Genomic DNA, 72089 nt, shown 5'->3' with positions numbered 1-72089 from the left:
TTTAATAAAAGTATATACAGAAGGTCAAATAGCAACTTCCAAAATGGATCTAGCATCCAGATCCTTGAAAAAAGCACCAGAAGACGTGACTCCCCTGGTAGAATGAGCAAGAACACAAGAAGATAGTTGCTTACTAAGAAAAGAATAACAAAAAGAAATTGCTTTAAAAATCCAAGAGGCAATGGTCTGCTTAGGAACAGCCAAACCCAATTTATTGGCAAAGAAAACAAACAGCTGCTCATATTTTCTAACATCTTTAGTTTTATCCAGATAATATCTGAGCAAATCTAAAGGATGAAGAATACTCTCATCAGAATTTTGAGGTGAAGGGAGAAAAGAAGGGTGGTTAATGGACTGGTTAAGGGCAAGTAATTTACCACCTTGGCATAAAAGAAAGATTGTTACAAAGAGGAACTTTATCTCTGTGAAAAATCAAAAAAGGGTGAACTGCCATGACAGCCTGGAGTTTAGAGACTTTTTTGGCAGAAGTAAGACCCACCAAAAATAGTCTTCCAAATACAGAACAAAATTAAGGTCCCAAGAAGGTGGAATGGGCTTTCTCAATGGCCTAATTTGAAAAGCATTTTTTAGAAAGCATTTATCTTCAAACTTAGAGGAAGTGGTGAATCCAAGGGCAGACAAGCAGGTATAGATGACAAATGAGCTTAAGCAGACAAATATTCCAGTTCAGAATTGAGCACCTCACATAGATAAGAAGGAGCAGAGGGAATACCTACTAAAAGAGGGTCATGTTCATGCTTGTGACACCAATGAGAAAATGTTATCCATTCAGCACCACAGGATTTTCTAGTAGTGGGTTTTCTGGCCTCCTGAAAAACTTGAAGCACATCCTCAGAAAACTGATATCAAAAAGGAATCAAACTGCTATCACCCCAACAGTCCAATGTAGGCTGGGCAGATGATGGTGAATGAGAAGAGTCTTTGTCCTGTGTGAGGTAGATTGTGATGATTATCCCTAGTCAGATGAAACAAATGGGGGAATCAATGGTATCTGGGGGAAAGGAAGCCAAAAACAAGATTTAGAGTCTGTTCCACATGATCTTGTGTAAGACCTTAGACAACAGAGGAAGAGGGGGGTAAGCATACTGAAACATCCCTTTCTGGGAAAAAGACATGGCATCCACTTGCCAAACAAGAAGACTTGTCATCCTGGAACAAGACCTGGGAAGTTCCCTGTTCAGAGGGGTGGCAAACAGATTTAGTTGGTCAATTCCCCACTGAATGATAGTGTGAAAAAGACCTCTCTGTGAAGCATCCTTTCATGAGGATTTGTTCTGGACCTGCTCACATTGTCTGCCACAAGATTTTGCTCTGAGGGAATGTAAACCACCTGAGGGATCAGATGATGGCACATAGCAAATTCCCAAACAAGAAGAGCTAGTCTGCAAAAAAGATAGGACTTCATGCCCTCTTGTTTGTTTATGTAGCATGTGGCAATGGTGTTGTCTGTGTAACCCTGGAGAAGACCCAGAACCCAAAGGGAATGCAAGGCTTGAACAGCTAAAAGCAGAAGCCTCATTTCTTTGATATTGATGTGGTCCTCCAGTTGTTGGGGAGTCCACACTCCTTTAACACTGGTATTCTTGGAAGAAGCCCCTCATCTCAGATCTAAAGCATCTGCATACAAGTCCAGAGTAGGTGAAAGGTACACCTGGATTCAGAGATGTATGATTAATCCATCACAGAAATTCCTGTTTGAGACAAGGCAGGAGAGGAATGGGAAATTACAGAGGATTACAATATTGAAGCCAAATTGTCTGGTGAAAGGAACCATAGGAATGGTGGAAGCCATGTACCACAGAGCCTACAGAAACTGTCTTGAGATATCACATGTAAAGGAAGAAGAGACAAGGAGAAAGTTATCAAGAAGGTGACCTTGGGAGGAGGAAGAAAAGCCATCATACGCAAAGTTCAAATTATGCATCCCAGGAAAACTTGATCCTGTAAATGAGTGAGAACAGATTTTTTTTGAGACTGAGCATGAACCCCATACTTTGCAAGAAAAGTATTGTTAAGTCAAGATTCTGAAGAAGAAGCTGCTGGGAAGATGTTTGAATGAGAATATCATCACATTTAGGGAAAATATGGATACCATGGAGTCTGTAGTAAGCTAGGAATGTAGCCAGACATTTGGTAAAGACTCTTGGAGCTGTAAAAAGACCAAAAGGCAAAGCACAGAACTGAGAATGTGAGGAAGAAACATATAACTGTAAAAGTTTCCTGAAGAGAGGGTGAATAGAAGTGCGAAGATAACCATATTTTTGGTTCTGCAAGACCATCTAGGTCCGAAGAATAAGCAAAGGAAAAATGGACTGAACAAATAGCATTTTGAAAGGGGATCCCCAAAAAAGTGTGGAGAAAGGAGCAATCAAGAATGGGTCTCCAAGAGACCTTCTTCATGGGAACCAGAAACATTCTGGAATAAAACCCTGTCTCTCTCTCTGAAAAACATAACAAAATATATTAGTATAAAGTTAAAAATTAACTTAAAATAAAATCATTTCAGTTTTGTGTGTTGTAACTTGACTAACACAGGTTTTAACGAAACACCCACATTAACAAACAAATATATGTTTAGGAATATTTTTGTGATTTTTATGATCAATTGATCATATGACCTTGGCTGCGGGTCATGTGATGTGTTGGGCTTGTATTTAAAGCATGATTTTATTGTACCTGTTGTCTATCATTGAAAAAGGGTTTTTATACCTGAAAGCTTTGTGTCGTTGATAAAGGTGTTTTCTACTCAACTGTTGTCGTGGTTTTGATTTCTATGAAGGAGCCAGGAATCTTTTCCCTAACAAGTATGCAGAGAATCCCCCTAAGCCCTTTTGAAATAATTAGCTGCATCTCCCCCTTCTCATCTGTAGCAGACATATGCTTAGCCTTGGCAGACATGTGAGAAACCAGCCACATGTCATCCTCCAAATGGGTACCAAAGAGGGAGCTGGCACTGGAACCAGAAGGTCCTCAATTTCTTCATCTGACCCAATGAAGATGTCTGGCAGAGGCATATCTTTTTCAACTTCTTCTTACAAGGTGGCTGAATTCTGGGTAGGGAGATTCAGAAGCCATGGCTCACTCAGCAAGTAACTTCAGATGTTGGTTCTCAAGATAAACAGAAAGGGAGGACGACCCGCTATGTAGGTTATTGGGCACAAAAGCCAGTCAAATAGCACACTGAGTATAATTGCAGTCTGCACCCAGGCAGAACAGGCACTTGTCATGTCTATCTTTATGGAGAATCTTCCTACCTTCCTTTCCAGATGACATGACATGTAAAATGGCAACTCAACAAAAAGAAAGTAAGAAATGCCAGAGGCTTGGTAGCTGGAACACTGCAACAGACAATGTGACAGACCAAATTTAAAAAGTAGTAAAAAACAAATGGTTTCACTCCAAGCCAAGGTTCCAAAAAAATAGAAAATGCACTTTATTCAGTACAAAGAAACAGCGTTTTTCGCCCCTGCAAAAACAGGAGCTTCATCAGCATTAAACTCAACAAGTATCACATGTTTTTAAAAGGGAAAAAATTATTTAAAACGAACAATTAGTGATGTCACATCCTCCTGCTGGCAAATTAGAGGCATTTAAAGGTATATGTACTAAAACATGTATTTAGGCTAGAAACAGTTCGCAAAATCGCCAGATCACAAAGCAAATCCATGGTGAAGCATAAAGGCACATTCACTTGTGGCTGTTGCAAGTGGTGCAGATACCTTAGGGTAGGCAACTCGTTCTCCATTGGTAAGAGAAAATTTTCAATCAATTACAAGATCAACTGCACCACTAGATCTGTTGTGTACATTGCCTTTTGTGAATGCTGCCCTGCCTTCTATGTGGGAAAAACGGATAGGCGTCTTTGTGACCGTATCTACCAGCACTTATATGCCATTAAAAATAAGAGAAGCGACAATGCCCTCTCCAAACACATTCTAAGTAATGGGGGATACAGCTTCCTTTTTATGGGAGTTGACAACATTAAACCAACTATTAGAGGTGGCCCCCAATCTTTAATCTTAGAAACTCGTGAGTTGGAGTGGCAATTACAATTGGACGCTTTCTCTTACCCTGGCTTGAACGATAATTGCAACATATCGTCCATCTTAAAATATAAAAGCTACTTGAGGTAAACTGGCCTCACTGTTGTCTACATTTTTGATTGGTGGGGTGGTCAGCCGGTTTTTATTTAGCCCCATGCACTTGAAGTGACCACATTAATATAGCCCTTCCTTTCTATTTTAGTGTATTGTTGGACTTAGTTATTTTCTATTTTCTATCTTGGACCTTTGTCCTAACCATTTAAAAGTATGGGCATATGTATGCCTACTAGCATGCATTGTCTTACTAGGGGTCAAGTTGTCTTTTTCAGTTTTCAATTAAATTAGTTTTTAACCCAATTTGTTTTTAAGTAAACTTGTTAGATTCTTGATAGTTGATTTATATATTTATTTTTTATATAAATATTTGACACATTTTATATATTTACATATTTACATTTTATTACTTGTCATTAGTGTCTTTCATATATCAGGGGAACACTTGTTGATTTGGTCCAACACTTGGTTGGATTTGCTTTGTGATCTGGCGACTTTGCGAATTGTTTCTAGCCTAAATATATGTTTTAGTACATATACCTTTAAATGCCTCTAATTTGCCAGCAGGAGGATGTGACATCACTAATTGTTCGTTTTTAATTCTTTCCTTTTTTAAAAACCATGTGAACTTGTTGAGTTTAATGCTGATGAAGCTCCTGTTCCTGCAGGGGCGAAAAACGCTGTTTCTTTGTAATTGAATAAAGTGCGTTTTCTATTTTTTTGGAACCTTGGCTTGGAGTGAAACCGTTTGTTTTTTACTAGTTTTTGTTTTTGGCTTTATTAAATTTAAAAAGTAGCATTCGGACTGAAGGTAAAGAGGTTCACAGGATTAGGAACCTATACATCACTTATGTACCTTATGTCCTGGACGTAGGACATACGTCTGACCTATGTCACATGGAAAGGCCTAGGCTATGATATGATGGCTGGATGAACAGCTATCCTTGGTTGGAGATCCCTTCTCTAAAGAATACTGCAACCATGAAAAGGAAGAGCAAGTTATGATGAATAAGTACTCTGGCTTAAAATTATATTATCATGAAAAATGTCATATTATTCTTCTTCTAAGGTTGTCTGTATTTTGTTTATACTGGTGTTTTTCCCCAGAAAAAAATGGAACATCATTGTCCCTACTAATTTTGCATTCATTCTCTGATTACCATCTTTATCCACTTTATGGCTGCTTTGCAAGCTGAAGTCTATCTCAAGTACTCAGGAGATACAGAGAAAGAAACATAACTTGAAAAGTAACAAGACTATGACACACACACACACACACACACACACACACACACACACACACATGCACAAACATGATCACTCACAGCAAGTGCATGTCAGAGCAATTCACTAAATTTCCTATGACATGTCTTTGAAAGCTGGGAGAAAACTGAACTGAACCACCTGGCAAAAATGCCTGTATACACAAAGGATTCATAAAGATTCTATGCAGAAGGCATAGAAGCAAAGAACTGAAATTGATAACCAAAGTAATAAAGAAATTGTGATGAAAACTAGACAAAAGAAATATATAGAAAATATATTCAGTTAAGAATGTAAAATAGTGATCTGATCTTGAAAAACAAAAGGAAATATTTGAAAGTGTTGATACTAAATATTTTTGCACTAATCAGTATATAAATTGTCATCAAAAATTTAATGAGTCATGAACAAAAGATGGCAATTAATCCACTGATCAAATAGAGGTCCCTCCTAGCCACCAGCTGAAATTTAGCATTATATTTTTTTCCTGAAAAACCTCACATTCACAGATTTGGCAGCTCATAAGCTAATCGATACAAAAAAAAAAACAACTCCAAAGATATTCAAAGAGAAAAACAGACAAAGGTGTACAGATATGGAAACTTTATAAATACAAAAATTAAGATCACAAAGGGGGAACGCAGAACAAAAGATTAGTGAAGCAGAAGTTAAACAAATAGAAGCTGACGTTATGCAATACCTGTAAAGTGAAGGATTTAGTGTAGAAAGTAACACAGGTTATGTCACAGCATGATGGAATAATGAGCCCCCCAAGTAAGGAGGAGCAGGAGACATCTGAAGGAAAGAAAAAGACATTTAATGTGGTGCAATATTTATGCAAAGGAGAAAGCAAATCTTATCAATACAAAAAAAAGCAGCACTAAAGATATCTGAAGAGGAATATAGGCAAAGGCATCCCGATATGGAAAGTTTTACAATACGAAGGAAAAAAAAAAAGAAGAAAACAAAGGGGGAAAGGAAGAAAAGAGGATTAGTAATAGAGAAGTTAAAGAAACAGAAACTAAAGATATGGATCATCTGTGAAGTGAAGGATTTAGTGTAATAAATCTAACTGTGGTAACATCACAGCATGATAGAACAAAGAGTGCCCAAATTAAGGAGAAACCAGTGGAGCAGGAAACATCTGATCAGATGCCGTATGAAGATACTTTGGAGCCTTCAGAAGGAAACCAGTACAAAAGTACAGTTGGAGTTGCACAACAAGGAAAGGAGCAGGAAACAGTGGCAACTCTGACACAGTCAGTGTTGTGGATTAATAGGACCCTGGGTTCCCATATGAAAGTGCAATGGATGACACAGGATGAAGCTGAAAAGAATATGTCACAGGAAGATGTTCAGGAACTTTCTGTGTAATGCCCACAGGAATGGCAGGACAAAGAATGTGCCCTTAGTTTAGAAGAAAACGATCTGAGGAAGAGTTGCTTGATTTAATAGAGATGGATAATCATATTAAGATGAATGAAAGAAATAGATTACAGAAAGTAGTAAGACCCAACATGTTAAAAGTTTGATAAAACACACAGTAATCAAAACTGTATATATAAATTCATGCAATATAACAAAAGTAAATAGGATAAATTACTATGCAGCTAAATTAATAATAGATCACCCCCTGGATTCAGCAAGCAGCTGTGCAAGAATAAGTTATCATCCCCTGGATTCAGCAAGCAGCCATGCAAGAATAACTTATTCCTGCATGGCAGGGACCGTTCCTGTTCAGCACGGCAGTGCGCCATGCATATGTATGAAGGCATGCTGCCGTGCTGTAAAATGGACATGGTTGTATGTATGAGCGCAGGGGGTGTGTCTTAGAGCAGAGATCTCACAATATACATGCCCCCTGCACTCCAGAATTGCCGTTAGGCAATTTAAAATGAGCGACAATGCTCATAACTGCCCCAACCCATCAGGGTAAGAAATCTGGACAAAGCCATAAGGGACAATCATCCCTACCAAGCCAAAAGTTGATAAAATAACAGATTTAGCATAAGCACATAATGCACACCTCCCAACCCACCAGAGTAAGGAATGTGGACAAAGCCATAAGGGACAAGTGGCCCTACAAAACAGAAAATTGATAGAATAACAGGTTCAGCATTTGCATGGATATTCTGAAGGGTACAAATAAAAAAACACAGCAAATAATTTTTTTTTTATATATGCAATAAAGTTTAAGTGTAGCTGCATGGGTGTGCCTGTTGCTTGGCTACACTAAGCCCAGCTGAAACAGCACGATAAGTTAAAAAGCAATAGACATCCAGCATACACCTAAGTAGAATAGTGCAGTGGTTAGAGCACTTGCCCTGCATGTAATTATTCATTGATTGATCCTCACCAAAGCCATTTCCTTTTTGTATGTGTAAACATTAAAATTTTATTTTTTTGTATATTTATGTAAGAAGTACCTGATTTTTCTCAACCAGAGTAGTGTTTTAGGCCCAGATGTGAGGTGTCAGTGTAATAAAGTAGTGAAACCCCATAAAAACACAAGTGCCTCATACAGTATAGTCCACAAGAATAAATTAATCACAGCACAATGGGGGATGCCAGGGAAGGTAAATAAATCTATATTATGTAATGAATGATGAATCAATCCCATACAGGTGGTAAACTAATATAATAAAACATAAGCAATGCTAAGCATGCACAGCTTTGTTGACCGGGTGTAAGCATTGTGTACATATGAATACTAAGCAATGGATTGCCCAGCTAAGTGGATTTTCCCATTGGTAAGTAATGCTGAATCTGCCCTTTTAAGCACTGCCAGCTTTAGCTAAGCAGGTTTGCCCGTAGCTTAGCTTAGCTCAGCATTTTCAAAACCATCCAATCATGGCAAAGGGTGGGAAATTTGCCATATTTAAACCCCACAGGCAAGAATACAGCTCATAACTGGTTATAGCTCTCCACTGTAGGCAGTATGGCAGGTGTTGGAAAGGCCATGCACTTCCGGGTGCAGCACTGGGGCATACAGGAGTCCAAGGTCATGGTAGGACTCCAAAACATGGCATAAGGCTACTGCAGGACCAGTACCAGGCTCCCAATATAAAGCAGAAGACTGGGAAAGTCTCACCCATGATCTCACCAGTGCCACTGGTATCCCTCAGACTGGTGAGCTGGTCCATCACCACTATGCCGACCTGAAACAGAGGAAGAGGGAGCTCTTGGAACAGTGGGTCCAAGAAGCAAGAGACAGGGGAGATGTCCCAGCAGTGTGTAAGTATTCATAGCAATAATTGTTTACCAAAGTCAAGCCTGTGTATGTGACAGACAGGTATGCATAAATGTTTCTCTAATTTCATTACAGCTGCAGCTGAGTGGGCTGTGAACCAGGAAGCCCATGCCAGCGGGTTACAAAGGCTGTGTTGTGAGGCTGGTGAGTAACAATCCTGCTTGTAGTAGTCATACCAAATAAATATAAAGGAGTAAAATGTCACCTGGCAGTATAAAAATATGTATGGTTTCCACTGAATAAACCAGACAATATGACAGTAATAGTCCCATATAGGTCATATTTAAATAAAAGTGTAACTGCCTGGCAATAAAGTTCTAAATCCTGGACTGGTTGTGTTTACTCTGGTATTGTACGGTCTCACATGTTGCATTTACCAATATCTGGTATGTGAATAGTACTGTTGTGTCAACTGTTTCTCACACTGTGCTACATAAAAAATATGTCTAGGAATGTCTGTATAAGAATGTTGTAATTACAAGGTCAGATTGTACAACCAAGAGAGACTTAGACAGAAAACACTAAAAGCAAATCAGCACTTTCTAAATAGCTCACTCTGATAAAAGACAAATTGTATTTTTAGCACACACACCCATGGTTAGAATCCCGGGAGTGGTAATAAGCTGTATGCATAATCATACCTTTCAACTGTACAGATTTTTGCCTCATATTTTTGGCCTGTTCCTATATTTTCCTGGCAAATCACTGGGATGATCTCAGGATTGTAGTCACTAAATAATGACATACATTTGAGTTTCAGATTTCAGACCCTTCAAAAATGTATATTAAAACAAATCCTGTTACTCAAGCAACTTTGTAAAAGTTTATAAGAGCAATATTTAAAATATGTCCCCATTTGCACCCCCAGTTTGTCAAGATTTGTACAGATTTTTTTGCATTAAGAGGTTGAGAGGTATGTGCAGAATTATAACTAGGAATCTGGGAATATGTGTAGAAACAGTCAGGTAGTGTTAATAAACATTCCCTCCACAAATCTACCAGGTAAGAGAAGTAGAATGTAGCTATAAGACAGTTGAAGCATACACTGTGACCAAACATACCACTGCCCAAACCAAGGCCACAGGGTATTGTAATAATACCTGTAGAGTAATGATTAGAGCAATGATCATTAAAGTTGTGAGTACTGCAAGGATATACAAGTTAATTGAGATCCCCTCCCACCATATCTGCAACAATAATCTAAACACACAAATCAATGGGTATGTTTTACATCAAACCTACTGTTGGGACATAAGACCTATTGTTCAACAAATATTGAAATGTGTTTCTATTAATGTTCCATGTTGAAATACTATCATTGGTGGCCTGTTGTTATCAGTGTAACCTGCATGCCGTTATAATGGCCACTGTGGTTCCATATATGCATGTGTTCTGTTTGCTATGCAACTGTTCCAAATCTGTTGTTTTGGGATAATGGGAATATCTATGCATGCTGTTATAACTAATCCTGGATTGTGTTGACTATTACTAACCCACATATGTTCTAAAACTGTAACACCATAGCACGTTTAGGAAGGCCAGTCCCAGCAGACCCACCTCTCCCACCTCATCTGGCCATGGCACCAGGCCCCAGCATATCTGGGACCTCTTTGTCCACTGGTCCTGCACCACCTTTGGGTGGAACTGCCTCAGGGGATGGGGATTGTCCCCCCCAGGAGTGGGCACGGACAGGATACTGTCACCCAAACACCCAAAACCAGGTCCGGGGTTTGGTGTGTAGCAAGCTCCGAAAGGAGTTTGGAGATTTGCTACACCAGCTTGAGGGCTGCATAGCGCAATTAGAGGGTCAGCCTGCTGCTCCTGCTCAGACCCCAGCACATTCACCTTCAGGTCGTGAAGGTGCAGTGGTAACTGCCAATAGATGGGGAACCTCAGTCCCACTGTTTCCATTTGGGGGCTCATGGGCTTCCGATTTCCAAACACCCCTCCCCGTCCAAGGTGTTTACCTCCCACATGTGTCATATACCACCCCTGTATGCTGTCTTGTCTGTCTTGTCTGTCTTACTAAACAACCTACCTCCCCAAATATATCTACTATCCATCCCCAACACCCCACTCTCACTTTTAAAAAAAAGAAGGGCAATCTGTTCCCCAAAACAAATTTTGCCCCATACATAGCTGTCCATTTCACACGTGTCCACTGGACACATGTAATCTGGTCTAACTGGCTTCACAACACATTATTATTGCCCTCACCCCTCTCTCAGGGGTTGAGTGTCCAAATATACCTCCAGATTCAGTATATATGCACAGCTGTTACTATAGAAGAAATGGACAGCTACGGACCTTCCCTACACCCATTCTGCACATCCCTAGCTACTTTCCCTATTGGATTTCCCTCTGCATACCCCCCTTTTTCACCACTTTCCTATCACCCCTTTTTTTTGTTTAAAGAAATTAGCACAGGGGTAAGTGGGAGTAAGCACTTTTAAGCAGTAATAAGTGTGATTAACCCTATTTGCTTGGTGCTAAGCAATGCCTACACAGATTAAGCACTTCTCAGGCTAACTGAGCATATTTAACTGGAAATTAGCATTGTTTACCACCACGCAGACCCACTTAGACCTGCTTAAAAGTGCTCTGTATCCAACAGTCCTTGTTCTGCCCAGCAACAAAATAATCAGCCCTTGCAAGTCTCAAACCCAGGACCCTGGGTACCATAGTCACAGCAAGTTACCACTAAAACATCTGAGCTGTAGCTATGCCTAATGTTTTCTTAAACATATCATGCAGGACAGTGATTCAACAGTAGGGAAAATGTATATATATATATATATATATATATATATATATATATATATATATATATATATATATATATATATATATATATATATATATATATATATATATATATATATATATATATATATATATATATATATATATATATATATATATATATATATATATATATATATATGTAGTGCATTTAGACATCGGATCCACACTCTGAACCTCTCACTGCAAAACATGTCACCAAAGGCACTTTAAATTGTGGTGAAGGGGCCCAAAATAGGTACATCTTGTAATTATTGCCATTATCCCTTCCACATAACCATCTGTCACAAGGCTTAAACCCAGGGCCCTACACAACATAGCCACAACAAGTTACCACTAAACCATCTGAGCTGTAAGATGTTAGGATGATTTCTTTTACATATCATGCAGAACAGTCTGTCTACCATAGGGAACGTACAATGTGGAAGCACTAAACATTCTAATGATACACACACACACACACACACACACAAACACATGTATATATATATATATATATATATATATATATATATGTAAAAATATATATGTAAAAATATATAAATACTTATATATAAAGAGAGTATATATAGAGGGTCCACAGAATATCAAACAGCCATTATTCCTACAGTTGTTACCTTTTCAAATGGCCAGTGTCTGATTCTTTCCTACAAATGAGAATTATTGCTTGAACCATATGCCCACACACAATGCAAAGAACATGACACCACATTGTTTGCATACATATAAATGTTTATTTGTGTACTATTTCAGTTGTTTATGCTATTTCTTATAGCATTTAGGTGTTGAAATACATAATAACTGATTAATGCAACTCTCAAAGAAAACATATGATACAGTAATCTGAAAAACATAACATACTAAAGCCTTCAAGTAGTACAATAGTAAAAAAACACACTTGCCTTGAAGACAAGAATCAATCAACACTTAATTACAGATGTAGTTCAACAGCCTCCCAGTACACTCTGTAGTCAACCCCCAGGGGGGAAGTATCAATTGTCACAATGTAAATTTATCCGTTACATAACAATGCTTAACTTAAAATGTCACTACCACACTGACAAACAGAACTGTGTGTAAGACAGTAAGCTGTAGACCACCACTGTTCCCATGGTGAAATGTATGGAAATGCACAGCCATATACCTTTATGTTTCTTATTACTGATATTCCTCACATGTTGTAACAGCCTAGGTTAAAAACATTTAATACCCCTCCCCCATAAAATGTCTTACAAGGGCATATAACTGTGTTTTCTATATACACTGACCTCCAGACTGTACAGGGTCACACATGTTTTATCCAGCTGTAGCCCTCATATATATGGACCCTACCCCACAACTTGTGTGGATGTCCACAACATCACTTGAATGATAGCAGGAATGTCAGCACTAAATAATGATAGAACATACCTATCAACCTCTTACTGCATGACATCTGGACAAAGCCTGGTATATAAGTGGAGGACAGAGGCTGAAACACAGGGCCATATTTGAAATATTGCTGTTATACACTGTGAAAGTTTCTGGTGTTACAGGCTTGGCTGCAACATACCTTTACTCAGGAATATGAAGTCAGAAACACAAATGGATGTTGCCATGTATTGACAGCAATCAACGGAGAGAATGCCACTTATATGTCAGAGAAAAGGCCTGTGTGAGGAACAGACAAAACATAGCAGTCAATCCTCTGGTCATCATGTGGACAGGCCCACAGTTGAGAGCTATGCAGACTGTATTCCATACAAAGCTAGCATGTACACACAAACCCTGTAAAACTAGCAGTATTCGATGCATATAACAGCAATACTCACACACTGTCCCTAGGTCTGGAACCTTATACAAACATGTAGTTGGCCTATGTCCACAAGTCTTTTGTAAGAGGTATTCCTACCTGATGTCTGTAACACTGCTGCCCCCACTCATGAAGGATGTCTTCCATGCAGGCAAGGTAAAGGGACAACGCCCACATGATGCAGTTATTTATAGTAGTGGGTTGCTATGACATTGGCTATTGGAAGAGCTACACAGGTGCCTGCATTCAATTAGCAAGTGGGGAACAGCAATTGGTGCAGAGGCCATCACCTGAACATGAACATCACCTACAAAAGCAATACTTCAATCTATTCCAATAAGTTTGATCCCAATAGTGGGGAGAGAGAGACACCAGAAAAACAACAGATAAACAAAACCTCAAAATAAAAAATAAGAAACAAGAAGAAAACCTGTACACAGAAGGAACCTGAAGATAAACCAGGTATGTGAAACATGTAAGCATGTAACTGAATGTAGTACTTGGTCTGTAATAATGGGGTAGATGATTATGAAAGATGTATATGTGCCATCAATACTTGCTGTAATGATGTCCTGCTGAACAAATGCTATGGACATAGCATCTGGCTCTATCTGCAGTGGGCCATACCTGTCAACTGTGTAGATATTTACAGTATGTCAATATTTAGCCATCATAGTTTTTGTTCTATTCCTCCAAACATCTATATTAGTCTGGCAAATAGATGAAGGTGAAAGTAATGAAGTCATGACAGACACATGAGTTTCAGACACCACCACCTTCAGAACAACCATGGTAATGCAAAATGTTTCATGCTACAAACTTCATAGGTTTGTAATAGGCATATCTATGATCTGTCCCTGTATATCCCCCCAATGTTAGGCTTTGTCCACATGTGATGCTCTAAGAGGATAGGTTGGCTCACAGCTGAGGAGCCTGACACACCCTGGGAAAGGATAGCTCACATATGGCAACCACTACAGTGTATGCCAAACAATTGTGTCTGTGCCACTGCTAGGCCCGTTAATGGGATGTTGCCCATATCCATATGTTACCTGTAAATATGAGTACTATACATGCTTGTATTGTAAATCTGGGATACCACTATATGGCATGAGCATAGTAAAGCACTGTTGCAGATGTGTGTGTGTTAAACTGCATGTGATATACTAAATTAATAACATTCAACTGTACAGTGGTCTTCTGGAGAATGTTCACAGTTGTGACAGATATCTGTAGTCACCTACACATATACTTGTGTTATGGCAGCTATATTAATACTTTATCAAAACTGATGTCCCTGTTTTGTCACCCAGTAATGTGGACCAATGACCAGAAGTCCTGGTATAACAGGTTGAGATGTATGATTGAGCTGCAAGACTGTAAATACAGTGTGCCATAATGACATAGAACACAAATGTATACCGGGTATCCCCTGAGCATGTGCATGCATACGTATGTTCAGCTGAAAGGCACAGAAGTAATAACATGGGTCACAAGCAGTCCATAAAATTGGATGTGCATGTTGCACATGTGTGTAATATCACTGTCACTGCATACAACAAAATAAAATGGGTACTGCTACTGATTGTTGCATTGCCATGACACTGATATGGGTACTACAGTAGGCATGCTTATCACATAGTAATCAGAGAAGTGTACAACTGTCCATACCTACCACTAACAGCTATATCAACACCCATATACACTGAATATCAAAGTGTACACACCCCTGTTGGAATGCCAGGTCTGTGTGCTGTATGCCAGTGAGACCACAGAAAGTCATGTCAAAACATTTCTCACCTCAAATGTGACCCATAACCTGTACAATTCTATTGAAAAAAAAAGCTATTTCATGGAAGGTGAGCAACCATTGCCAAGTGAAGATGTGATATGATGTTAGAGTACAAACCAAGACAAATGGATGTTGTAATCATCTCAGCAGGTGTTTACACAACATAGTCTAAAGGTGTGTACACAGATTCAACTGGCTTACTGCACTGAGTATTAATTCCCATATGTTTCCACAGGACAGGTTGTTATGTTCCCTATTGAACTGAGCAGGCTATAGGACACACCACAGTAGGGATTGTGTTGACATGTGCTTTTGTGGGGACATGTTCCAATTGCACAACTACCATGCATTGTAACAGGGGTGTGTACACTTCATACCCACTGTAGCTATATGTAATCAGCAGTACCTGAGCTGTAAAACCATCCTCCACCAATGATAGAGTAATCCCCCCTTGGTGGACAGCAGCAAGACACAAAGCACATAATAGGTTGCTATAGTGGCTGTACAGGGACACATAGGTGCAGACCACAACTTGGAAGTAAATGCACTTCTATCTGAGCAAGCATGTAGGTTCACAGGTGACTTCCTGTAAGGCTTACTATGACTAGAAATCAGACATATCCAAACCACCAAGGCCAATTGCAACCATGTCACCATATATGTACGCAGTCTCAGAGCCAGTAACGCAAGTGAACCTGTACTGGGGTTAAAGCACACCTCAGAAACACACGCCATGGATACAGGCAACCTGCATCTGACTGGATAGGCAGGAGCAGTGGCACCCTGTCCACAACATTAGTACAAGGGGATATGCACATCAACCACACTCCTGCCTGCATCAATGGTGAGCATGGACATAATGCCAACTAATGGCAACAACAGCAAGTCTCCATGGGGCATAAGAACAACACAGGTTGCCTCCTACATGAACATAGGCATGTGCTCACAGTTCCATCACACACTACAGTCAAACACAGACATGCCACCATCCACATGGAAGATGGTCACTGTCATCCCTCTTCACAGAAATGAATGATGAATAGTGGATTATGCCATTAAGTGTCCAACATTAGGGGAACTGTACGGGTCAGGGCCAGGAGTGTAATGCAAGATGTTAAAGCCATGAAAGCCTACAGTGTTATAGTATAGTCTGGATTATTTGCAAGTAATATCCACTGTTGATGTGCACATGGTCAACCATATGAGATCCTGTGACCTTTTTCTGTTTATTTCTTTCAGGTACAATGCCCCGGGAACGTCTGCCCACATTCACAAACCTGGAAAATGATGCAATAATCCAATACCTCATCATATATCATGCCATATTATTCAGCCACAGGGCCCAGGATCTGCAGGAGAGGACAGCCCTGTGGAATGAGCTCATCCACAGGGTAAAGGATGTCAGCCTGCACAACCGAAATTATGAGCAGGTGTTGCATCGGTGCACAGACCTAATCCGCCATGCAAGTCAGCATGCTGCTGTAGTTAGGAGGGACCAACTAGCCACAGGTGGGGGTTATGCCATCCAGCCCCCACTGACACATGCTGAGGAGCTGCTCACCAGCCTTAGGGGACCCACCCACCAGACAAGCCAGCAGGCTGAAGACACCATTGTGGAGGTGGGTGCCACCCACACAATGGATGAGGAGTGTGCAGGTAATGCCCCAGGGCACATTACTAGACCACTGTTGCTTATCCATTTTCATCTGTAAATTATCTACATGCATATGTCAGATAAGATATTCTGTTGCTGCAGTATAGTAATGAAAAGATGTGCATAATCTCGAGTATTTTGGGTTTGTACTGTCAATGTGCTGAAATGCTGCTCCCACCCTGAACCAATGCCACATGTGTGACTACTGACATTACTTCTCTCACACAACTATTTAGGTCCCTCTTGTATACAACTGGGGCAGCAACCTGTAGCTGGTGAATTTGGAATTGTTTTGTTCAGGTTTGCCAATATACCAGCCATGTTATGGCCATGCTATTTGCCATGTACATATTTAACACACCTACCCATAATGCATGCTGTACATGTTCACTTATTGTTGGTGTTAACTGCACTGTATCACAGTGGTCACCATTGTGGCATATCTGAAGGGTAAGTAAGAGTCCTGCAGTATACCTAACAATTTATTTATTTTATTTTACATTTGTTGACCGTGTTAGTCTAGCTGGATATATGCCCATTTTCAGTAGAGGCCCAGGGAGAAAAGCTCAAAGCATGAACAGTGACAAAGTTAACAATATAAAAAGACATAATAAAGCAAACACAGAGGCAGCATTGTTCATAGAAAAATTAAAAATTATAAACTATAAAACTTTTAGTAAGAAATTATACTAAACAATATACTACACACACGAGAAGGTATGAGGAAGACTCAGTTAAGAGAAAAAGAAGTTATATTTTATCCTCATATTATGAAGAAAAGGGTAATAGCTAGATTTGGAGGCATAGGTTAGAAGAGTAGAAAAGGAAGGGGAAAAGATATGAGTCTGGGTTAGCACATGGACAAAGCCAATGAGTTTTGAGATGTTCTTTAAGATGTTTTTTAAACAGAGAAGTTGAAGCAAGGGTTGATAATTCAGAAGGAAGCAGATTCCAGTTTTTACCTGCAGTGTTTGAGAAAAGTGAATCACCGGCTTTGTTGTTGGATTTAATAGAGGAAACTAGAAGCTTATTAGCAGAGCATAGTGTAGCTAGATTTTTATATGGTGTAATTAGATTAGTGAGGATAGGAGTGTTGTTAGGGTGGTATAGGATCTTTTGAGTAATAAGTAGTTGTTGACAGAGTATGTGGTTTGGCAATTCTAACCATTCAAGTTGTTTGAGGTTGAGGCAGTGGTGAGTTTTAAAGGGGGGGCATGTAATGAATCTAGCTATGCTATTATAACAGGTGGAGAGTTTAGAGAGGTTGTTTTTGGATAGCTTAGTGTATATAATAGAGGCATAGAAAAGGGTGGAAATTAGGTGGGTCTGGGCATTAGTTTTCCTTGCAGAAGGGGTAAGGAAGGGTTTAATTCTATAGAGGGTACCAAGTTCTTTGTTAACAGACTTTATGGTGCATGTGGTCATCAAAGCTGAGATGATTATCAGTTGTTACACCTAGTACGTGGGTTGTAGTGTCTGGGGTTATGTTGGTACCATTGTTAGAGGTTACAGAGAAGAATGGAATAGGTGATTTATGGGTTGGAGTAAAAAGCAGTAGTTTTGTTTTTTTTGGGATTCAGGAGTAGGCAGTGTTGCAAAAACCAGTTTTCAACATTATTAAAAACAGTTTGTGTGAGAGAGTGGAGAGAGGCTATATTCTTGGCTGAACAGATTAAGGTGGAGTCGTCAGCATATTGAATGCAGGTGGTTTGAGGTATGTTCATGTGTAGATTGTTAATAAATAAGGAAAAGAGTAGGGGACCTAAGACAGAGCCTTCGGGTACTCCAATATTTACTGGGAGTAGTGAAGACAGATTGTTATGCCAAAGTACTGCTTGATGTCTATTTACCAGATAGGACCTAAACCATTGTCTAGCTTGAGGATTGAGAGAAGGGGCCTTTAGTTTGTTTAGAAGTAAGTTATAGTTAACCATATCAAAGGCTTTTGACAGGTCAATAAATAGTGCAGAGGAAAAGGAGTTATTGTTACGATTTTTGTTTATAGAGTCGGTAAAGGATAAGAGGGCAGTCGATGTGCTATGGAATGACCTAAAGCCATGTTGGCAGTTTGCTAGTAGGTTATTTTGTAGTAAGTGGTTAAGTAGTTGTTTGTGAATACATTTTTCCATTATCTTAGCTAATGGGGAGAGTAAAGCAATAGAACGAAAGAAAGCTCAATAGAAGGTCCACCTTTATGTAGAGGGATGATGTGGGATACTTTCCATAAAGTAGGGATTTTGCCATCTGAGATGGTTCTGTTAATAAGGATAGAGATGGGAAAGTCAATGGCTTTTGCGGCAATTTGTAGGTATTTTGTAGGTATTCACATGGGAGACGGTCAGCAGAAGGGGTGCAAGGTTTCAATTTTTGAAGTAACTTACAGATGAGAGATGTCGATACAGGTTGTATATGAAAGGTGGGAGATGAAGTATTGGGGATATTTAGTGGGGAAGCAGTGAAGGGTGGTAAGGAATTGGCTAGTGTTTGAATGGCTTCTGTAAAGTAGTTATTAAAGGCATCAGGGATCTGGCTGAAGTTGTTATGGTTGAAACCGGCTGGGTCTGGAGTTATAGGGTGACCTGGCTGAAGAAGTTTGTTTATCCCTGACCAACATTTTTGTGGAGTTTGTTGACTGGTTTGTTGGAGGTGAATGTAGAAGTATTTTTTGACTCTAAGAATATCTTTCTTGGTGGCATTTCTTAGCTGTTTAAAGAGGAGGTGATCTGTTGGAAATTTGGTGGCTCTCCTTTTAGTCCAGATTTTATTTCTGAGGAGTATATTTTGCTTGTTTTGTGAGCCAAGGGGCAGATTTGGTTCTTATTCTAGTAGAACGATATGGTGCATGACAGTCAAGGATTTGAAGAAAGTTAGTATTAAAGTAGGTAACAGCCTCATCCAGTTTAAGATGGGTTAGTGCTGACCAGTCACATGCTTGTAATTCATTTAGGAAGCTGTCTGGATTGAAGAATTTTTTTGAGTGAGAGGTTTTGAGATTATGAGTAGTTGGAATATGGACTTTTTGTCTAATAATGCAGGTAAGCATATGGTCACTGATATCGTCGGGAAGAGTTCCTGGAGTATACGTTTCAGGGTGGCTGTTTATAAGGATCCAGTCCAGAGTAGTTACCTTGCTGCTAGGTTTGTGGATTCTAGTAGGAGTTGTTATTAATTGTGAGGATCCAAAGAGGTTTATGTGGTTAGTGGGGTTAGGAGAACTACAGGTGGACCAGTCGATGTTAAAGTCACCCAGTACAATTGTCTCTCTGGGTAGTTGGGTAGAGAGGTAACTAAGTAGGTTTTCAAGAGTATTGGTATTATTACCTGGGGGGAAGATATGTGCAAATTAGATAGATAGATTTGGAGTTATTGATTTGGAGTTTGGTAGTTAGAATTTCAGATTTGGTGTCTGATGGTAGAAGCACATTAAAGGGGGAAATTTGGAGGTTAGATTTATAGAGAATGGCTATACCTCCAGCTTTTCTGATTTTACAGTCACATCTGAGGATATTGTAGCCATGAGGGGTAATTTTCTGGTCTAGAGTGGATGGTTTTAACCAAGTTTCTGTAAGACATAGAATGTCAAATGAGTGGACATCAAGGAGAACATGCAGGTGGGAAATTTTATTGTTAATACTTCTAATGTTAAGGTGAGCTATCAAGAGGGAGTTAGATGGTTTAGTTAATGTAGAAACCATAGGCACTGTTAAACTGTCAAGGTTATTGGTATAATCATAATTGGGGCCAGGGTTAGGATGAATATCACCGTCTAAGAGGGGGTGTTGCTGGGGGTGTTGTATAGCTTTAAGGAGTTTATAGAGGTTAATTAAAGTCTTTTTGATATTGAAGTAAATAATGTGGGTTGCTCTGTAATATTTTGGTAGTATATAGTTGGAGGTACAGGTTATGTTACTGTGGTTAAGGGAGTAGCTAAAAGAAGATGGTAAAGTTTGTTGGATGCAATAGTTTTGTTCAGGTAGAGTAAGATTTTCAAAGGAGGTGAGTGAGTAAGGTATGGTAAGACAGGCTATTATGGTAGTTAAGAGTAGTATGTTTGTGAAAAGAGTTTTATTTATTGGGGCTATAGTAAAAAGTAGATTTTGTAGGGAGTAATTTGCATTACTAGGTGGTGTAGAAAAGTAGAAGAGAGTGTTTCAAGACAATGAGCAGGGTTTAAAATATATTGGTAAGAAATTAGTGGAGGTTTGGATAGGAGTTAGTATTGGGAGGTAGTTAGTGTAGTAAAAGGTTGGAAAGGAGAAGGAGTAGTTCAAAAGAGAGTTAATTAGTACAATTTAGGAGAGATAGAGATAGAGATAGAGATAGGGGAGTGGCCTGGTGATGAGGATGAGAAAAACTTGTCAGTGTAAGATGTGTGGACAGAGATGAGCATAATGGTGGGACAAATGGACTACAGTAGGGACATGTCTTAAACATTACCCTTATACAGTGGCTCAACAATGTATACACCCCTATTACAATGGTAACTTTTCCTGATATAAACAACGGCAAACCACAATACCACATTCCACACCTTTTACAACCTGTAATGTGATCCTAACATGAGCAATGAATGTGTAATATGGAATCCAATGTTAGGACAACAAATATGGGGAATACATACCTTAACAAACACTGGAAGGATATGTGTGCACACACTCCAAATAACATATTGTGGAAGTAGCTTGTGATGTACTGACAGCATTCACTCTTCTTGCGTACACACCTTCCATCAAGTACAGGGCCTCAATGTCACACCAAGTAATGGTCTGCTGTCCAAGAAGTATGTCCATGACATTTGCCAACTCACTTGCAACAGAGGCAGCCATGGCTTGCACACATCTTACAAACCATGAAATGGATCCCATATCTGAAAGGTAGCACTCAAGAGTGGGAAAAATAGCCTTACCTCACCATTGCATGTACCATGACAAACAGTGCAGACAGTCATGCATGTGTGTATGAAGTATTGGACAACATTGATGTAGAAAATAAACAGATGCCCATACAAAACAGATGACAAAACATGTTGCAAACTGGGACTTGCAGGAATGTCTAGCAAGTACTGCCTGTGCAGTACATATGTCTACAATTGCCTGGATTCTGCATAAGTGTGGCCTATGGGTTAGGGTAATCAGACAGAAGAGTTATCCCACATGATACATCATCCAGGGCTCTCTACAGGTAGCATAAGCATAACATCAGGTCTCCCAAAGGCATGTGTTGCAATGTGTAATGGTGTCATGAGACCAAGTCTCAAACCTACAGACAGTATTCATAAAGATACATGTGGTGCACAAGCAACACCTTCTCCACCTCAGGGCCACCATCCCCAATATTTAGCTTGCTGGTGCCAGTGTACACCTTTAGGTTTGCTGTTCATTAGCTGGAACTAGGCTGGTAGACATGGTGTTTGGAATTTGGAACACTGCAAAATAACACTCATGTGTGGCCCATAGTTGTCAAGCATCAGCAATAAGGCTGAGGATGGGAAGGGGTGTCAGCTTGAAACACAGTAGTGAACTGAAGCATACATCCAAAGCTTGCTAAGAATGGCTGTATCTGAGCACAGTGAAGGTTATAAATTGTGCCAGACATAACCCTAACTCTACAGTAATAGTGAAGCCACTGTGTGACCTCCAAGGGCTGTGCACATGAGCTGATCTTGCAATCTGGCAGAGCTGTGGGACATTTGTAGGGCAGAGTGACCAAATAATGGCAAGTGAAGATGGGCCATCCTAGTATATCCCTTCTAGGAATAGTGACTGCTGTAGTTCACTTAACAGGTGCTTCAACAAACCATTGTGTTAAGGGTGTGCACACTTATGCAAACCGCATATTGTATGCATCTCATTCAGCATCTGCATGACCAACACATTTGTTTGATACTGCATTGGATTGCACAGGTCATATGTCACATATCATGTGTATGTATTGTTAACAAATGCAGTATTGTAGCCCCATTGCATATCATAGAAAAGGCTGGCATGTCAACAAGGGTGTGTACACTTCTCATATCCACATTAAGCTGTGAAGGCTGTCAGTGAAACTGGATTTTATTGCACATACATGCACTGCTGATGATGAGATCTGCAAATCAAAGGACAGGCATTAATTACTGACATCAGTCCCCATAACATCCCAGGTATGTGTCAGACAAACACATAGGGGTTGTGAGCAACAGAGCAAACATAACTGCCACACGTATACACATTCAGCAATGGTGTGTACATATGTGAGGTATGGTGCACAGTACATGCCAGTGTGCTGTACAGGTGCACAGCAATACTGTGTAGATGGGTGCAGTGTGTTTCAGGGGAAGGGGCATCACCTATTAACACAACTCATGCATCACAGAGATGTATAATGCTGGTAACACGGATTAAGTATGGCTGCAGTGCATGCTGTTGAGTGCCATATGTCATGCATGTTGACTGTTGGGTAATGAAAGGTCTGTGTAATATCTTTGTACCACCTCACCTGTAAGTGTGTGTGTGTGTGTGTGTGTGTGTGTGTGTGTGTGTGTGTGTGTGTGTGTGTGTGTGTGTGTGTGTGTGTGTGTGCGTGTGTGTAGAAGTTAACCATAATGTACAGGTCTTAATTTACATTTCTTCTCTGCCTCTCACAGGTGGCAAGGTGGGTCAGGGTCCCTCCTGCAGGTAAACTGATGTTATTGTCCATACAGACTCTGACAATGATGATAGGCACAGTGAGGGACAGGCAGGGTTGTCAGGGGCTGAATCTGTGCCATTGGTTGGCATCCCACTTTTATCCACCTCATTCTCGCACACACTCACAATGCCCATACATACCCCATCACCAGTGGCCATAGATGAGGGACAGTTGGCGGGTGGTGGCATGGAACAGGAAAGTGTGGTGACTATGGCAAGTGTGTCTGTACGCAGCATCCATAGCCAGATGACTGGCGAGGTACCACACAGGCAGATGTACAGGGGTGCTCATAGGAGGGCTGCTGGCCATCATGCCCCTGGCAGAAGTGCCATAACAGGTGTCACCAGACGCATGTTTCAGGCCATCATGGAGGCACAGGCATATATTGAATGTTACACCAGAGATAGTCTGAGGCTCCAGAGGGCTAATCTTTCTGCTGTACATGACTATATCCATAATCTTGCAGGTGCCCACCATAATTTTGCAGAGGTCATGGATAGACGATTGGGTGAGAAGGTGGGAATCCTTGACTGTGTGTTGTCTGTTTTAGAGAATGTGGTGGGAGTAGGGCATCGGCCACGTGGATGTACATCAGCAACACCAATGGGTGGAGGTCTACATGGATGTGTAACAACTCACGGCTGCTCCCGTAGTGGCAGTACCAGCACCAGCACTGAAAGGATGGTACTGTCACACCACAATGCAGCAGGCCACGTGCACATGGCCAGTCCCAACAAGGACAGGGATCCAGCAGACAATTGTCATCATCAGGGGAGAGTACCATATCTGGGTTTCTGCCTGGTAGTGCCCGTGCAACCCCTGGCAGCCACAGTGCCCCTGTCCATGGCCAGACATGGTGAACTGTACACCCTGTCATGTACAGTCTGCAGCTGTCCAACAAACTCCTGTATAGGGCAGCCACATGGCAGAAATGTTTGCATACATACATACACACAACACCAACACAGCTAGAGCACCTCCATACCTACACACACCACATCTGCACAGCCCATTTAATAAAGAACCCCCTAACCCACAAACATGATGTCAACCAAACAGCTCAGCCTAGGCCTCTGGCAAACCCACAACACACCCTATGCATATGATAATACCTGTGCCATATCCTTGTCATCCATACCATCGATGTAGGGACATGCTAATATGGTTCTGATGCACAGGGCAAGTGTACTAATGTTTAGCAATGTAATGCTGTTTAACATGTCTGCTGGAATGATTAATGCTTACACGTCAGGGTGTGTAGCTCTCCAGCCATGATGCATTATAGCTGTTATTAACACTGACTTATTATGGTCTCCATAATGTATTTTGTTTGTGTTCCAGGTGTCTATGTGTCAGCAGGATGTTGGTCTGCTTTCCTTTCCTACAAGGGGTGTGGCACTGTGGTGACACATCAACTGTGTCATATCCTGGGTACAGCTGAACTCAAGTAATAGGTCTGTATAACAGTTACTGCATGTGCCACATGGTTAATAGGTCTGAGGGGTGTATACAGGTGAGTGCATGGTGGCTGATATAACCAGCTCTTCTACAATGGACAATGGTAAGTGTACTGGGTGGCACACACCAAATGTTTGTGAATAACACACACAGAGGCTTTGGTGTTGATGCAATACACAGAGAATACTGTTCACATGGATGTACTTTATTTTGCAGTGAACTCATTTTGGCCTATATAATTCTACCAAGACCAAAATTCCAAAACATCACATCAGTAAATAATCAGTCCACCAGTTTAATGTCATTGACAATGGCACTCACAGGGTATATGTCCTCTTCCCCAATGTAATGCAATCCTGGAGTTGGTAAACATAGGTGTGCTAGTGTGGGTGGCACAGCCCCCAACTTTGGAGGGTGTGGGGTGGTGCAGAATCACACATAGTGCGATTAACAACTACTTAACTTGTTAACATAAACTGTACAGTATAACAGCACACTAAGTGGGGGGATACGCACAACAAATAACCCCAATGTTGGTGGCTGTTCCCACAACAACCACACCCAGCTATATATGCCAACTCCAGTATTGCTGTACAGCTGTACAGTGGGGAAGAGGGCATTTACACATCAACTACTAGTTTTGATGGAATGAATTTCAACAAGATGATTGCTTTGAAATGTTACCTTTTGCCAGTTAGTTCTCAGACAAATGATCTCCTGGGATATATATTTTCTGAAAAATGAAGTAGGTCCATTCACATACACAGACACTTACTTGGCAACACTGAGAGTAGAACCTCTACCTAGGTACTTATTGCTACTAATGTGTTTGGCCTTGATTGCACACACCACAGAGCTTTTAGGTTGAGGTGTGTCCTGAGCTTCCTGTTAAGTGTAAAACATCACCAGGCCTTGTACAGTATTGTAATGGGGGATGTACTGGGTGTTAATGAACAATACATAGTATGACATACTGTCATATACACATTGACAAACACACACAGTCATAGACACATTTGACAGACCTAGGTTTAGCAGTGCTAACTACCTTGTCAGTGAGTCCATACTGTTACAGAGTTTTTGCACACAGCACATGCATCATTGGGCTGGATAGTGTAATCAGTTACCTGTATGGTTGATAGTGACAATGGTCCTCATACAGTGGACCATGGGACATGTACTGGGGGCACCATGGTGTAAAGACAGTATACCCAGCACCCACACCCCACAGTGGATATTGTACTCACTGAAACCCATGATAATGCTCTAACATACCCACAATCACACATTGACCAGGACTGCAATAGAAACCCATGTCTATCTAATTAGTCCTACTACAGGGATATGCATTTATTGCACATGCCACAGGGATAGTAGGGTGGTGAGGGTTTGTCATGGCTCTCCTAATGTCAGCAACATCACCATTCCTTATAATGTATGGCAAGGTTTAGTGTATTTGAATACTGTGGCTTCAGAATGCCATCTCCTACAAATATGGACACTCAGACACAATTGCACACACACACACACACACACACACACACACACACACACACACACACACACACACACACACACACACACACACACACACACACACATGCTCACATTTGACAGGACTCAGAGGGTAACCCATGCCTATCTACCCATTTGTAGAACAGTGTTATGCTGGTACTGCAAGCTCCAGGTAGCCCATAGGGTGAAGAGTGTAACAAGGCATATTTAATGTGAATTACAACAGCAGCTATTTCTAAGTATAGCAATGGGAGTGTAGTGGGTGAGAAGGCCCTCAGAGTATTTTCAACTACAAGTTTACAAACACACAGACACAGTTATTCTCAGTAATGCACAGTGACACATTTGTCAGTACTGAGGTCCATAGGTCCAGGTGTTCCTAGGGGTGTACCAGGCTAATGTCCATGGAAAGCTGAGAAGAGTAGGGCATGTGGGTATGCTGGTATCATGCTGCCTGACATTTGTCACCAGGCCATCTATCAACCAATGCCACTTGAATGATCCCCAGAGTGACAGTTAAATTCAAAATCCAATCATCTGTTTTTCTCTTGCAGAGGGTCAGTGAGGTGCTCCATTTGACACATATGCACAGCCTTCCTCAGTGTTGATTGGTATATATACATCATTAATCCAATTGGTTCAATCAAAGATTCTCATTTAAGTTTAAGATGGAATGCAGCCCAGTTTTGTTATGCTTATTACCAAAAGAAGCATGTACTTGTTTGTACAGTGCATTTGTCAGTCTTATTTTTTAATGTTGCTGATATTTTATGAAATCCTTATTCTATTCCGGTCTATTCTTTGCGTCTGGACAATTGTCCAACATAAAATGAGTACAATAATAAAAATGCCAAATAAACTGCAGTCAGTAAAGAATTTGAGATCATAAACTACTGGGCAACTGGGCAATTTCTGCTGTTTGATTGTTTTGATCTTGTAATTTTTGGACAGTTTTGTAGTAGTCCATAAGGGTAATCAAACTATCAGTGGATCCCCTGTGTTGTTGTTTGAGTCAGATTATCCTTCCTTTTCCTTCCTATGTTTGTTTGAAATTGAAAAGGAGCTTTTTTTTTTTCCTGAAAAAAAAAAAACAGCATTTGTCTGTATGAGACTTGATATATCTGGATCATATTTGAGAATGTTCCAATGTCTATACACACTATCAATCAAATGATTGGAGTTTCTCTAGCAAGTGGTTGTGAATCTCAAAAAAGTTAAATCTTTTTTTGCTTGCTCTCATTATACTATTAGAGATTCTCTATCAAAGGAATCAACCATGTTACTAGTGAATCTGTTGGTAAGGTCTCTCCTGTGTGGATTCATTGGAACAAACAGTTGATAATGTGTTGTCAAGTAACAGAAACATCCAAAATCATAATGGACAGTCCCCAGAATCAGTCCCCAGATGTTATTGTTCAAAAAAAGTCATGTAACATATGTAATTAGTAACATTTGTCTAGATAAAAAGACATTGCTGGTAAGGACTAGTTTGGGTAACTCAAAAAAGGAATTAAAAAGTAGATGGATATAAATCTGCCTTTTCCAACCAAAGGACAAGGCCTGAATATAAAGAACAGACATCCAGGGTACATAGTAACCAGTTATCTTCAAGCTGACTATCAGAAATGATCTGGAGAAAGCTGGTAGTGTCATGTAATCTTAAGTGGAAGTAAAGAAGTGGATAATCAAACTGGGGGGATTATTCCCACCTGATTTAAATGAAAATCTTTGATTGAACCAATTGGATTAATGATGAGTGTGTATATATACCTTTGCTTACTACAATGAATGTAATCAACACTGAGGAAGGATGTGTTTTTCCTGCCGAAACCGGTCTGTTTTTTATTTTGTAATGGTTTAATTTATTTCATTACAATAAATTCTGGAACGCTGTATGCTGGCTCTATTTTCTGTTTTGGACATATGCTATGCAACATATATTATATAACAAGGCCAGTGTCTTGGTTAGAGACCTGTACCCAATTATGTTCTGTTGACTGTGGTAGTCTGGTTGAGGTATCCATGGCATGTGGTGCATACAGAGTGGGGTTTCCTAGCAGTGGCATTTATAATATAGCTGGGCAGACGTGTGAGTGTCAGTCAATCAGGATTGCCTGTAAGCAGCCAAGATGGATACCTGATATCTGTACAGAGAACAGGAAGAAAATAGCTAGCCAACAGGTTATGCATTAGGATGAATGTTTTGACAGATAGACGTCTGACACTGATAGGTATGCCATTACTACATGACAGCAGTCCTCAACGACATGTCCTAAACACATAGTAGTCTACAGTTAATATCAGCATATCAGATCAATATCCAATAGAAGATACTTAAAAACATAAAGCTCAAACACCAAGAACACGATAGTCAGTACTCAGAGTCCAGCTTTGCAAACAAGGGTGTATGGTTCCAGTACTATAATCTACTCTTACTTGGAAAAGGACTGTTAAAAGCAGCAATGTAATGATACAATACATGCAAGTGTGACTGGATATAACCTGGGACACTACCCATATATGAAACACATGCAAAGAGAAAAGATTGTGGTACTACCCATGTATACTCAGGTGTCTCATACAGTATACTCACACCCCTTGCTACTGTAATGACAGCACACAGATCCATGTTATGTACATGGAATTAAATACACTTATTAAAGATGTCATTACCCTGCTATTTTATCAGACTGGAATGTGATCACTGGTTACCAGGGCTGAGCTATGCTTAGCAGGTATAAGCATTGCTTAAATGTAAATGTTAAGCAGATATGAGCACTGGTAAGCGAAGCCTACACAGTGTAAGCACCTTTTCATTTAACCGTACGTTAGCACCACTTATCATCACACAAACCCACACAAACTCACTTAAAGCAGCTCAAAACTGCCTTAACCACTCTGCAACAAAATAAACAGCCCTTGCAGGTTTTGAACTCAGTATCCTCTAGACTATAGTCCTAGCACTTAACCAGTAAGCCATCTGAACTGTAAAAATGTCTGTTGCTTTTTCAAATCTATTATTCAGTACACGTACTGAACAGTAGTGAACAACTGCTTTGACTACTACAATTGTTTACTACTTGTTAGTGAAAATAGTGTTGGATCAGTCATGTTTTTATATCTAAATAAACACATAGATAAATATGGTGGGATACATCTGAGAAGGTATATACAACACTCATATATATATATATATATATATATATATATATATATATATATATATATATATACATATATATATATTTATATATATATATATATATATATATATATATATATATATATACATATATATGTATATATAACATATGCCCATAACTCTCAACCTCTTAGTGCAAGGGAACATAATGTAAGTATTGCAGTTATAAATGTAGAATGTTGCTACAGTAGCAGGGGGTTGTGTCAACAGACATGTTGTGTAGGAAGGCTCTTCTGAAACTGACAGTTACTGACAGACATCATAAAATCATCATAGTGAAGTACCACATAAATCACAGTAATGATCATGTGGAATACAGCAGAAATATGACAAATAAACATGGTCAGTCTGAAAGAATCTGGTCAGTGTAGAAGTATACACAGAACTCCTTAGTGCAAGGAGTGTGTACCAAGCCTGACAAAGGGGTTATTTACAGCCATGAAAATGTGGCTATATCACAAATACTGGAGTAAATAAACTCACACAGTTGATGCATTCACACCCTTCTTTCTGTCCTAACATATATTAACTGGAGGAGCAGAGGTCCCTAGCCCACATACTTCCCACTTGTTAGCGACATACATCTTCACAGAATGCCACTGCTTTTTCAGAAATGCACAACACATATGGTGGCCAGGCAACAGTACAGCTGACAAATATCTGGACATAACATCACACTAGGTAAATACACTGAGCTGCTTGGCATGTCACCAAGGACTGTTTAAACTACAGGCACACTTCCACAACACTAACCCAAGATTCCTATTGGGGAAAACACATGTAATTGCAAATATAGCAGGCACTACAGGCATGTAACAGCACGGATTAACAGACACCACTGTGAAAGTGCATACCCACAACCAATATCAACACAGTCACATTATGGTAAGCCTAATTAACAGTACAGTATATGGACTGTGTGATCAATACCATCCTCATATTTGCCACTCACACACTAGCCCTATATATATATATATATATATATATATATATATATACTGGCCCATTTCACAGTGTAGTTTGATGCCTGACTGTGGCATGGGACATCTCTCAGTCTAGCCCTAAAAACATACACGCTAATAGGGTACCAGAAACTGGATCAGCATGCAACGTCAGATAGAACAGGACCAGGAACACTGACACCTACCCCAGTCTGTACACAGGCCAAATAACATATTCACAATACACTGCTACACAATACTGACACTTTGTCAACAATCACTATAAGTACATAGACTTCACTACTGTACAGACTACAACAGAATTTCCAGGCTTTGTCCTCAAATATAAGGCCTCCTATATATAACATGTCTGGCAGTCTGATATATCACTGGCTTGATATGAGGAATGATGTCAATAAATAATGATATACTGTATGTATGCACCTCTTACTGCATGACATATGGACAAAGGGTGACAGACTTGGGGGACAGAGGCACAAACACAGAGCCAATATTGAAATATTGCTGTGATAAACTGAGAAAATTTCTGGCATAACAGGGTTTGTTGTGACATATCTCTTCTGAGGGATATGAAGTCAGTAACACACATGAATGTCACCATTTACTGACTCCAATCATCAGAGTATGCTACTGAATTTCTAAAGACAGAAAATGTGTGAGTAACACACCACATCTAAGACTTCAAACTCTGGCCAGTCTGCAGATAGTTCTACAGATGAGAGTTTCCTCAATCACATAACACTGTCATGCCAGACTTTAAATACTGCAGAACAGCCATATCCCCACAAACCCTCTTAAAAAACATTACTTCAAATGTAGAACAGCAATACTTACATTCTGTCCACATGTCTGGAACATCCCACTCCAGTTTGTTGGCCTGTCTCCACAGTGTTTGTTGTAAGAGGTATTTCTAAATACCCTCTGTGATGCTGCCCACAGTGAAGGAAAAGAGCCAATACCCACATGAAGTGCTTAGTTATAGGAGTGTGTTTCCATGCAATTGGCTATAGGAAAGATAACACAGCTGTTCCACATCCAATTCGTGCAAAGGCCATCAGCTGATCATGAGCATTACCTACAGAAGTCAAGCTTCTGCCTATACAAAACAGATGTATTTTCCACATCTACCAGAGAGGGAGAGAGAGAGAGAGAGAGAGAGAGAGAGACAGAGAGACAGAGAGAAAGGAAGAAAGGAAGAAAGAAAGAGCCAAGCCTGTTTGTGTATGATCCATGGGAGGAGAGTGGTCTCTGGATATTATAACGGTTGCCTATACTGTTTACTAATCCATACTGTCACACAGTAATTGCACATGGCAGTAGATATTTATGACTGTGGATTGTCTACAACAACCTCTACAGTGTTTAACTACTGTTGGCCTTGTAATGTGGACATTGGGACATATAGGTCCTCAATGTAATATTAGAGCAAAACCCACACTGCAATGGATCCTGTCATTACACAATCACCCCAACACCTACACTGGATACTGATGACCCACACACTCACTTACCAGTACTGAGTTTTAAACCCCTACCTGGTTATGTATTGCTATTAGAGTGTTATGTGGTTATCACATGCGCCACAGAGCTTACGTGTTGGAGAGTTGTCCAAAGGTATCTTTGAAGGTTAGTGACATCAGCAGCAGTGCTAAAGGAGGGGTAAGGGAAGTGTAGTAAGTGTTAATGTCCACAAATCAGACAGACACACACACACACACACACACACACACACACACACACACACACACACACACACACACACACACACAAACACACACTCCTTCACACAAACACAGACATTATCACAGTTGCCAGGACCAGGATTAGAGCTCCTCCCTAACTAATTTGATACACTACAGGATTATGCAGTTATTGCAAGTGCCATGGAGCTTATAGGGCTGAAACTTGGCCAAAGGGTTATTTCAAGGTAACTGACATCAGCAGGCATGCTTAAGTAAGGCAATGGGAGGTATAGTGAGTGTGAATGGCCTCAAAATAATTCATCTCCATACACACACACACACACACACACACACACACACACACACACACACACACACACACACACACACACACACACACACACAAACACACACACTTGGCAGTACTGAGATCCATAGGCTCATTGCTTCACAGGTGTGTAGTAGGTGAATGGGCCTGAAGGCTCTACAAGGCTAGGCCAAGGGAATACCTTGGCATCAGGCCACATTACTATAGTCCCCAGTGTGGCTCAGGGGTGTAGTCCCTGGAGTGGTCCCCAGGGGTTGGTATTGTATTCACTATCCACTCATCTGGGTTTCTATGCTGGGTGGCCAGTGATGTGCACTGCTTCCCATGTATGTGATCTATATTCCATAACATGGACAGTGTCTGGGTTATGCACATGTCCCACATGCATGTTCTTTGATGTGTGGAAGTGTACGTGCGGTCTCTGGGGCATGTTGTGTGGACAGATTGGTATCTTCTGATATAGCATTCCTGATCTCATTTGGTAAGACCTGGCTATGTAACTGAGGTCATGATTACACATACATTGACAGTATGATACAGGTATTCAGTGGAGTTAGTGGTGTCTGTCCATACAGGGCATGTTTATAAGGCATGGTATTCCCTTCGTGGGGTACATTTGCAACTCTACAGTTGTTGTAGGTGTCCAGTGGGAAACAAGGCAAAAGGCTCACTGTACGCATTTATTTGGCTACTGTGGGGATGGATCAGGGTGTCATGTCCTTTTTTTGAGGTACACAAAATTGAGTGGATTCTTCGTCTGTTGTTTATCGTTGATTTTATTCTTTTTTTTTTTTTTTGGTTGGTATGCCATGTCCTTTTATTTTCTGGATAACACACAGTCAGGAGATGTAACACATCAAAGTACTTTCTGATGTCAGTGGCACAGTTGTTGTCAACAAGCATGTAGTCCACTGCTATCACAATGTGGTTACTATCTGGGAGGCAATATGCAGGGGAAATACCAATATAGTGGTTGTTGCCTAGCCAAGTGTGTTTGTGTATGATACATGGGTGGAGAGTGGTCTCTGAGTAATAGAAGGGTTACCTATATTGTTCCCTAATCCATACTGTCACATGTAGGGCTGTGTATTGTCTACACCAACCTCTCTGGAGTTTGACATCTGTTGGCCTTGTAATGTGGACATTGTGACATACTTGGTCCTCAACATAATAATTTAGCAAAACCCACACCACAATGGATCCTGCTATTACACAATCACAGCAACCACCACACAGGATACTAATGGCAGACACACTCACACACACACACACACACACACACACACACACACACACACACACACACACACACACACACACACACACTTGCCAGTACTGAGATTCAAACCCCTACATAGCTATGTATTGCTTCTACTGTATACCATATTTATCGCAAGTGCCAAGGAGTTTATAGGATGGATGTTGTGCCAAGGTACTTCTAAGGTGAGGAACATCACCAGCCCTTGTAAATACTGGCATTGGGTGATGTAGTGGGTGAGAGATCCCAAAATAATTTTACTCCACACACACACACACATTTACATTTACATTTGCCAGGGGTGAGGTTCAAACCTCTATCTAGCAAACTTTTTAGACCATTATGTTACGCATTTACCATATGCACCACTAAACTTATATGCTTTAAGGTTGGCAACAGGTACTTCTGAGGTGGATGATATCTGCTTGACTGCTAAAGTCAGGCACTGAGATGTGTATTGGGTGTAAATGGGGCCAAAATCTTTGAGGTATGGATATACATATGTACACACACAAACACTTGCCACAAATAAGATTCAAACCCATACCTATGTAGTTATTGCTACTACATTGTTCCACATTTATGGCACGTGCCACGGAGCTTACATGTTGGAAAGCTGAGTCACGGTATCTTTGAAGCTGAATGACATCACCAGCAGTGGTAAAGGAGGATAAGGGAAGTGTTGTAAGTATCAATGACCACAAAATCAAGTGTTTACAAGGATGCACACAGTCTCTCACAGAATCACTCACATTTACACAGTTGCCAGGATCAGGATAGGATTAGAACTCCTACCTAACTAGTATGCTATACTATAGTATTATGCAGTTATCGCAAGTGCCATGGAGCTTATATGTTGGAGAACTGCCCAAGGGTATATTTAAAGGTGAGTAACATCAGCAGCATTGCTAAAGGAGGGGTAAGAGGAGAGAAATAAGTATGAATGCCCATAATATCAATATCAGGTATCATCAAAGACACACACACACTCTCACACAGTTTCACAGTTGCTATGTCTGGGATTAGAACTCCTACCTAATTAGTATGCTACACTATAGTATTAAGCAGTTATCACAAGCGCCATGGAGCTTATATGTTGGACAGCTGTCCAAAGGTATCTTTGAAGGTGAGTAACATCAGCAGCAGTGCTAAAGGAGGGGTAAGGGGGGAGTAGTAAGTGTAAAGGTCCATAAAATCAGGTATTATCAAAGACACACACACACACACTCTCTCACACAAACACACACAGTTGCCATGTCTGGAATTAGAACTCCTACCTAACTAGTATGCTACACTATAGTATTACACAGTTATTGCAAGCACTAAGGAACATATATGCTGGAGAGCTGTCAAAAGGTATCTTTGAAGGTGAGTAACATCAGCAGCAGTGCTAATGGAGGGGCAAGGGGAAAGTAGTAAGTGGGAATGTCCATAAAATCAAGTATCATCAAAGATACACACACACACACACACACACACACACACACACACACACACACACACACACACACACACGCACACTCAGTTTCACAGTTGCCATGTCTGGAATTAGAACTCGTACCTAACTAGTATGCTATACTATAGTTTTATGCAGTTATCGCAAGCACCACAGAACTTATATATTGGAGGACTGTCCAAAGGTATCTTTGAAGGTGAGTAACATCAGCAGCAGTGCTAAAGGAGGGGTAAGGGGAGAGTAGTAAGTGGGAATGTCCATAAAATCAGGTATCATCAAAAACTCACATACACTCTCTCACACAAACACACACAGGTCCCATTTCTGGGATTAGAATTATACCTAATTAGTATGCTACACTATAGTGTTACACACAGTTTCATAGTTGCCATGTCTGGGATTAGAACTCCTACCTAACTAGTATGCTATACTGTAGTATTATGCAGTTATTGAAAGCACCACAGAGCTTATATATTAGATAATTGGCCAAAGGTATCTTTGAAGGTGAGTAACATCAGCAGCAGTGCTAAAGGAGGGGTAAGGGGAAAGTACTAAGTGGGAATGTCCATAAAATCAGGTATCATCACAAACACACTTACTCTCTCACACAAACACATACAGTTTCACAGTTGCCATGTCTGGGATTAGAACTTCTACCCAACTAGTATGCTACACTATAGAGTTACACATTTATTGAAAGTTCCACAGAGCTTATAGGGCTGGTACTTGGCCAAAGGGTTATTTCAATGTGACTGACATCAGCAGGCATGCTAAAGAAGGGCAGTGGGAGGTGTAGTGAGTGTGAATGGCCTCAAAATCATTCATCTCCACACGCACACACACATAGTTTCACAGTTGCCATGTCTGGGATTAGAACCCCTACCTATTTTTTTACACTACAATATTACACACATATTGCAAGCATCACATAGGTTATATGGCTGAGATTTGGCCAGAGGGTTATTTGAAGGTGGCTAATATGGGCAATGGGAAGTGCAGTGTGTGTGAAAGGGTCATACATCATTCCTCTGGAAACACACCACACACTCAATCACACAAAACTCTACATTTGACAGGACTGGGTATACAAATGCTAGATGAATACTGATTTGTACTATTGTGTTACACATTTATCACAAGCACCACAGACACTAGAGGGCTGAGTGCTACCAAAAGAAATGTCTACAGTGATTGACATTAGCACTTCATGTCATATCAGCCAGTTGGATGTGTAGTGAGTGGGACAGACCTCATAATGGAATTCTCTCTGTCACAGTCTGACTCTCTCTTCCCCACATCTTTGTGTGTGTATGTTTGGGTTCCCCTTCATATGATCGAATTTCTCTAAACTCGAAAGTCTTAAACTCAAAACCAGAATCTCGAATTTAGAGAAACTCAATCATATGAAAGGGACAAAAAAGAAATTAACACCTTTCAAATGTTTTTGCAGGGGTACTTCACCCCCTGCACCACCCACAACCCCCCTACTTAAATATACCTACTCTGAGATCGCATTATAGTGAAGGAAAGGGAAATCTCCCATCCCGCGCTATATGTGTAAGTACAAAACAAAAGATTTTCCATTCCTCCTCTATAGTGCAGTCACAGAACAGTCACATTTAAACTGCTAGGGTACAGGGGACCTGGCCCCCTGCAATAAGGTAACTTTTTTATTTTTTTTTAAATCTAAGGCTCCCATTCACAATTTTGAGTGAATGGAAGTTTGAGATTCTGGTCTTGAGATTATGAATTTTGAGCTTCCATCCATTCAATCTTGTGAAGGGGAACCGTATGTTTGACATATTATAGTCTGTTGGCCTTGGATATGTGTGAGTATTCCTATCCAATGTGTGTGCAAAGCATGAATGGTGTACAAACTGGTGTATATGCACAGAAATCTGTGAATGACAAATATGTATAGTCCACTGTGTTGACAGACATGGGCTTCATTTCTCTAAGTGTAGGAGCATGCCCAGTATGACCTTCTGTATTGAGTGTGTGAATCCATTCCAGGCAGGTTGCACTCCAGTCCAGGGTTTGGTGTTCTACACCTACAGCTAGCAACCTGTTTCTGCAGGATATCTGTAGATAGGGTGACAATATGGAGTCACGATGGGCGACAGATAGTGGATTACTATAACTATTGCTGTCCGTGCTGCTTGAGTTACATGGTTGGTGTTAGCAGAGATATTCAGACAATTGTACTGTTTTCCACTCTGATGTATTATGTCATCATCTACTGACAGATATACTTATTTGTTCACAGTTATTTCCTGGGAAATACAAGATGACTGAAGCTGTGTCCAGTATGGTGGTCCGCAGCCTACAAATTCTTGCACACTCATGCCATTCTGGAGGGGTAGCTGCAGACACTTGCTGATGGGTCTGTGTAAATGCTCCAGCAGCTTGGTACTATGGTGGCAGAGGATCCCCTTCTTGTATATATATCAACATAACAGAATGACCATATCCTGCTGTGGCCATACCTCTCAGCTGTACAGATTCTCCCAAGTTACCCAGAGGCAGGGCTCATATATTTGGTTAGTTCCCCTTCACATTGTGCTTTACAAGCAGGTTTGTAGCCACCATTACTGGGTTTACAGGTATGGGTAGTATGGGCACACACCAGAGTTTCAGACTTCACACATTCCATGATGTCCATGCTTCTACACTCCCCCACTCTGTTATTCTATCATCTTCCTAACATTATGCGAGTGATATCTGAGAAGTATCCCTATGGCTGGCCCATTATCCCAGCAGTATTTAGGGGTTGGTCCACAGTTCATGCAGTAGGACATGGTGGCATGCTACTGGGATTTGCCAACATGGCCTTACATTTGTGTTCTGATGACTGTGTTATGTTGTTTGTTGGGACCCCATGAGTTACCATACATTGGCACTATGCGTGAGGCACAGGCCTTTGACAGAGAACTGTAGGCCATTTGGTAGTGATGCAGGCCATCTGTAGCAAACCAGTGCATTCTGTCACTCCTACATTTCCAGACTGTGAGCCAGTGGATTCCCCTGGGATGACAGGGTAAGTGTATGAGGTGTTAATGGCAATAGTTCCTGTCCATATTAATTCATTGGTCTGGATGCAGGCAGGGTGCTGCTTACAGCTAGGGATACACCTGCGTGGGACACCTCTTCAGCATGCTGCATTCTGTGGGTATTCCCATACAGAAGTGGGGTCATACTGTACTCATTCCCAATGGCAAGGATATGACCTGTGATAAACCTGTGGCTGATGGTGGGGTGAGCTGAGTGCATGTGTGACATGGAAGCTACTTGCAGCTGAGTCACAGATATACATGTTACATTCCCCTTATGCTGCCTTGTGTGGGGACATAGTCAGTCTCTCATTACTTCATAACTGTGCCTTTTGTGGTCTGCCAGTGATTAGCCAGACTACATCAGTATTCCATACTACACAGACAACTAATATGCTGCTAACCTATATGTACAATTCCAAAGTTGTGTGCAGTTTACAGTTACATTTTATGTACTCTTTCTAGGGTACTTCCACCTGTGTACTGTGCGTATGTATGAGCCCACATTCATGGTATGTCCATCTTTCAGACGGTGACAGATATTGACATCTGGACAGTGAGTATTGATGAATACTGACATGGGTATTGCTGAGAAGCATTGTGATTGGCACTGCAGTTGTTGGAACATGGCCCTGTCATCCATAGTACTGCCCATAGACTACTGAGACACAACCCTCCATGTCTACATGCTGACCACTTCCAGACAATATTGAACACATGACAACCTAACACACGGACCCATGCATATTGTACACATGCAGCAATATATCCTGTAGATTGGGCCAGCTCGGGTAATCTTTGCTCCACTGTTACTACACCTCACACTTACATGTTACTGCATTTCTACATAGGATTGTGGGAGGGCACACCTGATGACTTTAAACATTTGCTATGACTGTACTGGTATTTTAGGTACTCTGCTGGCTTCCATTTCATTTTGTATTCTAAACTATCATGCAGACTGGAGGCATATTAGTAGAGTACAGATCTTAGGTTTTATTGACCTACATTTCAGTTTCAGACTTCTTACAGTTAAGAACTAACATACAACTGCCAGACCTGCTGTAGTTTGTCTGTGTAGGTCTGGAAGGGGGCTGTTAACCATTGCCATCAATTCCCAGTCTTTCTTTATGGTCATCTACACCTGTCCTGCTGGCTGAGGCTGGTGGTGGATATGCGAGCCTCACTGACAGGCATGTGTGTGTCCTATGGACACACATTTGGGCCACCACATGTACTGCAGTGGGATTTGTCATCTTGTCTACTACTGCTTAATATGTTGACACCAGTATTTGTTATGGATTTCATGCTGCCCATATAGGTGTCCACTGTCTGCTGCCATCCCACTCAGCCACCCGATTCCCTTGCATGCTCACGTCCATACCATAGATACAACTATCAGAACATACTACTCCATTCAGCAATTGATAGGAAGAGTGACTTACTTTGTGGCTGTGCCAGTATTGAGGACAATGTTGGAGGGCTGTGTATGTTGAATGTGCATAGTACACTCCCTATACATAGTAGAGCACAGGTAGTGTCATGTTTGGCATCCCTTTTACTGTATGTGTGAGTCAGAGACAGGTGACATTCCCTGGGTCCCTTCCGTGTCAGTGTATCTGCTATGCATTGCCTCTTTGCCAAGGCCTGGGCATACTGGGCACACCTTCTTCTGTCTACATGGCCAGGCTCAGGTAGTTCCTCCTCCGAGTCCCTCTGTGCCTGTGATGGCCTTGGCAATGGTGGGGTGCTGTGTGGCCTTGCCCCATGCTGTTCCTGCTGCAGCTGTTTCCACAGGAACATATTGTGTAGCATGGCACATACTATGAACATTTGTGTACATGTAGCTGGAGAGTACTGCATATCCACCGGATATGTCCAGGCAGGAGAACCATGACTTGAGCATCCCAAACACATGCTATGCTATGATTCTGGTTTGTGCATGTGCCTCATTATGGAGTTCTTGTTCAGGTGTGTGTGCATTTCTGAGGGGTGTCATCAGCCACGGCTCCAGTGTGTAGCCAGCATCCCCCACTAGGTGGCCATATGGGATGTCCCCACTGGCAAATGACTGATACAGCTGTGTCATATACCAGATGTGGGAATCGTTATAGCTTCCTGGGCTACCAGCACACACATTCAAGATAATGCCCTGGGCATAGTACACAACCTGGCAGTTGATGGAGGGGAAGCCCTAGCGGTTTATGTAGACCCTACACAGCTCACTGTTTGGTGCTTTGATGTGTACGTGCATGCATTCTATAGCACCCACTACCTCAGGGTATTCTCCTATTTGTTGGAAGAGACACGCATTGCTGGTCAATGCCTCATGGGTGTTGAGGAAATATATGTGCTCACCGGCATGTGCTGACATGGCATCCAGGAACTGGTGGAGTACCCTGGATGCTGATGCCTGTGAGATTCCCATGATATCCCCAGTTGTCCTTTGGAAGGTACCTGTGGCTAGTATACTTAAGCCTACACATAGCTTGGTATCCACTGGGATGGGTTCCCCTCTGTTGGTTCTGTGTGTGAGGCGTGGCTAGCACAGCTCAACAATTTGCTGTAGAATGTCCCTCTCCACCCTATAGTGCTCCACTATCTACAACTCATGTAGACGCTGGTAGGTTACCCTGGATCTGTACACTCTTCTCCTTCTCCTCACTGTGGGTTGGTCATCAGCATTCACATCCTCACCACCCTCAGCCTTTTGCACATATTGATGTATGAGATTGACAGCAGCTCCTAACATTTTGTTTTGTCAGGTAAAATTTTCCTGTCTATGGACACCGGTGGTGTAGTGCTTGTGGGAAAAACCAGACTGGAAGGTGTTTGCATAGTTTATAGTAGTGGGCTAGGCTGTTCCATGTGTAATTGGCTGATTCTGATACATTTCACTGACAGCTATGCTAGTTCTCCTTGATTGCCTTCCTACTGCTGTTTTCTCTTCCCATTGCCTTCCCGTTCAAGCCCCAAGGTGCTGCGCACATACACAGTGCTCAGATATGAACAGAGCTGCTATTTCCTGTTTTTTTGTTTTGTTTTGTTTTTTGTTTAAAACCTGGTGCATGGTGTGCACACACGTTTAGGCAATGTAAACACTGCTAGGCGGCCTCAGACACACCCCCTTCCTTAGCTGTGCTTAGCTAAGGGCAAACACGGGACACAGAGCTCCTATAAGTTTACAGCATGCATGACACTTCCCCTTATGAGGTCATCCACCTCTTAGACTTATACAATGGTGCTGCTGCACCTACAGGGTTAGGTGCAAGCTAACACTGGGAGGAAATCTGTGATTCAGTATCAATCCCCTCATCTGCATAAAACAGAATGCTAATTCATAGTTACCACACTCACACTGAGCCTTCCTCCTTAGCAACCACTATTCCCTGGTATTCTTATCTTTTGCATGCCATTGACTGTTATGGCAAAATGCTGATTTGGGTTTAAAAGCTTATTTCCAACTTTTTTTCTTATTTTCAGGCCAATCCCATTTGTGCACCACTACCCTATACTTAAACGACTGAGATCGGCCAAAAAAAAAAAAAAGCTGTTTTTTATAATTTTGCAACTATTTCTCATGCCAACAGCCATATATTTGGCCATTGGCATGCCTACTACATTGAATACATGCTTTCTTTAGAGCTGTCATGCCTCCGTTTTGTAATTTGCAGAAATGTATTTGGTTAATAACTGAATACATTTCTGCAGGTTACACTATTCCTGCAGAGACGCCTGCCTGCTTTCTGGATCACTAATTCACCTAATTTGCATGCTTTTCACCAACAAATGAGGTAATTAGCATATAGCAGTGGTGTCCATGCGGGAATAGTGTAGGCGCACTCGTGCACGTCTCGGGGGCTCATTCCTGGATCGCTCGCCGGCCATATTGCGTGCAACAGCTCTTGCACTATTCAGGCACTCTGTGCAGAGCTTGCTGAATCTGTCCAAAAGTCTTACCACAGAAAACACAGAGCAGTAAGGGAAAGGAAGGGAAAAAATCAAATGCCATCATGGAAGTATCAAATAGAGAAAACTATAAAGCAATTAAGACGTCATGTCACTGTCAGAAGTGTATAGAAAGGGAACAGATCAACAAAAAATACTCAAAAAGATAGATGTGATAAAAGCAACAGACAGTATCAGAACAGACCAATATCTATTGTACACAATTGCAAATAAACTAAAGACATCAGCAAAAGCAGGAAAATCTTAGAAGATATGCAGATAAATTGGATATTTGGACAGCGCAGTGGTGCAGCGGTAGCATTGTCACCTCACAGCAAGAGGTTCTTCATTTCAATTCTCAGCTGGTGTGCCTTCTGTGTGGAATCTGCATGTCCTCCCTGCATTTGTGTGAGTTTCCTTTGGGTGCTCCGGTTTCCTCCCACGTCACAAAGACATGCGTCTGGAGTATTTCTCCCCAGGACTCTTCTAAAAATTGGCTTAATTCCAAGTCAAACTTTCCAAGTAAATAAATGTTAAACAAAATAAATGTAAAGAAAAAATACAAAATAAGCAATTTACTGAAGACCCAAAAAGATTTTATACTGAATTGGGAAACAAGGCAAAAGGAACAGAAATGCCACCAAAAAAAGAAGAAATAGACACATTTTGGAGAAATATCTATGAAGATCCTGTGGAACATAAAGATGCAGAATGGATAGAAGTAAATGAAAGAGTAAGACTTTCAAATGTGTAGGATATGAAATGGGATGAAGTAACGGCCTGAGAAATTGAAACAAAATTAAGAAAAGCTCCTGATTGGAAAACCCCAGGCCCAGATGCAGTACCTAACTTCTGGCTAAAAGTATGAACATCTTTAAATGGAGATTTAGCCCTGAGTAAGAAATATTTATATGCACACCTTAATCAGACAACATCCTGGTGAACAACAGGAAAAATGTTACTCTTCCTTAAGAATGAACTTCCAAGATGTCCTAAAAATTATAGACCAATAACTTGCCTTCCAACAATGTATGAACTATCCATTGGAACTGATGCCAACAACTCAATCATGGCAATATAACAAAAGGGTAACAAATGAAAGTTATGTGGAACAAAGGATCATTTGTTGTTAAATAAAGTCATAATTGAGTATTGTAAAAAGAGAAGAATCTAAGTAGGGCATGGATAGATTACAAACAAGCATTTCACAGCATCCACCATTCAGAGTGCTTACAAATGTATAAGATACATCCTACACTGACTGATTACATTACGGTGACCATGAGACAGTGGCAAACAACTTTGCAGCTAAGCCATGATAAAGGACAAATTATTATCCTCAGGATAAAAATTCAGTGGAGGACATTTCAGGCTGACTGTTTGCTACCACTGCTCTTTTGCCTTCCCTTAACCCATTAAGCTGTCTATTTAGCAGATTAGATCATGGTTACAATCTGGCTCACAGAAAACAACAAAGTGTAAAAATCTCTCATCTTCTTTTTCTGGGTAATTCTCATCAGATGAGGACCTGAAAGCACAACTGCAAATGGTCAATACTTTCTCAGATGATATAAGAATGTCATTTGGTCTTGATAAATGTACAAAAGCAACTTTTAAAGCAGGAAAGATGCAGCACCAAGAAAATATCAGTCTAGGACAGGAATGTGATATAGAGGAACTTGAGCTGGAAGGAGTGTATAAATGATGAAGGGTCAACAATAAAATATGAACAAAGGTGAATGCAACTCAGAAATATTTTAGAAGACTAAAATGAATACTGAAAACAGCCCTGACATCTAAGAATAAGGTCTAAGCTATAAACCAATTTGCTCCTCCTGTTCTAACTTTCAGTTTTGGAGTGATTGACTGGCTCCAAAGGGTATTGGATCAGTTGCACAGAAAAAACAAGAAAAATGCTTCATGCTTATCAAATGATTTATGAAAATAAGAGTATACCAAGACTATATATTCCCTATTCTGAAGGAGGTAAGGGCCTCATAGAAATTGATTATATGTATAGATCTGCAGTTGTAGAACTGCATACATATCTGCTCATCTCACAAGATCCAACCATAGAGAGATTTTTAAAACATGAGGAGAACAAGTCTAAGATGACTTCCCTGCTTAGATTAGCAGAAGCATATCCATGTCAAGTGAGAATGGAAATCAAAACAAAAGTAGACAAAAATTAGCCATCAACTGTATGTGCCAAAAAAAAAAGAAAGAATATAAGTTGAAGGATCAGATGAGAAGGCAACAAATATGGAAAAAGCATAAAATATAGTTGCAAGTATAGAAAATTTCTGGAACAACCTCATGTCAACCAGGATCTGATGTAGGAATGGTTAAAGAGAGGTGAATTTAAAGCAAAACATGAAACATTAATACTGGTGGCCTAGAAGAGTGTACTACATACATGTTGGTTTAGAAAGGTCATTGAACATGTCAGAGAAACAGACAAATGCAGACTTTGTAAATCAGAACTGGAAAAAGTCACACATCTTGTTGCTAATTCATTAATGGCAGAAGACCTGTATACTGAAAGGTATGATAATGTGGCAAGACTGTTGCTTTGAGGATTGTGCAAACATTATAATTCTGAAGTATCTGAGAAGGATTGGAAACACAAGCCACAAAGCATTATAGAAAATGATAAAGCTCATGTCACACGAGATCAACCATTACCAACAGTTCAAAAAATAGATGCAAGAAAACCAGATATGGTAGTCCATGAAAAGAAGACAGATGTAGTATTGATTGTTGAAATTGTTACACCCAGTGATTACAGTGTCTTAACTAGAGAGAGATACAAAGTCATAAAATACCAGGATTTGCAGGCAGAAGCAAGATCAATGTGGAAGAAGGATACTCAAGACAGTTTCAATAGTAGTAGGAGCGATGGGTGTCATAAAAAAGAATTTACAGTCATATTTAAACATGTTGCCGATACATGTTACTTTGTATGAATTGAAGAAGGAGCCAATCTTGGATACATTTCAGGTGCTGCATAGAGCACTTTTGGCTGACATCAAAGATTAAAGCAATGCTAATTTCATAAACTTTAATCATACTTTGACATAGGAGTGGGGTCTGTTCCTGTTATGGTATTAGAAACCCAAAAGACTTGGAGAAATTAAATGAGGGAGGATGTTTTTTTTTTACCCCTAACCACTGGCAAACTTCATGCAAATTAAGTTATTTATTTATTTATTTATTTTACTGTCCATATGATTGCTCAGATGCCTCCTTTTTCTGCACCCAAATGACCCATTTGTTCATCTCTGGGGCAAGAGCCCGTCAGCCATACATTCATCGATGAAGGTACAAGTTGACTGTTAGTCTACAGATCCTGTAGACTGTCATAACCACACCCCTTTGGCAGTCATGTGACCTCCTCATTGGGAGGCCCATGTACACTTCTGATGATGTGTAACCTCCAATGCAGTGAGCCAAGCTAGCTTCATCTGCCCAGGATGGGTGAGCCAGTTTGGTCACTCATGTCCTTTCTCTCACACCAGGTGCTGCTAGTCAAACACAGGTAATCAGGGTGTAGTTAGGTCATATCCCTCTGTGCCTCTGGTCCAGATATAAGAAATAATGTAGTTCTGAAACCACATTAGTAAACCAGTGATATAAGATTATACACTTGTCAGGTTTATATACAGCTGCTGAGAGAAGATGACTCTTCCCTAACTGGCCTGTCAATAAACTATTCCAAAACCACCAAAAAGGGATTTCTAGTAGATGTTTACTCTGTAGTTCATAGATCATCTACTAGCAAAAACATCACCACTGCGTGTTACTACTGGGACCTTACATAGGTATAGCTGACTCCTAAGCAGTACCACAAGGGTCAGTTAAACCAAAGAATTAACGAAGTGCACAGCTCAGATGTCTGAACACTAAACAGCAGATTTCCAAAAAAGCAATATTACTCTTTAAGTCAGGTTTGAAAAAATAATGTTTGGTAAAGGTGTATACTAAGAAGTGGCCCCAACATAAATATTTGTAACAGAAGCATTCTTGAAACAAGCATTGGAGGCAGCCACTCTTCTAGTGCCACAACATTTTCCACTACGTGGCTCATTGAATGGTGGCAGAAAATAATGCAGTTGCCTTCCATTTGGAAAGTGTCTACTTAGCAAACACAAGATCTTCTCTGTCTGGAGCAAAAAAAGGGAAATATATTACCATCTTTATAAACTCGTGTACCCTCATTAGGTAATACTTGACCTGTCAAGATGTCAAGTATGCAAAGAACCCTTTCTTCTCCAATTTCTGTCTCTGCCAGAAAAATTGGAGATGAATAGACTAGTTCAGGAAAACCCCAGAAATCACCTTTGAAAGTATGTATGCATGCATTACCCAGTCCTTCTGAAAGTCCAGATATGGTTCCCTACCCATGAAGTCCTGAGAACCAGTGATACAATGCACAGAGGTGATCACAGTCATCAGGAAGAAACCCTTTGAAAAAATGATCTTCTGTGTGGCTGAGCTATCAGGCTGAACTGTCATATATGAAGGCATGTCTGAAAAGACAATCATGTCCCATGAGGAAACAGGTCCCACAGTGCAGAATGGAGGTGACCCACTCCCTTAAGGAACCCCCACTGCTGAGCCACAGTTCTTCCCTTCAAAAGTTCATTATGTTCAGAGAAATGATGTGTGTTTATACTATGGAGTAATCGGGATCCAGATCATACATTTGAAAAATTTTCTGCAGAATAACTGACCATGGCAGCACTGGTACTAGTCTACTATAATTGATAATCCCATTTATTAATACAAAAACAGGAGTTCCTCAAGGCTTAATTCTGAGTCCCCTCCTTTTCAGTATATTTGTCAATAACTTTCATAATACTCTTACACCCAGCACAGTCATCCAATATGCAGATGACTCTACTATCATCTGCTCCTCAAAATCTGTCACAGAACTACAACATCTTACCTAAGAAGCATTTACCTCCACAGAGCACTGGATGTCCCAGAATCACGTAGCCCTTAACCCCAATAAAACAAAACTATTACTATTTACCCCTACAAAACCTAGCCCTAGTAACAAAACTCAATTCACAGTAAGTGCCCAAAATAACACTGTCATTGAAGTTGTCCCTAGCACCAAACTGCTAGGGGTCATCACTGATGACAAGTTAACTTTTGACCTTCACCTCCGCAATAACATAAAAAAACACATCAATGACTGGGTGCCTTATATAGGCACAGTTATTTCCTCAGTCTCCCTGTAAAAAAAAACTTGGCCTCATCCTTCCTACTTCCTACCCTTCTATATGGAGCCCCTATCCTCACCAACCTCCAATCCTCCTTAAAAAAGAAGTTGGACATTTGTTACAACAAAGTGGCTAAATTTGCTACCAGCGTAAAATATTCCAACCACCACTGCTTATCTCTCCATAAACTAAGCTGGCTTGAATCCTCTCACCACCTTAGTTACATACAACTAACTACAGCCCATAAGATAATCTTTCAGCCTGAAACCTGCCCTTCCATTGCATCCATACTGACCACTTACCACCCAAATCGCCATCTCAGGTCTGAAAACAAAATTTTATTATCCATTCAGAAACCTAAACTCTCAGCTGGCCAAATGCTGTACTCTCATTCTGTCTCCATGTTATGGAATAATCTCCCTCCCCCACTCAGATCAATCAATAATCCTGCTTCCTTCAAAAAAATCCCTCAAACTACATTTTTCCTCTCACTGGCTATGCCCCTGTACCCCACCTAACAACCCTGACACCTTCCTTCTCTTACTATAATCGGTGCTGGTGCTGTGGTAGCATTGTCGCCTCACAGTAAGACGTTGTCCTGTTCGATTCTCAGGTAGAGCATCTTCTGTGTGGAGACATGCGTGAATGGGCGTACCTTTGTTGAAGGTTGTGTGTCAGAGCTGGCAACTCGGCACGTAAAAATCTACTGCCAATCATAGTGGACTGGAGTTCTGCTGTGGTGACCCCTATCCGGGAAAAGCCAAAAGACACAACAACTATAATCACTGTTTAACTGTTGCAAATCACTAAGGATTTTTTTGTTTGTACTCCACCATAATTTCCCAGCACATAACTTTCTTCCCAAACTTTACACAGTTTAACTATCACAAATAGTAGGAATTTTTTTGTATGGAATTAATGCAATTACTATATCCTTTTTTACTCAAATTATTTTTTAATAATGTAATTATTGCAAAGACAATGTCCTATTTTTTTTTCTTTTCAAATTATCTTTTACTCATGCTATGTATCAAGATTGTTTCTTTTACTTATGTATGTATTACTGTTAAATTGTAATTATATAATTCTATGGAGCTTTTCTCCCCGGGCCTCCACTGAAAATGGGCTCTTCTTGGCCCAGTGGACTTTCCTGGTCAACAAATGCAATAAATAAAATAATTGGCGGCAAATGCCCATTGAATGCATGAGTTTCTAGCAGCCTCATTTAGCCTGAGACATTATCAGCAAATTCTATAGAATGAGAAGAGATAAATCAGGAGCTAGACTCTGAGGCAGTGCTGATAGTCTCCACCAACAAGTATGTGAAATATGCTTGGCTAGGAAATGGGAGAGTTTCCTACAATGGTGAGATTCTCATGACCTGAGACTATACTTTTGTAGTCACAATGAGATAATATGTATGACTTTGATCTTTCTTTCCTAAACCGTAACGTTATTACATGTAATATTACAGAACTAGAGATGGACTAATGCAGTACGGTGGCACTCATGCATACGAACAGACAACAATTAGGGGCAGGTGGAGAGGATAAAGAAGGATGCTAAAAGCACGAGAGTTATAGCTGTGTGAGAGCTGAATCTTCCAGACGCCAACTGTGAAATTCCAAGCTCCACGGTAGAGATGGAATAAGAGACGAATGAAGTGTTGAGTCATAAGTCATTCAGGCAACTAGTGTTATAGTTTCAGTTCATTAATGTCTTCAACATATTAAAAACATTAAACAGTAATAAACTACAAAATAGAAACTCTAATATAACCAATATCATTATTTGAATACAGCTGCACTCAATATATGTTAATATTATTCTTACTTTAACTAGCTGATATTATTCTTAATCTAAATTTTTCCATCACTGTTATCTACTGATTCCTATTTGCTCCTGGTCTTTCACACATCTGAGAATACATTATTCATCCTGCAGCATCTAAACTCATGTACACTAAGTTTTTCATTGGATGATTGTAAAAGCGTACTGTGTGTGTAAATAAAAGAGCAAGATGTTCTTTTTTATATTGCTTAGAAAATCTTGTGTTAAAACTACCTTAATTATACTGTGAGACCACATATTTCCATTGCAGATTTTATATTTATATCACTGCATATGAATCTAAAAAGCCTGTTATCCAAAATATCTAAATGTTCTGCATCATTTCTGCACATAAGTGAGTCATAAATGTAATGGAGAATATTTTCAGTTATTATCAGTTATTACTTCTAGATCTTGTTCACGCCATACCCTATGCAGAATTCTCTTGAAAAAGGTGATGCACTTCTCATTAAATATATTTATCTAGATAGTTATCCAAATATTACAAGAGATTCAAGTTAGAAAGGTTTCCAATTTTAATAAATCGCATACCCTTATCCCTCTCACTAGTCAGAAATGTATCTTTTGCCACATCCAGTAAACCGGATATTTTTTTGCTTAACCATGTCAGACTTACTCGCCTGGTAACCAAACAGCCATCAGTACTTGCCTGTTCTTGAATAATTCCTAATTCGAGTCTAAGACAGATAACAGGAAATGATTTCTCTATGCTCTCTTCTACTGACATTAATATACTCCATGAACTGTTGTTCCATCTTACTTTCACCCTGAGATCAAAGAATAAAACTTTGCAGACATGCATTCCATTAAAGGTGCAATTCTGATCCTGCCTACAATTTTATCTGTCCTAATTTTTGCATGACAGATGTTTTCGAGTTTTTGCTTTGAAATATTTAATATGGGAAGTAAAAGGTCTCTTAGCTGAAATACTATTACCATGTTTGTCTGCTTAGTGCCCATTTCTAAAAAATAACGTTATAGTTTTATTTTCACTCTTTTCTGTCCTTAACATTATAAATCATCAGCCTCAACTGTAAAGATGTGCAGCATGTAAGGGTGATAAAGGATAATGAGGGAAACGTACTCACAAGTGAGTAGAGTGTGTTGAGCAGATAGAAAGAGTATTTTGAGGGGCTGATGAATGAAGAGAATGAGAGGGAGAGAAGGTTGGATGATGTGTGGATAGTGAATCGTGAAGTGCAGTGGATTAGCAAGGCGGAAGTAAGGATAGCTATGAAGAGGATGAAGAATGGAAAGGCTGTTGGTCCAGATGACATACCTGTGGGAACATGGAGGTGTTTAGGTGAAATGGCAGTAGAGTTTTTAACCAGATTGTTTAATGAAATCTTGGAAAGTGAGAGGCTGTCTGAGGAATGGAGAAAACATGTTTTGGTACCGATTTTTAAGAATGAAGGTGATGGGCAGAGCTTTAGTAACTACAGAGGGATTAAATTGATCAGTCACAGCATGAAGTTATGGAAAAGAGTAGTGGAAGCTAGGTTAAGAAGGGAGATGATGATTAGTGATCAGCAGTATGGTTTCCTGCCAGGAAAGAGCACTACAGATGCAATGCTTGCTCTGAGAGTGTTGAAAGAGAAGTACAGAGAACGTCAGAAGGAGTTGCATTCTGTCTTTGTAGACTTGGTGAAAGCATATGACAGGGTGCCTAGAGAGGGGTTGTGGTATTCTTTGAGGAAGTTGGGAGTGTCGGAGAAGTATGTAAGAGTGGTACAGGATATGTACAAGGGTAGTGTGACAGCGGTGAGGTCTGTGGTGGGAGTGACGTATGTGTTTAAGGTGGAGCTGGGATTATATCAAGGATCAGCTCTGAGCCCTTTCTTATTTGCAATAGTGATGGACAAGTTGACAGATGAGATCAGACAGGAGTCCCCGTGGACTATGATGTTTGCAGATGACATTGTGATCTGTAGCGAGAGTAGGGAACAGGTAGAGAAGACCCTGGAGAGGTGGAGATATGCTCTAGAGAGAAGAGGAATGAAGGTCAGCAGGACTAAGACAGAATATATGTGTGTGAATGAGAGGGAGGATAGAGGAATGGTGAGGATGCAGGGAGTAGAGGTGGCGAAGGTGGATGAGTTTAAATACTTGGGATCAACAGTTCAGAGTAATGGTGAGTGTAGAAGAGAGGTGAAGAAGAGAGTACAGACAGGATGGAGTGGGTGGAGAAGAGTGTCAGGAGTGATTTGTGACAGATGAGTACCAGTAAGAGTGAAAGGGAAGGTCTTCAAGAGGGTATCGAGACCAGCTATGTTATATGGGTTGGAGACAGTGGCATTGACAAAAAGGCAGGAGTCAGGGCTGGATGTGGTAGAGTTAAAGATGTTAAGATTTGCAATGGGTGTGAAGAGGGTGGACAGGATTAGGCATAAGTATATTAGAGGGTCAGCCCAGGTTGGAAGGTTTGGAGACAAAGCCAGAGAGGCAAGATTATGTTGGTTTGGACATGTGCTGAGGAGGGATGCAGAGTATATTGGGAAAAAGATGCTAAGGATGAAGCTGCCAGGTAACAGGAAAAGAGGAAGGCCTAAGATAAGGTTCATGAATGTGGTGAGAGAGGACATGCAGGTGGTTGGTGTGACAGAGCAAGATGCAGAGGATAGGAAGAAATGGAAGCAGATGATCTGCTGTGGTGACCCCTAAGGGGAGCAGCCGAAAGAAGAAGAAGAAGACATTTCAAATTATGAGAACACATAAGACTGTTAACATTGGCCTTCTTTGAAGGGTTTTCTGTGATGTTGCCAGTACCACAAAATCTTCATGAAAGCCCAACATTGGGCATTTGTCATGTCTTTTTTTGCGACAATCTTGACTAGTAATACACCACTCTCAAAATACTTGATCAGTGTATATTAGCATGGTACTAGTACAAATTCCTGTCTATCATTTTTTTCTTCAGTTTTATATCTTTTTGCCAGCTGACATTCCTGGTTATTATAAATTACACGTGTTAATACATATAAATGGACATGTTTTTTACCAGGGAAGATGTGCAATCTTTCCCCTTCATCAAGTACTATAATTTAACTCTATTAACACTATGCAGACTTCAGATTTATGAATAAAAATACATGCAGTTAATGTCCTCATCACTTTCCTAGTAGATGGCTTACTGTTGCAAAAGTATTAATCTACATTCTATTGGACACCTAAGCAAACTGTACATAATGTGATGGGTATTGGTCATGCTGTAATTTTAACTCCTTTAATGCTGTAGTAAAACCTGTAAAGACTTAGTTAAACTAATAGGGCAATAATTTAAAAGATTATCCTGTCTTCCTTTCTTATGTATTGGGAGAATGGAATCATGTTTCAAGGAATCAGGAAATGGTGTTTTGAAAGCAATAAATGCATTGTACAGAGAAAACCTTTGCTCATTAAGTAAGCACAGCTCATTGCAAGTTCCATCATGACCTGTAAATTTCTTTCTTTTAAATGTAAGAATGCATTTTATGACTTTTTTCAGCAGTGTTTTACCCAATAAACTCATTGAATTATCTTAAAAATTGTATCATGTTCAAAGTCATAATTCAAGCTAACAGTGCACTTTATTTATTTATTTTTTTAAAGATGTTCTTATACCTTTCCCTTTATATAATAATAATCATGTTTACATGGCACAGCCGAACACCATCTACTCTATCAAAAATAACATTCCCTCTCCAGATCAAATAATTTTTGCCATACCTTCCACACAGTTACTGTTTTTAATGACGCACTGTTTTCACCTTCTACATCTTAGCTTATGGCGATTGAGAAATCACCTTCAACCATCTCTTTATACAATCCTTATAGCTCACTTTCTTATTCTAATGATCTTCATCAAAATATGCATTGCTGGGTTTAATCCTAATATGTATACATTCATTTTTATGATTATACTTTCCGCACATTTCCTAAAAAATTCACAGCAAAGAAATGCATATCTGAATCCATATCTCCAGAGGTTAACTTCAAAACGTAGTGTATCATTCTACAATCATTCCTCTTTTTAATCTTTTTCATATAATAGGATGTTCTTGCCTGCATTTTCATACTGTGCCTCTATAAAATGCATTTATAAACAAGTGATCATTCATTGTTCTTGTAGCAGGTCAAAAGATACACTCTTCCAATAATTCAGATCAGATTATCACACAATTTTGGTCCTTTATGTTTCCCCTGCCAAGTATCCTTACATTCCTATTTCTCTTTATGACTATTAAAATCACTAGATCATAAGCTGTTACCAATTTTAACAAATTGAGTCATGATGTAGTTACTTGTGCATCCACAAGATTTCTCACTCCTATATCTATTCAATTTAATAAATGTTTTATAATTCAGAAAAATGCCAGTTCTTACACTAAAATCTCCACACACAATTAAAATTGTACCTTTGTTCAATTTGTTTTACACTTAATGACATAATTTCCCAGAAGAGGTGCATTATACACACTGATAATATATTTTAAATCACAGTTGAGAATGACCACTATGTAAAATGTTTTGATACAAGCTTAAACTGCCTTTGGATTAAGACTGGAAGGTGCCTTAAAAGAGTCAGTAGTCTTGTAAAAGCAGTATGGCTGTGAAGTTCAACATCATTACTTGCCATCTAAGCTTCCTATCAATTTAGAATTTAAAAGTTTTTAAACTATTAAGTCAGGTCCTGATCAACTATCTTTGCAATAAATCCTGAATTTTTTTTCAAGATACCATGTCATTATCCTATTTTTTTGTCTATCAAGGGCACTTCACATTTGATTGTAAATTTTGCAGCCCACCATACCAAGAAAAGATTACTCATATCCAACTTGTTAACTTCACCTCCAATCATATCATACAATTTTTTTTGCAGCACATATAAATTTATGTGAATTTATTGTCTCACCGTACTGACTTACCCTGACTTCCAATAACCACTCCCATAATCATGCTTAAAGCTTTTAGAGGTAATATTAGTTAATTTTCAGTATATTAAAAAAGGAGTCAAAACAGCTGTTTTCAGTTCTTCATTATCGTCCTTAACTTTTATACCCCTTTATCCTGTTTCCCATACATTTTCCCTTATATCACACCTTTCCCCTCTCAATACAGACTATGTAAATACTTCATTGTATCTCCAAACATGGCTGACCACATTCTCAGAACTAGATTCCACCACCACTCTCATTCTTTTTCTTGACTTTGTGCAACACATTTGATGTCCATAAATACAAGAGCAATCTGTAAAACTAAACTAATCACCCAGTCAAAAATGCAGTCATATGACCTTTGTAAGATACTCACCTTCAGTGTCTATTTTCAAATCTGCTCTTCTAAAGAAAAAGTTATCTTTTTGTCAGAAAACCTCACAGTTCTTGGAGCATTAAGAAATATATTACAAGTACAATGTTTTCACTGACAGTTTCACATTATCCACTGTTCACTTATTTGTTTGCACGGTGTTTGGTTTACTGACATCTCTCCAGTAACAGAACTTGTTACCTTTCAACAACTATGTATTATTTTATTCATAGGTTCATAGGTTGGTACTAGGTTATCAGCCCTAGAGCCTATACAAGCCTAGCCATAACAATTCCCTGGCTATTTCTCCCCACACCATTTACTTCCCTGGACCCCTGTCTAGCAGATTTAATCACATATAATCGCATGTCCATGCAGATATGTTCTTCAAATGTATTTTTTCAGTTCACTGAACTGAAGTCATACACATCCAAATCTTACAGATGCCAAGCATGGTTCAGTTTGACACATTACATATTCCTATGGCCATGTCAGCATATGGGTTGAGGGGCTGCCATACTGATACAGTGTTTTATTTTCTGAAATAGTATATTGTCTACGAAAGTGTTCTGGACAACTCATTTGAATATATAGTTATTAACTACATTTCCTGATTTTTGGTGCAAAGGTAAGGGAAAAGCTATACCTGTTATTTACATGAATATTCACATCTTTGCTGTGACCTGACCCTTTTTAATATTTTAGGCTGACAGATGTTAACAGATAAAGAAATTTAATAAGTATACTTGTACATTTGAATGGCACACTGATAATTCTAACAGACAGTCTTGGTTGCAGCTTCATTCATTTTACAAAACAACACAAAGCAATTGTTTCAGTTCATTTTGCACAGAACTGGTCCCTTCACTAAGCTTCTTTTAGTATAGTGCACATGCTTTAACTCTGAGGACAGTAAATAAATCACCTACAAATAAAATTTATCTCAGAGTTTTTCTTTGTCATGGGAGGTATTTTAACTTTCATGAAACATCCCCCAAACTCCAGGTAAAATCAACCAGTTCTGGATGTATACATCTCAGATGTCTGATCATAATCAAGAAAAGGCATTTATATCCATACAAGAGTATTTCCAATTTTTTTCATGTATGTAGAATACTGCTGATAGTCCATATCCATGATAATAGTCATCAAAATGACCATCATTTAGTTACACAATCTCCCTACTCAAAAAAGACACTTTTTGACTCAGCTACATCTGATATAATATCCTACAGTAAAATATGATGACTGTTGCCTTAGATGCAAAGACATTTTTGGCAAAAAACTTTTGCATTTTTGCATTATTATCTTCAAACTGTTACTAGTATATACATTTGAACACATTTTCTTAAATTATTGTAGCCTTCAGAATGAATATTTCAAATTACATTTTAGCTGTTACACACATAAAGCACACCTTCTGAAGTGGCAGCTCTGTTCTAAAGTTTGGAGTTTGCTATAAAAAATGAAAAATACATTTCTTAGCAGTTATTTTGCCATATCACAAATCTAAGCTAACCACTTTTATTCACAGTAATAACCCATGACCTAAATCACTGCCCATTTAGAGTGTGCTTAACTATGTATCACTTAATAATTTGATCTGCCCCTTTTATATATTTATTTATGCATTCCCCGATTGGTCATTTAATTAAATTCCTGGTCACAGAGAGACAGAATCTAACTTAGCAGTCATTGGGCAAAAAGCAGATGAACTAATCCTGAATATGATACGATTATGTCACAATAAAATCACCCAAAACTGTTAGCACACATACTCAGAACCATACATGCACACACACACACACACACACACACACATCTACAGACAGTCTTGAAAAATGCCAATTCACCTATGGCATAATTATGGGGTGTAGAAGAAAAGAGGAGTACCCACAAATAGTCCATGGGAACACTACAAGGATCGACTCTGATTTTAGGCACCTTAGCTGAGAACCAATGTGGAGTACCAAGTACTTTGAGGCAGTAACACTAAATACTTCACAGCAGATGTTCTACTTCTTCGTCTGCTGATAATTGTTAATTCAGGTTATTTATTATTATAAGTCTACAGCTCTTGCTGCCCCTATAGGGCCTTTTTTAGGCAAGGTTCAAATGACAAATTCACCACCATAACAGGAACAGGCAAGCAAAAACTGAGGGTAATGCTACTCAATGCTAGAAGTCTAAATCTCAAAATGCACTCCCTCGAGGCACTCCTTAAAATGGAGAACATTGATATCTGTGTAGTGACTGAGACCTGGTTCAAGGATCCAGAGAACACCCCTGTATTACCAGGCTATAACTCATACCACACTTTTCGGCCACCTAACCTGGACTGGAACACCAAAGACAGAGGTGTGTCCATATTCATTAAGGATATCCACACCTCCAGGCTAGTTGCTCAGCATAATGCATCTGAGGTTATCCAAGTGCAACTAACTCTGGGCAAAACTGCAATCCAAATTGCAGCTTGCTACAGATCCCCCACCATGCCCCAGGATTCCCACTCCTCTTTTCTTGATGTACTGGAAAATATTAAGGTTCACCCAAACACCCTAATAATGGGTGATTTCAACTACCCCACCATTAACTGGGAAAACTGCTCATGTACCAACTCCTTTGCCCAATGCTTTATGGAATTCATAAATTCCAATGCCCTGGATCAACTTATCCACACCCCCACCAGGGGCAACAATATCCTAGAACTAGTCATTACCAACATGAGTGACCAGTGTTCCACACCTGAAGTCAACTCCTCGTTGGTCAGAGCCGACCATAAGCTAATCACCCTAGATATCCACATCCCGCCCCCACCCCCCATTAAGTAAATCACTGTAAAAAATTTCTCCAAAGCCAGCTTCATGCTTCTTAAGACAGAAGTGGTGAACTTCATGACACCCATACAGATGAACAATAGAGTTATGACTGCTGAATCCTACACAGATGCACTTTATAAGCACTTACACCAGTGCGTGGATCGTGCTATGCCAAACAGAACCAAGACACTATCCTTCAAAAAAAGGAAGCCAATCTGGTGGTCCCCTACCATAAACAAACTCTACAACTGAAGGAAGAAACTGTTGCAAAAGAGAGTAAAATCCCATGAGTGGAGGAGTTCCCTGGCCAGCCTCAGTAAGAAGCTGAGATCCCTTATAAGATCCTCCAAAGTTAGCTATGAAAACAAAATCGCCACTCTAGGGACAACCACAAAGCATTTTATAGCTATGTCAAGAATCTCAATGGCAACACCCAGATCTGCTCTGAGTTACAACACAATGGCATGAAAATTACAGAACCAACTGATATTGCCAGCATCCTGGCAGATAGGTTTAGTGCTAACTTTACTCCACTCTCACCCCCTAAAGGGCCCATAACTATACAGGAAGAATGCAGAGTCCCTGTAATCAAAACAATGCAGGTAAAAGCTGCACTCTCTAAAGCCAAAACACAGCATCCATGGGACTGGACAGCATCCCAGGCTGCATTTTACACGAACATCAGTACAAACTGGCTCCCCACCTAAGCACCATGTTCGCTCATAGTCTCACATCAGGCTTTGTGCCCAGTGAATGGCGCACAGCAACAGTTATCCCACTCCACAAAGGGAGAGCCACCACTGATCCCAGGAACTATCACCCTATTAGCCTGACGAGCCTGGTTTGTAAGGCCATGGACATATCATCATGGAACTCATAAACAAAGACATTGGTAACCTCCAAACTCTGGACCTCACCCAGTTTGGGTTTGTGAAAGGCAGATTATACCTCCTGAACCTGATCAACTTCTTTGAGGTAGTCACCAAAGCTGTAGACGAGGGTAAGGTAGTTCACACAGCCTATCTTGACCTCACCAAGGCTTTCAACACCATCCCCCATTGGATTATAGCTAAACTCACTAAACTAGGTATAAATCCCTACATCACAAGATGGGTTGCCAATTGGCTCACTGACATAACCCACACTGTAAAAGTTGCAGACTCGAAATCTGACTTCAAACCAGTGACAAGTGGAGTACCACAGGGTTCAGTCCTGGGACCTCTCCTGTTTGGTATCTACTTCTCTGAAGTATAGGCTAACATAGAAGGCCTTTGGCTAATGAAGGTCACAGATGACTGCATTGTGGACATCCTACAGAAGGGTCTCACTGAGACAGATGCCTGGTGTCAGAGCCATGGCCTCAAGCTCAATGCCAAAAGTGCATTGTCATCCCCTTTGGTAAAAACTCTGTACCCATGAACTGCCACATAGGTGGCAGTCTATTTAATGCTGAATGTGTGATAAGAGACCTAGGGACCCATGTGGACAGTAGTCTCTCTTTTCATAATCACATCGCCACAGTAGTTAGGAAATCCTTCTACGTGGCACACCTCATCACAAAAGGGTTCTCATCTAGGAAAAAAGAGGTAATTGTTCCCCTCTACTCGACACTCATTTGACCCATTATAAAGTACAATGCCCCTTTTGGAATGTACCTCAAAAGACATCTGCAACAGCTGGAAAGGCCACAGAAGTACCTCACAAAGAGGATTACTGGCCTCAAACAGATGCCCTACACTGACCATCTCAAAAACCTCCCACTTTACTCCGTAGCATATCGTGTACTCTGAGGTGATCTCTTCCTAACATATAAAGCTATGTCAAACCCAGAGCAGTTGGACATGCTACACCTAAAGAAATCCCAATCCCTCTGAGCTACACACTCTAGGGACCTAAACCTTGTCACCACAATAAACAGGACATGCTGGAGGGATAGATTCTTGTTCCAGAGACTTCCCATACTCTGGAACAAGCTACCCATCTATGTCAAGCAAAGTTCCTCCTTAGCACTCTTCAAGAAAAATCTTGATAAGTGGATGGGACATAGGAAATACACCCTGGGGATCACTTCTGTGGCTTTGCTCAACAGAGGCACAGGAAAATAGCTTTCTTGGGTGGCATAAGCCAGAGAACCTTGTTGGCTAGGCTTACTTAGGCCCTTGGGCCGATAGCCTAGTACCTACCTATGAACCTATAAATCAAATATAATTGACAACCATCTTAAGCAGTACTAAAATCTAGATAAGCCAAGCTATAACACATTCTTAGTTTGTTATTTTAGGTTTCATACTTTATGATACTGTGCCATGGCCTTAATGCCACAAAAAATGCACACTCAAAATCTATTAAATGTGTCTAAAGGTATTTTTTCAGAATTTTGCTAATGATGAAGAAATACACTACCTCCTCATTAAGTGTAAACCCTCTCTATATTGAATATGATGTTATTATGCAAGGATTTGGCAATGTTAATGATTTATAATTTTAACAACATTTGTTGTACCTCACCATGTAGTTCCTTGAAGGCAAAGCATAAACAAACTCTGATGTAATGGTAATCTGCTGAGTATAAGCCTAGAACTAGACTCTTAGGGCATAACAACTCTTTATGGGCTGGTATTCATTTAGTGTATATTTTCTGAACATATTCCAGTAATAGCAAATTATCTTTGGAGTATAAGCATTTAGAATTATTTTCTATTATAAGACTCACATAAGTTAACAGCTGACACTACAATTACCAATGTGATAGATTCTTTAAAATCATACCCATAATATGCAACATATGATTTTTAACCAATTTTGCATTAGACCTGAAGTTTACAACAGAAACAACAATAGAATTTCAGAACAATTTGAAAGGCAGATCAGGTGTGCTCAAATTATGTGATTTTACATTTCTGCAGATTCAATTTCAAACTCTTCGTACTAAGCCAATCTAACACTAACTAGATACAGTAGACTCCCTCTTATCCGGCCTCTCTTTAACCAGCATCCACTTTAACTGACCACCAAATTTCTGCCATAGTCATATCAAAAGACAACCGGGAAGAACAACACTTCTACCGCTTCTGAGCTAAATAATGACAGACATTTGAGTTTTAGACTTTATATTCATTAGAAGAATCCATACTAATAAAAATCTTGTTATTCTAGCTGATTTATAACCTATAAATATTATTTTGTATGTTTTTTCTGATTAACCAGCCATTTGTTTATCCAGCCTAAGGTCCGGTCCCAGTGAGACCGGATAAGAGGGAGTCTACTGTAGGACTTAAGAGAAGTGATATAATCCTCCTTATTAATAAGGGTGTCAGCCTTTTTAGATGTGAAGTTAACTAGTGTAAAATTACTATACATAACTTTTGCTTACTAGTGTGCAGAGATACAAGGCAAATGCATATTCAGTCTTGTAAAATAGTTCATGTTAACACATTTACTTAATATGACAAATGTAGTTACCAGAACATCTTGTAATTGCCAAAAGATTCTTTAGTGTTGTATTCTTTTAGTCTATGCTACCTTATTAAATGCTAATTTCTGTGCTATATCTGAAATAGGCAGTAGTCTAAGACAGTTAAAGTGATTTTTTATGGATGGCCTGCTCATATGCAGTAGAAACAATAAGGAATGTCTATAACAAAGCAAATATATTGAAGAAGCCTAAGGCATATTGATTATTTTCTAAAAGACAGCATGTAGCAAAGAAACACTGTAATGGTAGAACACAGCACACATGTTATTGATCAAAAGCACTGTATACATTACTTCAGCAATGATTATAACTCAATATTGATTCAGAGTAAATTAAACAACACATTACAGAGAAAAGCAGGTGACAGCTGTGGCCTGCTGGCAATATAATGAAGTCAGAAAATATCAGATTCAAAGATGATATATGTCAAAAAACATAAACAGTACCTACTTAGCTAATTAACATGTCACGGTGATATAGTCATATGGTCTTAGCCACATTTTCTATCACTGAAAGTAATTAATTTCTAACCCATATCTGCTTAACTAATCTTTTTGCTTTTAGCTTCCATTGCTCATTATGTGTTTGAGTGTCTCATCAAAATATGTCTTAATGGTGTGGGACGAGAAGAATTAGACATGTTAAGGGCTGGAAATGCCATGATTTTCTTGACTGCTGACTAAAAAATGAACTCATTTATCCACCATTAATATCAGGGTATTTCCAAATGTATCTGTTTGATTAAGAAATCAAATCCAACTGCTTGCCTAAATGGTATGACAATGCAACAATGAAAGGAGGGAGACGAGAGAGTGAGATGGGGACAAAAGGGAAGAGACAGAGAGCTAGATCTAGTTACTGTATAATGTGTCAGCATACTGGTGTTTATGTATGAAACAGCCAGCATTTACAAGTTGGGAAGCATACTGTATTAAGTAAATGAAACATTTATTTTCCGGTTATTTCATTCTTTGTGGGTTAAGCTTATGCAGTGGGATGGGACCTTCAGTTTTCCTCAGGTACTTGCCACTCCAATAGAATAAAAATGTTGCTCTGGTTAATGAGCATTATATCTGCAGATAAAATGGTTTAGTGCTTTGAATGTCTTACAGCAATGAGCATAATATTATAAACAATTCTAAATGGCTATTCTTACTATCATGAGGTGACTGTACTGTTTCCACACAGGGTAGTCATAAATATTATGTGAAACAAGGCTTTTGCTGTGGGGCATCTGTTTTTTGCTAAACATTAGAAAAGACATCATGGCTGGTTTATCTAATCTGTGGTACAAAGTGGTAGCAAAGGTCTGTAAATTAATGTAGCCAAACAGCAGCAACACAAATTAGTGATGCCCCTTGTTTTGAAACTTGACAGAACTCCTAGAGTAGAAGACGAAAGAAGCAATTAAGTGTACTCACACTGAGTGTACTCCTCAGATTATACTCTGCTTGTAGCATGTTCGACAGCTTGCTTTTTTAAACTAAAAACAGTAAAAAAAAACAATTACAGCAGCTGATATAGGTGAGCAAAGCCACAGATGTATTGAATCAAAATTGATGCCAAGTGCGTTATGGGTGCAAGGTAACTACAATGGCTTAAATTTCAGATAGCTGCATATGTTGCTAATAAGGATCACAGAACTTATAATCAAAACCAGGGCAAAAATATTTTCTCACTTCCTTCCTTCCTCTTTCATTCCCTTAATCCCAGTCTACAAATCTTTTCAAAGTACAGAAAACTTCCTTGCCATCATTTACTCTAAAATGGGATTCATAGTAGAATGGTGCATTAATATTTGAAGGAGTCAGTGTAAAACCAGGTAGCCGCGGTGCTACTCATAGCTGCGGTGGTACAGCAGTAGCATTGTTGCCTCACAGCAAGAGGTTCTCCTGTTCAATTCACGGCTGGAGTGACTTCTGTGTGGAGTCTGCATGTCCTCGCCGTGGTCGAGTAGCCTCTGAAAGACATGCGTGAATGGGCGTGCCTTCCCTGAAGGTTAGGCGTCGGGCTGGCAACTCGGCACTATAAAAAAATCTACTGCCAATCATTAGCAGACCGGAGTTCCGCTGTGGTGACCCCTAACCAGGAAAAGCCGAAAAGACAAACAAACAAGTGTAAAATCAGGTGCATAACTAATTTATCTTTTATCAGTCAGTGAATATACCAGCTGTCAGACTGAAGATCCACATAAATAAAGTGTCAGTGGAAGGAGCAATGCTAGGCTGCATAATGGCTGGAGAAGAGCTATAACAGGCAGTGTGGTCAATATGGCATACGTTACATGGCTAAGAGAATGTCTGGCCATACATGCAAGGTATTGCTGTATAAATGCATCTTCTGATACCAGTCTGGGTTTGCACATCAAATTGCAAACCCTTGCCATCATATAAATGAACAGAAAATGGGGGGAGTGGGGAAAGAGGAAAGCATGAAGGGGAGAAAAGCAAACAGAGGGTTAAACAAGGGTAAATTATAAATGGTGTGGGAACAAAGAGTAGATGTTTTGAGAGGAATGGTCCTTTTTAATACATAGTAAAGAGTGTAGGTGGGGAAGGTAGGGAAGTAAGGGTATGGACATGAGACATGCAGAAGGGCAAGGAGTTGGTGCAGGCATACATAAAACACAGGCTTGTATAGGGTTGGTAGAATAGTGGATGGACATACACAAACAGAAGGTAGACAACTGGTAATATGGAGGACTGGACAATACACAGGGAATGGGAATAACACGTATGTGGGGACATCAGAATTGTGATGGAGTAGGGACCTGGAATAAATGAATGGCAGGCTAGCCTGGATGGAAGCAAACTCAGGCTTCACTTGCATATATTGTCAATGACAGGAGGTTGCTCATCTTCTGGTCCAAAGAGCAAGGCCTGCCAGGTGCATGACTCCACAAAACCACACCAGAAGATCTTCAATATGCCAAACAGGTATTCAGTTGCTGCTGTATCTCAAGCACTACCAGTCCCTGAAAAGGGAACCTCCACTAGACCACTATTAAGAGGGTACCCTTTACCCCACTTCCTGTGAAGTGGTCATGGGGGCACTAGTGAAACCTTCAGGTCAGGTCCAGCAAGAGAACAATTGTTCACCTGCTGAGACACAGTCCATGTTGCCCATCTTAATCCAACACTAAAGGGGATGGGCATGTTCTCACCTCAGTCTCTACAAATACACCTACTGAAGAATGAAATAATAAGAAAAATAAATAAACATATAAACTAACAGTGCAGTGCACTGGCACAGATATATTACACACTCCACTGCTGAGTATTTTCTCTCTTTTTCCACAATTAAACACAGTATTCATTCATAAGCATACATATACAATAATAAAGACACCCAAACACAAAAGTGCTAAAATATGCCTACAGTGCATCTCTGACTGTGCTTCCTTAGCCTCTACCTCCTGTTGTCAAAGTGAGCATGGCTTTCTTCACCACAGGGGATGCTGGCAGCACTCTGAACAATAAATGATAGCAGCGCCATTGTCCTCCATCCTATCAAATTTGTTTAAGTGTTCCACTTTCCAAGGGGACCAGCATAATGCTCAAGGAGGAACTCTTGGAAGTCACTGTGGAGGAAGAACAAGAACTCCATGGACCAATATTTTGGAGCTCTACACTCCAGAGTACCTAAGGTACCCATGGCAACTCATTCAGGTCTGCAGGAGGAGCAAAACTGTAGTCCCATGTGCATGGATGCACATTTGTATCTCACATATCGTGCAATGTAGTGCCATGGCACATTACTCAACCTAGCTAAAACCTATACAGTTATGGAATAATAGAAGTGTATCAAAGAGCCTGTAGACTGTCTGCTTTCCAGAAGTAAGAAAGGGATTGCAGAGTCTTAAAGTACAGCAGAAAAACAAGAAAGTTACTGGGGATGTCAGTCACAGTGAGACAGACTCTGTGTTGTACCTTTAAATGGGGCACTGGCATGGCACTGTGCCATCTGCTTGTATATTAAGGTGGAACCATTACATTGTACAAGACATTTCATAGGAGATTTTGTTTCCAGGGCTACGTGTTGAAGAATGACTACAGGGTGTCAGTGGGAGCCTGTGCATAACATGGTTGATAAATAGGCTCATAAAGGAGGGTGGGATCCTAAGGAGAAGAAATAAAAGGAAAAAAAAGACATCAAACCACTTCATATCCAGTTTATTTCTGATTACTCTTTGAAAATGACTGAAATACTCATTAAACACATCCACATTTTCAATAATATTATCAATAACTTCTCCATTATCAGTTTGAAGACAAATAGGTAAAACATGTTTTATTACCAATTAAATCATTAAACTATTTCCAAGTTTTAGATGAGCACCCACTACACTCTGATAACTAGTTTATTCTGAACTACTTTTTTCTGTTTTATACATTTTCTAGTAATTACTTAAGTAACAAATTTCTCCTAACTCAGTCTAAATAGGCATATTGTAACGGCTCTGAAGAATTTGTGAAGAAAAGCAATATCAATATCATGACTGCATGAGCATGACAAGTTCTGAGCAATAATATACTTGAAATACTTGATAATTTGACATAAATAATCAATCATCAGATGGAGATATGCATTTTATGCAAGTGCAGCCATGTTAAATGTATTTAAACCATCCTCAGTTTAATGTTTTACTTCTCTAAATAGTACCACTTTAAAAACAATTTCAGCTAAAATCATTATTCAAAATTTGCTATGAACTGCATCACAATTGTTAGTGTTTTTATGCACTTTTAGTATATCTTTAAATGTCTGATTTATGTACATGTATTCTTAAAGCAGATACATGATCTAAAAATTTAGATGAGATTAAATGCCTTGTTGACTACCACAACATTATTTTGTAGAATATCATGACAGTGTGATACAGTATTTTGTTCTTTTACATAGTTTAATAGACAGTGGCTAGATATACACTGGTTGTAGATGTGACTAGCCTAAAGAATACCTAGTAAATGGTTTTCAAAGCAGACTAGATGCTCACTTATTTCTTGTCAGTTTTTAAATTTATATTAGTTTTTTTATTACTGTTTTGCAGCAACTTTTATTTTAGATTTCTACCTAGTCACATTCCATTAAGTAAGTAAATAAATAAATACCTAGGTGTGCAAAGAATGATAAAAATATGCAAACAACTGCCTAAAAACTACACTGGCCAATGTAATCACTTAATCTGTCCTCTAGAAACCAATCATGCCAGGAATTAATGACAAAAAAAAGACAAAATGCTAAGCTTATCAGAAAACAATTATTGCAAGAAATTTAGTGGAATGAAACAAAATACAAGCAAAAATCTTAAAATGCAAAAATTTTAAAATTAACTTATAAACCTAAACAATAATAACCTAAGACTAACAATACATACCCCCCCAAAACACTGACTACTTTTATACTGTATTTATTTATTGTGTACTAAACTACACTGTTGGTGTCATTCAAAGGTAATCCAGTTCCTGTCAGCCTGAGAAGCCATAGTCAACAAAACTCACTGATTTTTCCAGAGACTGTTTGTACCTATAAGGATGTGGAAATTAAGAAAAAGAGTAGTTTTATACCCCCTACTCACCCTAGTATAGGATGTTTTGAGAAAGCTGTGACTAATGAGGTGTATAACATTAATAGCAAATTAATTAAAAAGAAGTGTTGCAATAACATGAACAACGAAGAGAGGAAACTATTGGAAGAACTATACACTAACAATGACATTAGACCCGATAAGGGGGGTGGAGCAGTTCTATTTTATACCTTTGACTATATTAACGAAATTTACAAAATTCTATACGATTCAGGAAATTACGAGACTGTATCCATCAACGAAATCAATATCGGATACAAACGTATAGACTTATGTATAGAAGAACTTTTATTAGACCAAAGAATTACTAAGGACATATATGATTTTATAAAGGTTGAACATCCTACTTTAGCCAGCATAGTAGGTATACCAAAAATACACAGAAATATACAGCATCCCCCTTTTCGCCCTATAGTATCGGGAAGTCGTTCTAAAATATACCCCCTTGGTGTCATCATCGACAAATGGCTTAAACCAATGTATAATAAGATTACACATTTAGTCAAAGACTCTTGGTCTTTTTTGTCCAAATTAACCAACGACTTATGGTTTGATGACATTATGTTCACAACCATAGATGTCGTTGACCTCTTTTCCAGTATTCCAAAAGAAACTGGTTTAGAATATTTCTGTAATAGTTTATCGAAATTTTCAGATTTTCAGTGGGACAAGATTCTAGTTATTATGGAGCTTATGTCTCTTGTTCTCGATCATAACTATATACATTTCGAAGGGGAGAATTTCAGGCAAACTAAAGGCGTAGCTATGGGAGCAGCCTGTGCTTCCATATACGCCAATTTAGTTATGCTTGAATGGGAGACCACCCATTTATTTACCAGTGATTATTACAACAATGTTGTTTATTATTCACGATATTTGGACGATATGTTTTTGCTCTGGAGGGGAGACAAGCAGAGCATTAACGATTTTATGAATTACTTAAATGAATCTAGTACATTTTTTAAATTTACTTTCACGAGTAATTACGATGGTATTGCTTATTTGGACTTATTTATTTCTAAAACTAAAACAGGTTACAAATCTAATATTTATAGAAAAAAAACTTTTTCAAATAGTTATTTAGAGTACAACAGCTGCCATCCACGCAATATGTTAAAGAGTATATACAAAGGCCAATGTATCTGAGCAGCGCGTATGACATCTGAATACTCAGATGTAATAAGTGAAATTCAATATATACAAGGTATGTTTACAAATAGAGGTTATCCAGTAGGTTTGTTAGATAATATTTCTCAATATCAATAGAAAGCAGACAGTTACCATCCAAAGGATTCCACTTGTAGTAGGCAAAAAGATATCTTGTAAAAACCAAAGGAATCCACCACGATGTATAAAGGTAAAAAGCTTTTATTATACGAAACAGGAATCAAAGCGAGCACTTTCACATACTCCAAGTATGCTTCATCAGGTTATAATAAGATGTTAAAACACCTTGACTTATATACTAGTTCAAATGCTGACAACTGATTCAATCAACTTCATTACTTAATTAAATAATCAATTATACTACTTAACTTTAAAAGAGACAGAACATTAGTTCTAGCTTCTGTTATTAAAACAGTCTCATATACTAAAGAAGTTAGAAAAATTCTTATGGAAACAATCTCTAAAACATACTACATCCAACAAAGTGTCATAACTACATAGAAAATGTAATAATGGAAAATTATATAATATAAAATGGGGTAACATAAAACACCATGTGTTAAAACGATAAAAATATATATCAAATGATAAATAAATATATAATTAATTGACATCTCTGAACTGTATCTTACTGAAACAAAAATAATTCACTATTCACTATGAATAAATTATAAAGAATATATATATTATATTGTGCTTGAAGTATATATAATATATTAGAATAATTATAATGCTTATATATAAATAATCAAAATTATAAAATACTTAATAAATTATAACTAATAGCTAATGAATTCAATAATTAATTCATTAACTTTGATGTTATATCATCTAGGACCATATCATATAGTGAATTAATATTAATTAATGTATTCATTATTTCTCCAGAATTCATTGCTATCTACGTGCTTCTAATATAGGTTTAATACTAATAGCAGTGTTAAGTCCAGGTTCTATATGTGCCCGCAACCTGAAAATCCATTCTAACTCAATTTTTTCTAACAAATTCATCTTATCACCACCTCTCATGGTTGGTTTTATTGTTTGTAAGACCCTAAAATTAAAACTGTGATCATGATATATATTAATGTGTTTAGCTAGAGCATTAGTTAGAGTCATTTTTCTAATTTCATATACATGGTTGTAGATATGGCCCCTCAACCTCCTGGAGGTTAACTCTACATAATATGCTTGGCATTTGGTACATGTAGCCAAGTAAATCAAATTGGTGGTATTACATGTAGCATATAAAGTAAATCTATGTGTATAGTTTAAAGTAGGTACTATAAATTCTTTCTCAGTTGTAATTAACTTACACATACTACATTTCTTACATGGCCATGTTCCCATCAAGATCCTGATATCTCTATTATTCAGAAATCAATTGGCCATCTTATCAATACACAACCACCTCTTCAGGTTCTTGCTGTTTCTATACCTAAAGTGTGGTGTTAAACCTATTAACTCTCTCAAATCATTGTCTATTGTGAGAAGATCCCAGTTTTTCTTTATGATTTCTACAATATTACAGTTATCATTTGTATATCTAGTAGTAAAGGGTATCATATTCTTTTTACTATTAGACAAACTCTGTATACCTTTATTAAAAGCCCAGCTATCACTATGATCAAGGTAATGTCTAGCATTAGGGCTTTCAATAAGGCTAGATGGATAGCCTCTGTCAGAAAATAATTCGTTTAAAATATTAAGCTGTTTGTTTCTTTCAGGGGTCTGGGCACATAACCTAGTAATCCTATTTTTCTGATTTTTTACTATATTAGGAAAAATAAATCGGGGATGCATGCTATTATATTGTAAAATAGCATTTTTCCAACAAGGTTTTCTAAACAATTTTGTGGTAAGCGAGTTTTTACCAACTTTCAAGATAGAAATATCTAGAAAGTCAATTTTTGTCAATGAATGATCTAGAGTGAACCTTAGAAAATCTGTAGTTGTTTCCAAATAGATGACTAAATCCTGTAATGCAGACTGCTCTCCCTTCCACAAAATAAGAACATCATCAACAAAACGTCTGTATAATATGATGTATTTCATGTATTCACTATTAAACAAATGTTTAGATTCACAATAGTACATTACAAGGTTCGCATATGAATTCGCACATGGGGTGCCCATTGCTACACCCCATGTTTGCATGTAGAGATTATCTTTGAATAGAAATACATTATTATCTAGAACTAAATCCAATAAAGTGCATATCAGTAATTCTGTATCCTTATGCAGAGATTTGTCTTCCAATAATATCTCCCTTACTGCCTCTACTCCATAGTCATTAGGTATGATGGTGAACACATTTTTAACATCTAACGATGCTAATACTAGGGTAGATGGCATATCTACTCCTTTTACTAGATGTTCAATGTCATTCAATAATGAATAAGTATCCCTCAAAATAGTGGGTATCCGTCTCACAATGGGTCCTAATTTAAATTCCAAATAATTGGAAATATGTTCAGTAACCCATTTTTCTCCTGCCACTATCGGTCGCATAGGTGGGGATATTCTGCTTTATGCATTTTAGGAAGTCCCTTTATGTTAGGAATAGTAGGTGTGTCTATCAAAAAATAATCATATAATTATTTAGTTATTTGTCTACACATAAGTAAATCATAAAGCGTTTCTTGAACTGTACTTGTAATCTTTTTTAATTTATTATTGTCAATTCTCTCATATTTTTCAACATCACTTAACATTTTTAACATTAATTCTTCATAGAAGGTTGTGTCTAACAAGACAACCCCTCCCTCCTTATCAGCAGGTCTTATAGTTAATGACCAATCTTTGGTTAAATTCAGTAACGCTTGATGTTCATCATTACTGAGATTATAAAAGATTTTTCCACATTTTTTGCCTCTTCTTACATCTGTGAAATATTTATAAAAATCATTCTCACACATTTGTACAAAGCAGCTCACATTTGGCAGAATTTCTGGTGCAAAAATGCTTTTTTTCTTAAAACATGCATCATTATTAACATCATATTCTGTTGAAGCATCTTTATACATCATTTTCAAGGTTAATGTTCTTGCAAACACTCGCAGATCTGTTAACACCTCTGCTATCTTGCTACCCTGAGAGGGAATGAATGAAAGTCCCTTATTTAACAAACTATATTCACTTTCAGTAAGAAAATGACTCGATAAATTAAACACAAGTTCATTTAATTGCGCTGTCTTCTTCTTTCTTCCACAACTTCCTCCGAGAACTTCCTCTTCCTTCTCCCTCTGCTGTTCGATCTCATCCTGTTCTGATGGCGATACTGAACTGGTAGGGGTAAAAAACCTTGTGGTGTCATGGTCATGGTCATTTTGGGTCTCGCTCCATTTATAAGACCAGGTTGCTGCAAACCTTCCTGGTTAGGGGGTGGAATATCCAGAATCTCTGTTGCTACTGGGCGTGTTGCATTTTCATTAATAATTGTATTAGTTTGAGAGGGGTCCATCAATTCTGACTGTGATGAACCATTTAAAGTGGAAATGCCATTATTAATGTGCAGAGTACTGACATCTGTTCCAGAAGAGCTTTGAGCCACCTCTGCATAAGAATTTCATTGCCCTGATGACTGGGCATTACTCCTTGGCCAAACAAAGATCTGTCCTGAAACAAAGTCATTATAGTCTCTCAAAAGTTTTTTATGTTTCAACTGTTGTAGTATTTCTTCAAATGCAATAACTTGTACGAACATCCCCTCTAATTTTTTATGATAAATTTCCCCTTTAAACCGTTTCAACAGGTCTCTATGCAAATCATCTGCCTTCACTGTTAATTCATTTTCAATGGGAGTGAAGTACTCTATCAGCAGATTTATATACTGTTTACTGATAGATTAATTAGTTGACTGTTAGATAATATTTCTCAATATGTTATTAAGAAATGGGGTAAATGATTTCCCCCATTATTAGGAAAAGAATTTAAGAGCAATACACGCAACAATGACAACAACATGTATGCTAGAGCTTGTGTTCTGGAATATTCGCCATATGTGGACCATATTAAAAATTTTATAAAAAATAATTGGAATATACTATTAGTAGATGATGAAATACATGACATTATAGGTACCACACCTACATTTGTATATAGAACTGGAACAAATATAAAAAAGAAAATAGAACGATCAATATTAAAATCAAGTGGTACTAAAATTTACGGAAGTACTAAAAAATGTGGCTCTTGTAATCAGTGTTCTGTTATTTTAGAAACAGACAAGCTCATTTTAGACAATATTCATAGGACAACAGTAAGATGTATAAGAGGCAACTGTAATACGAAATACATTATATATCTAGCCAAATGCTGTATTTGTTCAGGAATTTACATTGGGAAAACTGAGCATTTTTTTAAAAAACGCATTTACGACCATTTGTACTCTATTAAGAATAAAGACATGAATAACGCTTTAAGTAGGCATATTTTTGAAAATGGACCTGATCACAAGTTCAAATTTGTTATTATA

Source organism: Protopterus annectens, chromosome 7.part0 (assembly GCF_019279795.1).
Source record: "Protopterus annectens isolate FY-2018-M chromosome 7.part0, PAN1.0, whole genome shotgun sequence".
Taxonomy (NCBI): Eukaryota; Metazoa; Chordata; order Ceratodontiformes; family Protopteridae; genus Protopterus; species Protopterus annectens.
Note: the sequence above shows the minus strand (reverse complement) of the source record.